We start from the raw sequence: 72089 nt of genomic DNA, 5'->3' as shown, positions 1-72089 counted from the left end.
TGTGTAGGGTGCTGTCTCTCAGGTGGTATGTTAAACAGGTATCTTGACACCAGGGTCACTAAAGATCCCATGGCCTTTATGGTAGGATTATCTTAACCCTGGGAAGGCCTGCAAAATGTCCAATCTTACCCTCATAATCATCATGGCCATCACATTGTGGCTCGCTTCCCGTTTTCTCCTTCATCCCCTATTCCCCTCTGTAAATAAACATATATATACAGTGGAGAGAACAAGTATTTGATACACTGCCGATTTTGCAGGTTTTCCTACTTACAAAGCATGTCTGTAATTTTTATCATAGGTACACTTCAACTGTGAGAGACGGAATCTAAAACAAAAATCCAGAAAAATCACATTGTATGTAATTAATTAGCATTTTATTGCATGACATAAGTATTTGATCACCTTGTTGAATCAATTCCACATAGAATTAAGGCAGTTCTAAAGGCGAAAGGGGGTCAAACACAGTATTGGTATGGTGTTCCTAATAATCCTTTAGGTGAGTGTATATTGGTGCAGTACTAACATGTGCGCAGTAAATTACTTCTGAGTAACAGTGTGATTTAAGTTATTACCACACGATGCCATTTCAACACACTAAACCTTCGAAGTTGAATGAAAACCTAGAGAAAATGTGTAAATACAAAATATCTGAAAAACTGAGAGATATTGATGAACAATTCTACAAACAATTTGAAGCAATTTCCTTGAAAGAAAACACATAACTGCTCTGTCCATTCAGCCTCATCACATGAGGAAATGTTGACCTTGTGGCCTGCTGGCTTTGGAAGACTGGTCTTTTCTGCTTCACCACCTCTGCTCGATGTATATGTGTTAGTCTCTCACTCTCTCTTTGTCTTTCTGTGTGTGTGTGTGTGTGTGTGTCCATGTGTGGGGGTGGGCGAGATCAGATGCTGGGATTTAATGAATCTTTATTTCAGCTCTGGTAGTTTCTAAAGGCCACAGACAGAGCAGTGTAATTAAAGATTTGGCCCTGCTTTGACCCCGAGCTCCTCTTTTTCAGTTAGAAAAACATTACCGTCACTTCCTTTGGCTGAACTCTTGAACTACACCTACGTATGCAACTAAAGGTATAGTTTGGAATTTTGGTAATGCAAACCTGTATCAATTTGTCCAGAGATGCACAGCCATTTGAAAATGCAAGTATACCCCCTGAAAAGTTGTCACTTTTTCTACATATTTGGACAGATGCATATCTGAACGAAATTCCAAACACATTCATTGATAAAAGTAACCTAATTCAACAAATCACACAAAAAGCAATTCAACTTTAATTCATCCAATTAAAATAAACAGAAATGCAATTTCTGCATGCAAAAATAGCCAGTACACCCCTACATTTTAACATTACATAAAATGTCAAAAGGTGTACCAAACAGGTGCAAATTATTAGAAAAGCAATATAGAGTGATTTGGGAAGGTCCAGCCTTCCATAAGGTCTGGTTTGTTCTAAACCCAATGGATGTGTGGTAACACATTATACCCAGATCTGAGACCTATCAGAGGGCCTCTGAGATGAAAGGTTATTGATGCCTTTGAGTCTGGGAGGGTTAGAAGGCCATTTCTAAGCTATTTGAAGTACATCATTCCACAGTCCAATGGATCATGAACAAATGGAGAGAATTCTAGACCACTGGCAGCCTACAGGTGCTGGTCATAAAATTAGAATATAATCAAAAAGTTGATTTATTTCAGTAATTCCATTCAAAAAGTTAAACTTGTATAATGTATACATTCATTCCACACAGACTGATATATTTCAAAGGTTTATTTATTTTAATTGTGATGATTCTAACTGACATCTAATGAAAATCCCAATATTCAAATTTTCTGAGAGACTGAATTTTTTTTTTTTTAAAGAAATAAACACTTGAAATATATCATTCTGTGTGGAATGAATGTATACATTATACAAGTTTCACTTTTTGAATGGAATTACTGAAATAAATCAACTTTTTGATGATATTCTAATTTCATGACCAGCACCTTTAGGCTGCAAGTGGTCTAAAATTCTCTCCATTTGTTCATGATCCATTGGACTGTGGAATGACGTACTTCAAATATCCCGCCAAATTCAGACCAAGAACTGACCCAAAGATTGTCATGAAAGTCTCTAAAGACCCTTGGGTAACAGGGATCTGCAGGCCTCACTTGCCACAATCAATGTATAATGTAGAAAGGGAACACTTAAATCACACATCGGGTCTCGATGAAGGAAATAAATTAAAGATCAAACTTTTTATTGTACATTGTGCAATTCGTTGAGAACAAAATTACGGTCAATGGAAACCAAAATCGCCAACCGATTGAGGGCCGGATTCAAACTCACACCAAAAGTCAAAGTGAACATTTGAAATGACAGGCTGTTCCAATTTGAATTCATTCACAGCAATTCATAATGTGACTCAGTAGTGTGTATGGCCCCCACGTGCCTGTATACACTCCAGACAAAGTCAGGAGTGCAACTCCTGATGAGACGGCCGATGATATCCTGGGGGATCTCCTCCCAGATGTGAATCAGCGCATCAGTGAACTCCTAGACAGTCTGTGGTGCTACATGGCGGCGTTAGATGCACCGATACATAACGCGCCTGTGGTTGTCAATTGGATTCAGGTCTGGGGAACATGAGGACCAGTCAATGGCATCAATGCTTTCGCCATCCAGAAACTGCATAGACACTCTGGTCACATGGGGGCCAGGCATTGTCCTGCACCAGGAGTAACCCAGGGCCTACTAATGTCAGACGATGGGTCTGAGGATTTCATCCCAGTACCTAACAGCAGTCAGGGTACTGTTGGCTAGCACTTGGAGGTCTGTGCAACCCTCCAAGGATATGCCTCCGAAGACCATCACTGACCCACCACCAAACCAGTCTTGCTGGATGATGTTGCAAGCAGCATAACGTTCACCACGGCGTCTCCAGAGTCTTTCACGTCTGTCACATGTGCTCAGTGTGAACCTGCTCTCATCTGCGAAGAGAACAAGGCGCCAATGGTGGACCGGTCAATTCTGGTGTTCTGAATGCCAATGAATGCCAATCAAGCTGCACGGTGCTGGGCTGTGAGTACAGGTCCCACTAGAGGATGTCAGACCCTCATGGAGTCTGTTCCTGACAGTTTGGTCGAAAGCATGCACACCAGTAACCCGCTTGAGGTCATTTTGTAGGGCTGTGATAGTGTTCCTCCTGTTCCTCCTCACACAAAGGAGCAGATACCGGTCCTGCTGCTCGGTTGACGCCCTTCTAAGGCCCTGTCCAGCTCTTTTCTTGCTCCATGTTGTCTTGCTGTTTCCTCTCCAGTGCACCTGTTCTCATTATCATTTGCACTAAAACAGGTGACATTGATTCACAATCACTTATGCTTCCTAACTGGACAGATTGATATCCCTGAAGTTGAACAGACTTGGTGTTATACTGTGATGATTACTTGTTCCCTTAATTTTTTTAAGTGAAAAGTCAGAAAGAAACTACACAAACTTACATGGGAGTTTAGGAAGGAAGAAGTACTTGTTTTCAAAAATGAATATCAAGACATTACTGATTTTTGCCAAATTATGATTCTTGTGGATGTGCAGTTGCTAACAAGTAGTCAATGTATTTAGCATTGTTTTGCAAAACTACTGTTAATGTCCTTTAAATGGGACATAAAATTGTTATGCCCAACTTCATCTAACTCTAGGGTGGTAGAGAAAGGTCCCTGTAAATGGCTATTAAACTGAATTTGAACCAAATGTTACCAAATAACCTTTTATTTGTTTATATTTTGGTTGACTAATAATTTTCGCTGAATAATTAATGTGGACACTGTATTCTTATTTATTTTACAAGAGTGTTTACATTTTCTACTTCTCACACCTTTATTTTGAAATCTATGAAAGTGCAGCGGCGTAGTGTGTACGTGGGCGCTTTTTCTCTACGTGAAGTGTCCTGATTAACGTTACCTGAGAGGAGTAATTAATGTTCTGTTACACGCTGTGCAAACGTAGAAAAGGTTTATTTCTAACTCTCACCTCCTGGCTGATGAAGGGCACAAGGTACCGTTTTAACTTTATTCGGTGTGGTAAACTTTGAGAAACTTTTAAGTGTTTGTTTATCAATTTACTCAAAAGCTGTTAGCTAACGTTTAGTGTGTCGTTAGCATAGGTTTTGAATATCAGAGATGACAATTTCATTTGCTAATGTTGTTATGCATAGTGTGTGTAATTAATTTAGTTTACATTGCACTCAAGGGAGTTGTAATTAAAAACAATTAATATTATTCAGGCTTGCTACAGTACAGTAAAACAATGTTATTATGTTATTATGTTAGCATGTATATTAGAATGTGATTTTATTATTACACTATTTATGGTGTAGGCTAATTAGATTGCACAGGTGCATTCTGTGGTTTGCATGTTTATGGGTATTTACATGCAATACGTATGTCTGAAGTTTGTCTGTTTCGTTCATACAACTCTTACAGTGTTTTATGGAAATTAAATCCTTTTATAAACGTCAGTTCCTGAGAGTGAATTGCATCTGTTCAGCCGGGAATGCTACAGTCCCCATTACCAAAACCCTGAGATTTCCCTTCAAGATAGGTTAAGTTGTCAAAACACACTAGAATACATAGGCTACCCAGCTGAAGAGCGCACAAGCACACACACACACACTTCCCCTTTTTATGATCCGAGCGAGAACCATATGAAAATAATGCAGATTTGTTTAATTTGTAAATGGAACTGCACAGTATAGTCAGGTATCAGAAGACGACCATTGGAAATAATGAGACTGACAACTTGCACAAAACCGTCTATCAGGTATTACTCAATATGATATGATAATCGGAACATAGGGACAAGGCACACATCATACAGGAACGTGATTGTAATCATCAGTCCAAACAGACAATTTGATATGGAAATCCCACCTGGTGATGAATCTGTATTAAACATTATGCAATAGTATGTTATGGTTTGCCATTTCTACTACCCAGTCATCAGAGAGTTAAACATTTGTCATGTGATTGGAGCAAATGGAGCATTAACAAATTACTCTATTCTCAATTGTACACTACTTTTCAACAAATTACTTCATTCACTCTATTCCATTTATAGTTTTGGCCAAGGCTCATAGGGCTCTGGTCCTAAGTAGTGTACAATTGAGAAAATAGGGTGTCAGAAGGAAACTCAGCCCCGGGTATTGTCGTGCTCCCAAATGATGTCACTGCAGTACAGTTCACTCCAGATAAACACCACCGATAATATTACAAGTAATTACTCAGAAGACATTAAAGGAAAACATGTTTGCAACTTTATCCCTGCTAACTGTCATCAAGCACCTCGATACAGCATCATTACTCTGGTCATCCACACCGGCATGTTGTGCATCCAAAGGGCAGTGAGGTTAGCTTATTAGGATGTCACGTTCACTCTATCACATCTAGATCAATATTCCAAGTTGTTCCTCCCTCAATCATTGAGATACATACATAAATTTTTTATGTATTAGTACTCGGTTGGTGTTCCAAGCTACACAGCATGACTGGCTAATTATCTTGCTAGCAATCGGGAATGAAGTCTGTTTCCAGAGTGAGACTGTGAAGTAAATTTTATACTTGATGCCTTGTAGCAAAGACAGCCGCAATGGGGTGGATTTTACCATGATCCTCTCATGTGGAAATACAAGTACAACACATGTAGTGTTAAAACAGCCAAATGTTCAGGTTTTGTTTTTAGTGTACCCCTAGTTTATCTTTAGTTTATTGCCCGACAATTCATAAGTTAGTCACCCCTAAACCACAGAGAAAAATAATTGATGTATTTTCAAAGTCTATTCAACGTCTTTTTAACCAGAAATGCGTCTTTTCAACCTCCTGTGCTCAGTTGGGCACTATCTGTCCAGTCAGAGACATTCTCTTGAGTCTTATAAGTCTCTCAGATGATTTGTGAGTTATTGCCATTTACTTGGATAATTCTGTAATAATAATGTTGATGAGTGATTATGCCTGGCTCAGAGAAAGGTTGTCCCTCATCTGCAGAGTGCGCACATTACTCTGGAGAACGATCGTCCAAGGTCCGACGGGCAGACGGCTAGTCTTAAACAAATCCCTGATGTACCAAACGAAATGCAGGCCTGGTAGCAAAACATAATGTATGTAGATGAATACAATCAATGATTCAGACAGTAATGTAAGTTGCAGGCTCTGTATAAGAGCGCCTGGTAGATTATTAAAATGTCAAATGTAATGTGATTGTGGTGAAATTCTTATGGAGATGTAGTGTGGTCATTTTCTGATTGGACTGTTAGCAGGGCATAGATGATTGCCTATACAGCTCTGCTTAGAATGCTGCTCATCCAATGAGCATCCAGGATCTAAACAACCAGTTAATAAATGCTCTTAAAGAATAATCGTGTCAATTTCCTTTTATTGCTTTACAGCTTGCTTGCTTGTACTGCTGCTTTCTTAGCCCTGTACAGTATGTTGAGTTAGAATATTGAGCATACTTGCTCTGTCTGCTATTACTTGGTTTAGTGACACAGTCTAGATTAACAAACTGGTCCGATGTTCTTGCGGGCCACATTGAGAATTTGTGCCCCAAATATTTAACCAATTTCTACGCTTCCTCTCAATCCATCTTCCGCACTGTGCATGTGGGCAAGAAAAGCTGGGGTCCTCTTCAAGACAGGTTAATGAAAGCTTCAGTTAAATTAAAAGTCTTAATTATTGTCTAACAGTGTAGATAGGTAGCTATTTATTTATATAGTTATTTCCTATGGTCAACATCCTTTTGTGTTATTGAAGATGTGTTTTCTGACCCTTCCCATGTTGATAGATAACTATGGGAGTTCTGCATGTAATCCACCTCGTTATCCCAGTGAAACATGAAACAGGCCTTTTCACACTGCATTGTTCTTAGCCCTGGGCTATTTTTGCCCTAGGTTAAGATTGGCCCCGGCTTAGCTTAGCCTGTGTTCACACAAGAGTTAGATAACCCTGGGGTAAGATTTAAGCCTAGGCTAAGGATTCACGCTTGTATTTCTGTAAGCCCTGGGCTAACGGACAAATACGACACAATACAATTTTACATTCTATGAATAGCTACAAATGTTGTGTTCTCTCTGGCATGTGAATAATGTTACAGTAGCCTACAGTACATCACTGACGATCAGTGTTTCGCTACCATGATTCATTTAATGACCTCATTACATTGGTTGATTATGATGCATACCCTCTCGATATTTGCTTTGACAACTTTGTTAAAACTAAGCAAAGAGAAAAACTTTAGTTATTCTTCATTTCTATTGACATATTTGCTGGATTTACATCCAAAGCAAACTGCAATAACTACTTTGCTAAGATTTAGCAGGTATAATGAAACAACAAAAGTTAGCAGATTGAAAGGACTGTTGATAGTGGCGCGCGTCAAGAGCATTTTTAAATTAAGTGAAAGGGCAGGTTTTGGACAGTACATTTTCTATGGTTCTGTTCCTGACCCCTTTTTAAACTGGTGTTTTTGTTACTGTGTTTCTGGGGCTAGCCCTGAAAAGTCAGTGCTAACCCTGTTCCAAAGGAGGGCCAGCTAGCCCTAGGCTAAGGGTGGTGCTAACCCACTTCAAACATCAAAGTGTGAACACTAGTTTAGCCCAGGGCTTAGGAGGCCCTTAGGATAAGGAGCCCTAGGATAAGGTGCAGGTTGAACCCGCCTAATGCCTTAGAAAAAACATAAATCATTGAGAAGTTTCTTCTATTAGATTTGGTTCATGACAATTTCTTTGTGTCCCATTAATAGTGAAACACATTGTTTTTGTGAAAGAAAGGTATTTATATCTTGGTAAAACATTTTATTTGAACAGTTTCACCTAAAATCTTTTGAGTGTAATGATCAACAATGACAGTTTTTTAATTAGGCTTAGTTGCGTGAACATTCTGAAAGTCACTCAGCATTATCTTTTTGGATTCTTTGTAGAATCACATACTACAGATATCCATTAAAGAATCCTATAAGGTGTGTGCTTTATGGTGGTGAGGTGGATAGCTAATTAATACAGCATCCATGCTGGTCTAGCATGCAGCCTTGTGGTGTGTCACTATATCAAACCAGTTAACCTAACTTACCTAAAAGAACGTAGGTTGAGCCAGGCCTATTCCTAAATTGATCAGATAGAAAATATGCTTTGAGTCAAAAATATGAACCTCTAAACTAATCATTAGACTGAGGTATACTTTACATCGCTTTAATTAGCCCATGCTCTAAATCCTCTCAATAACTGCTCAATGTTACTTAGGCTTATTCATTTTGATACTGTCAATTGTGATGCAACGGTTTTACCATTATAGGTCAGAATCTATTGACTTTTCCTCTGAACCAAAAACATTCATTGGTGTTAGATTTGATTATATTGCTACCATACTGTATTTCATCTGAACTTGTTCTACCATCCTCTGTCAGATGGAGTTTTGCTCAGAACCCCTACAAATATGTTAGAAGAAGTGACAGAATGAGGATTAAAATTGAAAATAAGATGTTAAATGCATTTAACATGATGAACATTCAGTTAAGGGTTTGCATTATTAATTCATTCACCCTCTTGGAGTGATGAAACCACACATTGTGAAGCATTCAGAAAGGTTACTGAGCTTCACAAAGGGCAAGTTAAATCATTACCATAACATTAAACCCACCGTCACAGAGAGCTTGCAGTTAAAGAGCATGGGCATTCTAATGGAACTTCCTCATTCAAAACAGCTTCTTTGTTTCTCACCTTCAATTTCTATTTTTTCTCTCTTTGTCTTTGTGCCCTCTTCTCCTTATGTCTTCTATTACCTCTCGCTCCTCTAAAACCATCTTTCATACCACTAGTAATAGAAATGTGTGGCTGTATACACATTCGCTCAAAACACCTACAACTATCGTCCTTTAAATGATATAAAAATCCATTAAACTGTCTTCTGTATGTCAAATGTGTCGGATAATGGCACAATTAGGCTTCCCCATCACAAGCAGGTGTCATGTGATGTTGGACAAGCAGGAAGAGGACAGATGCAGAAACAACCTTGTCCAGTTCCTCCAGTTGTTCCTCCTGGCTCAGAACATGATGTACGTGTAAAAAAGAAAATATTTAACTCAAACAAGGTATACCAAAAATATACAAGAGTTAAGGATATCTGCAAGAACAGTGCTGTACACAGTGAATGGGTGACTGGATCTTCTGTGGGGGCGTTGTATATTGCAAAGAATCAAACACAGCTGGTGGAAACCAGACTGCCAGTCGGGGAAGAGTGGGAGACTGTGGAGTGGCATAGTCTGCAGGCCAAGCCCGCCCAGGTGCCCAGATCAGCTGACGACCCTCCCAGATCTGCCGACCAGCCTCCCGCAACAAACAAGCAACAACACAGCACTGGCCGGCAGACAGAGTGGGAGGGACGTCACACAGTCGTATCGCAACAAAATCAATTATGGCATAACAGCACTCGCAGTGGGTTAGTTAAGTGTGTGTGTACATGTGTGTAGGCGCTCGCGCATTAGTGTCTGCCTGCGGTCTGGTCACGAACAGCTTGTTTAACATCCCGAACGTCCCGGGCAGGATTACATGATGAGGCTATTGAAATCCTTTAATTGATCCACACTTTGTTATGATTGCAGATTGATTGAACATAATTTGGTGTGTGGGTTTTCATTTTGTTTGCTTGTTTCCTTTAATTAAAGATTTTTCCCCGTCCTCATTGGAACGGATTATTGTAAGACCCTGTCTGTTAAGTGTCTTACCAGCCTGATAAGTGATTTGTCGGACTGTATGCTAAATAGCACACTATTTCTTATAGAAGGAACTACATTTCACTCGAGCCCTATGGGGAGATCATGGAGATTCGGGAATAGGCATCCTATATTTGAAATAGATCGTGATTTGGTACGCATTCCTGCTGGAGAGAACTCTAAATAATGATTTAGTGTAGGTAGAACATCATTCTGAAAAGTACTTGAGTCAGACACACATGCACGTCCACCAGTAATTAATTTCCCATGTATTTCACCTTGCATGCTTTTGCATCAAGTGCAATCTGTCAAGTATTAGCTTGTAAATGACGGAGCTATTTGGTCTCTCCCAAGCTCCCCAATCAACAGTAGGCAACATTAGGTATAAATTGTTTTTTCGACCTCGCAGCATAACAGAACCTCGATTTAGCTCCATTCCTGTCCCCTTTGAGCTTCAATTTAAAATGTGTTTTAATTGAACCAAGTAGACCAGTGTTATTTTACTTTGTTCTTAAAAGGACCAGATTTGGAAAATGTTTATACTTATAAGGGGCCATTACATTTGCATCGTGGGATTACTCTTCCTATAAAGTCTTAAAAAATACAATCCACAAACCAAAATACATATATTATAATATATGTTTTAATTGAATGTTTCTAAAAGTAACTGTTTGACCTATGGAACTTATTCAGTACATCAAGAGTAAGTCAGTGTCAGCCATAACATAATGAACACTGACAGGTGAAGTGAATAACACTGACAATCTCGTTATCATGGCACCTGTCAGTGGGTGGGATATATTAGGCAGCCGCTGAACATTCTGTCCACAAAGTTGATGTGTTTGAAGTGTAAGGATCTGAGCGACTTTGATGGCCAGATAACTGAATCAGAGCATCTCCAAAACGGCAGCCCTTCCTGGTAGGCAGTGGTCAGTAACTATCAAAAGTGGTCCAAGGAAGGAAAAGCGGCGAACCAGCAACAGGGTCATGGGTGGCCAAGGCTCATTGATGCACGTGAGGAGCGAAGAGTGGCCTTTGTGGTCCAATCCATCAGACAAGCTACTATATCTTAAATTACTGAAAAATGTAATGCTGCTAATGATATAAAGGTGTCAGAACACACAGTTCATTGCAGTTTGTTGTGTATGGGGCTGCGTAGCCGCAGACCAGTCAGGGTGTCCATGCTGACCCCTGTCCACTGCCGAAAGCACCTACGATGGGCACTTGAGCATCAGAACTGGACCACGGAGCAATGGAAGAAGGTGGCCTGGTCTGATGAATCACGTTTCTTAGATCGTCAAATCGCTTCCTTTTAGCCATTCCACAGTCTCAGATGAAAACAAAAGTTGATTGTGCCTTTTCAGGTGTGGCCTCTAGACTGTGGAATAAACTGCCCATTATTATCAGGTCATCCCCCACCACCGAGACATTTTAGTCACGTCTTAAAACTTATTTTTATTCTTTGGCGTTCGAGTCAGTTTAGGGACGTTCATGCTTAACATTCTTGTTTGTTTCTTATTTCGATTTATTATTTTATGTTTTGAGAGATTGCATAACTGTGTACAGTACATCACTTTGTTCAGCATTGGTTGTTTTTAAATGTTCTTCATAATTAAATTGATTTGAGTAATTAAAGTAGTTATGGAAAATATGTACAGAGTATAACATTGATCTTCTCCAAATTCTTTAATTTTGATTGTTTCTCTGTTGGTTATTTATTATTATTATTAGATGTAATCATGTTTCATAACTGGACTACATACAATTGAATCAGAAAAGTATGTTTTTTTAAACAAATGAACAAAAACAAGAAGAAATGACCTGAACAAAGGCTACAACCAAGCAGCACAAATGGAATAGATTTTAAAGGATCATGGAAATTTAGCATCAGCAGTTCACATTCAAACATTCTCTTCCCATTCCTGTGACGTAAGGTTTGTTTCATAATGGTCATTCAGTGATTATTTGGTTACTCTGTTATATGACAATTGGAAAGAGATCACAAATATCTACTGAATTACACACATGGTTAGTAGGTTCCATTATATCTTTAGATCCAGTTTACAGAAGGTGTAAAATAATATTTTTTTTTGTTGTTAAGAAATGTCATTATGATGTAGATGGTACAATGATTCCCTATGCTATTCTTACTTAAAGAAATGAAGTGAACTGATTTTTATTCTGAGAGATTTGTTGTGAAACAGTCATTCCACTACTGCAGATATGTGAATATTATATTACTATGCAAATATAGAATATTAATATTCTATATTTTGCCCCTTTAACGCACAAGAAAACAGCACATGAATCCAAGAAAAAAGTCCTATGCAATTTTTTTTTCTTCTACAAATATTTTTGCGGATAAACGCTATTTGTGGTTTCTTTAAGTGCAAAAGGTTTGGTGTTTGGGGTTAAAGGTGAGTTTAAGGGTTAGGGTTTGAGGTCTAGGAAAACAGGATTTTGAATGGCAATATGTTTTGTTTGTCCCTGCAAGGTTAGACAAACAAAATGGGTGTATGTGTAAGGCCATGTCCTTGTAATACAGGTGAACAGACAGACTCTCAACCCTGACCAGCCGATGCTTCAGCACTGCTCCTCATTTTATCACTGATGCTCCTCGAGCCAAACGAGGCTTTATCCATGTACAACCATTTATCATCCTGGTTCCAGCCAGCCAACATCCCAGCCAGCGCTCCACACAGGCAGAAAGAACATTGGACGCCGTGCTGCTGTGTACACTATACTGTCATTGGTTTTGAAAGTCGAGCAAGCAGGTTTAATGTCGCTGTGCTCCGCTGTGTTTTGAGTAGTGGGTCGACAATATGGAGGATGTGTGTTGTGGCAAACCGTGTCCTGGTAAATCCACTGATGAATAGGACAAAAGGGGTCTGAAGACAGCTGAATGGGCTGCAAAGCCCATACCATTTAAAGCAACAGTACAAAGTCTGCAAGCACACTTTTATGTCAGTCACCGTAGTGGATTAAATGGCTTTACAAACCCTTGCTGGATAAATATTCACAAATTAGGCCTTTGAGTGAACACCTGCCCATCTTTATTTCACTGGTGGTGAATTTAAGGTCATGAATTTAAGATCACCACTACATTAACCCATAAATCCTATCTCACATCTCTGCTTAATCCTTTCCTATCATTAATCTGCTTTTATCTTCAGAGAGCTGTAAGACCAGAGAGGAAGAGGCAAAAATAGAGGGTTCACTCACTATTTGGCTGTGGCAGTGGATCAGACTTTTTATGGATTTTCTGTTTTCAGTCCATCTTTTGTTTACAGTTGACCAACAGATTCAGAGTTGACTAAATTGGGTCACGTTTAACTTCTCTATACTCAGAGAAGAGGCTGCAAATCTAATAATGATGTAACACATTAAGTTTGGTCTGTTCATTCATGCGTATCACAGGATATTTCTCAGTCCCAACTATACATTTTATGGCAAAACTTGGGTAAATGATGTGTCTTGCTGATGATAAATGGTATTTTCAAAATTGTGTTGATTAGCACATGCAGAGACCTAAGAAGTCCATTAACACGTGTTTGCATTGTTTTATATAGAAAATTCACAGTTTTCTTTTAAACAAGAAGATGTAAATGCATATTCCCAGGAATCTAATTGAGATTTAATGGTTACTAGGCTTCTGTGGAGAATTATCATCTATTAAGCTATTAAATTTGGTAACTAAACATGGGTAAATTATGTCTTGCTGTTGAGAGACAGAATTATTGATATTATCTTGATTGGCACACGCATAGATGTAATATATCCATTATATCCCTGCTGATGTGTAGTCTAGTGGTCAGCACACTTTGTGTAACTCAGGAAGATCTAATACATTCCCCCCATGAAACTAATTGAGACCATTTGTTCGGTTACTAATCAGCAAAAGGGATTGACAACATGTTTTACTGATGCCTTGTTACAAAGCGGACAAAACTGTGTAGTTTTATTGAACACATTTTTCAAACTTCTCCTCTGGGACGGGGAGACAATTCACAATTTTGTTGTAGCCCGGAAGTCTCATATTTGTTGCAGCAAATCACAGGAGCAGTTATTAATTGACAAGTAGAATCAGGTATGCTTGACCTTGAAGGGTTAGGGTTAGTTAAAAAAAAAATGCTGGCCCCAGAGGATGGGTTGGAGAACCCCCTGATTTTGTCCACTGTGCCACTTGGGGGCCCCAGACATTGCTTTTCAGCTCTGCTATAATTAGTCTTTATGAAACAGTAACAGTAAAGTGTCTGGAATCCAATAAAGGCTTTTTGAACCATTGGGACCTGTGTATGGGTTTATGTGTGTGTGTGACAGTCGAACATCTGGGACCCAATTTGTCAGTACCCCAGATAGAGAACAAACAGATAACTCACATTACAACAGCAGCAGCCAGTATGGACAGGAACAATTTAACCGCTCATTTCCCTTGTCGTTTTTACACTTTAAATTAAGCAAGGAAACAAATTGAATTGAGGGACGAAGGCAGTTTTTCAGAGAAGATACATAATCATTGTCTAAATTGTCAATCTGCGGATTTCCTTTGTTGCCAAGAGGCCTATTTGTGTGTTTGTGTGTGGGCTGATTTATTCCATGAATTCCTCACCGCTCTGTAATTTATTGTGCCTTTCCTTTTGTGTACAAGGCCATCAGTTGTGACAGCTGATGTAATGGCCAGATATCCTCCTCCTTCATCGCCTCACAGAGCTGCATCGTCTCCAGCTCCCTCACAGGATGTTCTGAGGCAGAGCTGTGTGGCTCGATAGCTCATGCATGGTCAGATAAAGCCACTGACTGAGAGCTGGTAGATATAACACTGAGTGCTACGGACTACATACCGTACGGTACTCTGCTCCAGGAATCACTGGTTACCTTGCCATGTCAGGAGAAAGCCTTTTCCCATCAGATTGTCTTCAGCAAATATCTGCTTTGTCTTTACGTTGAACCATTTTTTGCCTGTATTCGGCTGATTTATCTTTAACACACGTGTGAAAGAAGGCGGAGGCAAACAATGATAATGTACAATTGATAAAGATAATTACACTTATTAACTGCAGAAAAAGCTATCCATCCAGATGTGGTCTTGTATGTCTCCGTGTATGTCTCCATGTGTGTCTCTGTGTCTCCGTGTATGTCTCCATGTGTGTCTCTGTGTCTCCGTGTGTGTCTCCATGTGTGTCTCTGTGTCTCCGTGTGTGTCTCCATGTGTGTCTCTGTGTCTCCGTGTGTGTCTCCGTGTGTCTCCATGTGTGTCTCGTTGTATGTCTCTGTGTGTGTCTCCGTGTGTCTCCATGTGTGTCTCGTTGTATGTCTCTGTGTGTGTCTCCGTGTGTGTCTCCGTGTGTGTCTCTGTGTCTCCATGTGTGTCTCTGTGTCTCCGTGTGTGTCTCCGTGTGTCTCCATGTGTGTCTCGTTGTATGTCTCCGTGTGTGTCTCTGTGTATGTCTCTGTGTGTGTCTCTGTGTCTCCGTGTGTGTCTCTGTGTGTGTCTCTGTGTCTCCGTGTGTGTCTCTGTGTGTGTCTCTGTGTGTGTCTCCGTGTGTGTCTCTGTGTGTGTCTCTGTGTCTCCGTGTGTGTCTCCGTGTGTGTCTCCGTGTGTGTCTCTGTGTGTGTCTCTGTGTGTGTCTCTGTGTGTCTCCATGTGTGTCTCTGTGTCTCCATGTGTGTCTCTGTGTCTCCGTGTGTGTCTCCGTGTGTCTCCATGTGTGTCTCGTTGTATGTCTCCGTGTGTGTCTCCGTGTGTGTCTCTGTGTATGTCTCTGTGTGTGTCTCTGTGTCTCCGTATGTGTCTCCGTATGTGTCTCTGTGTGTGTCTCAGTGTGTCTCCATGTATGTCTCCGTGTGTGTCTCCGTGTGTGTCTCCGTGTATGTCTCTGTGTGTGTCTCTGTGTGTGTCTCTGTGTGTGTCTCTGTGTGTGTCTCTGTGTGTGTCTCTGTGTATGTCTCCGTGTGTGTCTCCGTGAGTGTCTCCGTGTGTGTTTTATGCAGCCCGCACTTTTGCTTTTTCGTCCCTGATAACTTTGCGTTCATCAGTTATGCATCAGCCCCACTGCAGCGTGATAGAACTCAGTGCCAGGAGGAAGTCCTCACCCCGCAGAGCGAGATAGCGTACGGCGTGGCAGACCTTCACGTTCCTCATCCCTGACAGAGTGCGATACAGCACCAGCGGCTGTTTGGGTAAGGCTTTCGGAGTAGGGGTCGGGGCGGATAAGCTCGGAGATTTGGTCGGAAAGAGAAATGAAGAGAGAGGCAGAGAGGGAGAGATGGGGCGAGATGGGAGGAAGGGAGAGAGGACGAGGGGGGAGGGTGGGGGTGAGAGAGGTGAGAAAGGGGGGACAACACGACGATGGAGACATCAGGCACGACAGGTCTGGCAGAAGTTCCGGTAGAAAAGGGGACAGCTTTATGGGGATTAACTCAACGGTGGGGTGCGCTGCATTCTTTCCAGCCTCTGCTGTATGCCTGGAGGGGTGACAACGAACAGAGAGCCATGACAGACCGACTGAAGAAATGTGTCAGTTAATCCACCTGTACCGCTGCCACCGTGACAGCAGCAGAGCCCTGTATGAAGTGCCTTAGATCTACCTTCACTGCGGTACAGCTTCCCAGATGTTATTTGCTTTAAAAAAAAAACACACATGTATTTTGCTACAAGAGTGTTCTTTTAACGTGGGGACTTTGATTTCCATGACCTTCATCCCCTGCGGCTCCGGTACTGAGTCACACTCACTCATGCCCGTGTTAATTAAGTGAGAGGGCCAATCCAAGTTTGATTCCTCTGAAACATTGGGTGTTATTTTCTTTTTGACCATACACCCGTGTTGATCAAAAGTTCTCAAAAAAAAATTTGAACATATTTTGTTTCTCTTATGAAAATCCACTGGCCAGGTGCCTTGTATTATTCTGTTCTTTACATTTTGATGACTGTGATTAAATGTGTGAGTGTGAAACACCTGTGAGGGCTGCTAATTCTAATTGGCCATTTATTCACTTCACTGCAATATTATTATCTAATTATCCTAACCATCTCCAGACCCTTCAGTTAGGTTGTTAGCTAAATGAAGCAAAATTATGCCTCTCTATCTCTCTCCATCTCCATCCTAGAGAGCTGAGAAATCGGTGACATTTTACCATTTACAAGGCTGCCCTAATTACTATTAGGCTAAGACTGAAATTACTGTTTTATTATCATAGTAGTTGCATAAGTAATACTATGTAACTACCTGGCAAGGGTATCGTTGTGGAATCTACTGTTGCACATTTGGAATAAGGAATTAAGCATTTGTTACACAGCAGAACAATAGAATGTGTAACAGCATCAGTAGTTACACTTTCTTTGTTTCAGTTTTGTAGGAACTGATTCTGCTTAGTATTTTCGTAGGTGTTTGATATGTTATTACCATGATAAGTATTTTGTTATTTACACTGCTCTCACGGCAACTTAACACATGATGTTGAGAACTCCGCTTATTGAGCTATGAAGTGTTTGGTTAGCGTGCTCTGTCACTGCGTGCCCTATACAAAACTGATTTTCTTCACTATCGTCAGAACACCAGCGTTCCATTGACATGACTGGAAATGACAGATTCAATTGGAATATTTGCTGTAATGGCCTGGTTGTTACATTGCCAAGGCAACACGCCACACGCCTCCTTCCAAACGTAATGGAGCAGCTGATGTTGGCCTTGTGTTAAGCTACAACAGAGTCTTTAAGTCAGACAATAAATTTGTTGTTCATATATTGCCTGGTATAAATGTGTTTATCCTGCAGATTCCGTCCCTATTGTGGTGGTTCCCAACCACGGTTACTAGTGGGGCCCCAGGTGGTACTTGAGATGCCTCCCAGACTTACTGGTATTACTGGAACAAGGTGACTCATAGGCTTACTGGTATTACTGGTTCAAGATGACTCATAGTCTTACTGATACAAGGTGACACTTTAGGGGTACCACAGTGCATGGACATTTTCAGCTGGTGGTACAGATACCAGAAAACATTTAGAACCCCTCCCCTATGGATTACCGGCCAATTTGAGTTACTAACTTTTCTTTAGTGTCTTCTTAATGTGTGTTCCTGAGCCAGTTTGACAAAGTAGAGCATCGATATGCAGCATCTATGTAATTGTGGTCCTCAGGGACATTTGCGAATGGATTAGCCATTCTCTCTCCTTCCCTGGTTCCCTAACATACCCTAACATACCAACATTACAACCAAAGGCCAGTTAAACCAAAGAAAAGTGACATCTTACCTGCTTTTTAAATGCAGGCTTTAAATCAATGCTTGCCTCATCATAGCACCGTATGACCTTGCGTAAACCCAAAATGAACCCAAAATTCTGACACTGACATATTTTAAGGTCTTCACTTAACCCAACCGATAAGCAGGAAAATCCACTGCAAGGACCTGCCAGAAAAACCTTGTGGTTACCTACTTGTCGGATTTATCTTTGTGGGTATAACAGGTAGACAGTCCCCCACCAACACCCAATGCAATATACTATTTGTATCTTCCCTTCACTCATTTAACTCACTCATTTAACTCCATTCCTCAAAGTTTCAGAAATTCAACCTTCTTTTCCAGTACTTTTTACATTTCCACCTGCAAAATGACATCTTTCTGTCTTGCTGTGATACTATGCATTAAAATCTCTGTAATTGTAGCTTTAAATCTCCTCTGATGTCGCTTTAAAGATACATTTTACAATATTTTCTGTTGATTTAATCGTAACTTCTCAGATCACACAATTGGTAGAAATTCTCTTATTCTATAGTACATTAACCCTCCTGTTATCCTCAAATTTACTAACATCTGTTATCCTTGGGGTCAATTTGACCCCAGGATTTGAAACCTCCAGAAAATGTTGGTAATTATAAAACTTTTACCTAATTTTGATGTTGATAGACTAAACTGGCAACTAGAAAATGTTGACAGCCTATACTGGAAAAACAGCCCCCTCCATACATCCAGAATACCCATACATCTGTGACTTTTGACACATATGAAAATCACTATAAAATAGCCCTGATTCGACTTAAATCTAACAATATCCCTCCACCTAGTCCTGGGCCTGCCCCGAGGTCTCCTCCCAGCATCCTTACCAGATGCCCGAAGCACCTCAACTGGCTCCTTTCGACGCAAAGGATCAGCGGCTCTACTCCAAGTTCCTCACGGATAGCTAAGCTTCTCACCCTATCCCTAAGGGAGAAGCCAGCCACCCTTCTGAGAAAACCCATTTCAGCCGCTTGTACTCGCGATTTTGTTCTTTCGGTCATGACCCAGCCTTCATGACCATAGGTGAGGGTAGGAACGAAAATTGACCGGTATATCGAGAGCTTTGCCTTCCGGCTCAGCTCTTTTTGTCACAACGGTGCGGTAAAGCGAATGCAATTCCGCCCCGGCTGCTCCGATTCTCCGGCCAATCTCCCGCTCCATTTTCCCCTCACTCGCGATCAAGACCCAGAGATACTTGAACTCCTTTACTTGGGGTAACGCTTCATTCCCTACCCGGAGGAAGCACTCCATCGGTTTCCTGCTGAGAACCATGGCCTCAGATTTAGAGAGGCTAATCCTCATCCCAACCGCTTCGCACTCAACTGCGAACCGGTCCAGTGAGTGCTGAAGGTCACAGACCGATGATGCCATCAGGACCACATCATCCGCAAAAAGCAGCGATGAGATCCCCAGCTCACCGAACTGCAATCCCTCCCCACCCTGACTGTGCCTCGATATCCTGTCCATAAAAGTTACAAACAGGATTGGTGACAAAGCGCAGCCCTGGCGGAAGCCAACCCCCACCTGGAACGAGTCCGACTTACTACCGAGAACCTGAACACAGCTCTCACTTTGGACATACAGGGATTGGATAGCCCTCAGAAGGGACCTCACCCCATACTCCCGCAGCACCTCCCACAGTATCTCCCGGGGGACCTGGTCATACGCCTTCTCCAAATCCACAAAACACATGTAGACTGGATGGGCATATTCCCAGGCCCCCTCCAGGATCCTTGCAAGAGTAAAGAGCTGATCGGTTGTCCGACCAGGACGGAATCCGCATTGTTCCTCTTCAATCTGAGGTTCGATTATCTGCCGGAGGCTGAGAAGTATGATACCCCTGTAATTGGCACACACCCTCTGGTCCCCCTTTTTGAACAGGGGAACTACCACCCCGGTCCGCCACTCCTTAGGCACTTTCCTCGACTCCCACACAATGTTGAAGAGGCATGTCATCCAAGACATCCCCTCCATACCCAAAGCTTTCAACATTTCTGGAAGGATCTCGTCAATCCCCGGAGCTTTGCCACTGTGGAGTTGTATGACTACCTCAGTAACTTCTGCCATGGAGATTGACGATGTTTCCCCATCAGCATCCAGCTCTGCCTTCACTATAGGGGGCGTGTTAGAGGGATTTAGGAGTTCCTCAAAGTGTTCCATCGCCCAATTACCTCCTCAGTTGAGGTCAACAGTGTCCAATCCTTACTGTACACAGCTTGGATAGTTCCCCCGTTTTCCCCTCCTGAGGTGGGGGACGGTTTTCCAGAAACACCTTGGTGCCGACCGAAAGTCCTTCTCCATGGCTTCCCCAAACTCCTCCCACACCTGCTGTTTTGCCTCTTTCACAGCAGAGGTCGCAGCCCTTCGGGTCTGTCGGTACACTGCAACCGTCTCCAGAGTCCTCCGGGATAACATATCCCGAAAGGCCTCCTTCTTCAGTCGGATGGCTTCCTTGACCACCGGTGTCCACCAGGGTGTTCGAGGGTTACCGCCCCTTGATGCACCTAAAACCTTAAGACCACAGCTCCCCACCGCAGCTTTGGCAATGGAGGCTTTGAACATCGACCACTCAGGTTCAATGCCCCCAACCTCCACAGGGATGCCAGAAAAGCTCCACCGGAGGTCTGAGTTGAAGATCTTTTGGACGGGGGCCTCCTCCAAACGTTCCCAGTTCACCCACACTACCCGTTTGGGTTTTCCCGGTCTGTCCAGAGTCTTCCCCCACCCCCTGACCCAACTCACCACCAGATGATCAGTTGACAGCTCCGCCCCTCTCTTTACCCGAGTGTCCAAAACATGCGGTCTCAGATCCGATGACACAATCACAAAATAAATCATCGACCTTCGGCCTAGGGTGCTCTGCTACCACGTACACTTATGAGCATCCTTATGTTCGAACATGGTGTTCGTTATAGATAATCCATGACTAGCACAGAACTCTAACAACAAACAACCACTCAAGTTCAGATCAGGGAGGCCGTTCCTCCCTATCACGCCTCTCCAGGTGTCTCCATCATTGCCCACGTGTGCGTTGAAGTCCCCCAGCAGTACATTAATATCATATTGTTTATTCTAAGTATAATCCAGTCATTTAGTAAGGCCATTGTGTTTCGACTCTGCTCACTACAACAGATAACTACAGTTTTGGTTAAATTTCTCAAGGGCTGTAAACATCTTGTTATCTTTCTAAGCCAAAGACATCAATCAATCAAATGTATTTATAAAGCCGTTTTTACAACAGCAGTTGTCACAAAGTGCTTTTACAGAAACACCTGGCCTTAAACCCCAAGGAGCAAACAACAGTAGTGTTGAATTTCAGTGGCTAGGAAAAACTCCCTAAGAAGGCAGAATTTTAGGAAGAAACCTAGAGAGGACCCAGGCTTAGAGGGGTAGACATGTAGACTAACCATGCAAAGGAAGGGGACACATTGGGCTCTACTGAATGTATAAAGGCCTGAGCTCAACCTTCAACCAAGAGCTTTTTACCTGACTCTGTTGAGTGTTGCTAACCACTCCAGGTTTGCAAATCTTGAGTAAAGCTTTACTTGTGAAAATAATCTACAGTGTGCCTTTCCCATTTCCACGACAATTTGGCAACAAGGATGGGATGGCTAACTCCGTTCACTGCTCGTTCCAGGGGACTCCAAGGTTAACTATGCACAGGGACCACAACAGTGTGGTTCAGGGAGCTCACACTCCATCTAGGCCGGAGCAGAAGGGACCCGCCTTGGAACTGGCAGGGAGCGTCAGTGGATGGATACGCCATCCCCAACATAAAAACTAAAGGGTGAGACTGAGTTTCTTCTTACAATAACTCCATTGGGGGAAAGGTTCTAAATACTTTTTAATAAAACCTGTTCGGGTCTTTCAGTACCTGTTGATAAAACCTGTTTCGGCCTTTCAGTACTGCTGTATGTGTAGGTTCATCTCAATAGAGACACAATCACTCATCAATAAATCCTAACCCGATTTTAGAAGACCGCTTTCAATGGAAAGATTATCTATTGATTGTATTTCATCATGCCAGAGTCTGTACAGGGTCTGACTGTTCAATTCCCCATATACAGCATTTTTCATTGTTGCAAGAATGTTACATGATTGTTGACATGCTGTACTCTGTCTGCTGTTACCTACCTGGCTACCTGCCAAGCTTTTTCAAATTTACTCTATATAAACTAATTTGTCAAATTCAATCAAATGTATTTATCAAATGTATTTATAAAGCCCTTGTTACAACAGCAGTTGTCACAAAGAGCTTTACAGAGACACCCGGCCTTAAACCCCAAGGAGCAAACAACAGTAGTGTTGGATTTCAGTGGCTAGGAAAAACTCCCCAAGAAGGCCTATTTTAGGAAGAAACCTAGAGAGGACCCAGGCTCAGAGGGGTGACCAGTCCTCTTCTGGCTGTGCCGGGTGAAATATTAAGAGTCCAATTATAATAATAAATACATTTCTCTGGGCTAAATCCAGAGTCTATTTGATTCTAGTCTAGGTCAAAAGTATGACCAGGTGGACAAGGACAGGGACAGCAACGGGCCCCCCAAACCAGGTACTCTGCAGGTGTGGACCAGGACCTCATCTCCTCCTAAAATTTAAAACTGGAGGAGACTGAGAAAAGTTAGAAAGTGCATTCCTCATATCCCCCAGCACAATAATATATAAGAACAATAATTATTTGGGATTATTTGGGATATAACCATGCAGCCATCGAGGTTCACAGTGAGATCTGCTTACAACGCTATTTGTTTCTTGGGTCCTAAAACGAGCATTTATGTTTTCCTCGAGTTTAAGAGCATTAAAATCTCTGTCATCCACTTCCTCATATCTGAAACGCAAGTAGCTAATTTAGGGGCTTCTCCATGCTTCATTGAAATATTTGACTGTGTGTCATCAGCGTAACAGTGAAAGTTTACATTGTGATTTCGGATTACATCGCCCAGAGGGAGCATATATATTGAGAACAATAACTTCAAGAGTTTTACCAACACAATATTTTTTATCTATTGACCTTTTACCCAACTTTTCTACACCAGGACTCTTTTTGGACATAATTAATGGAATTACTCACCCCTGAACACCCGACGCTAAGTAACATTACTATGCCTTATCATTGGAATTGTTGTAGCTACAACACGGAGAACTATCATCTTCAGGTAAAGATAGCAGAGTTAGAGGCTCGGCTTCAGGTGCAAATGTCAGGCAAGGGTTATGTTAATGTAGAAATTAGAAAAACAGCGTCTGTGCCACAAGGAAGAAACAATAGTGTTGTGAGCCCCCCGACACTGCTCCTGCAGCCGGGCAACTTTCTCTTGGTCACTGGGAAGAAATGCCGTTGACCAGTTAAACCTGAGTTGTTGTCAGAGCCAACTGAGATTTTCAACCGGTTTTCCCCACTGGAGTCGGAGTCAAAGCCTGAGCCGTTTTCGGAGGGGAATGATCGGCAGGCATGTTATAGCGGTGGCCCGGAAAAACAGAAAACTTTAGTAATCGGCGATTCCATTACCCGTAGTATTAGACTAAAGAATCAGCCGGCGATCGTACACTGTTTACCGGGGGGATGAGCCACCGACGTAGCCGCAAATCTGGGACTGGTGCTAGCGAAGTCTAAAACTGGCAAGTATAGAGAGTACAGAGATATTGTTATTCATGTTGGCACCAACGACGTTGGGATGAAACAGTCAGAGGTTACGAAGCAGAACATAGCATCAGCGTGTAAACTAGATAGAAATATGTGTCGGCATCGAGTAATTGTCTCTGGCCCCCTTCAAGCTAGGGGTAGTGCCAAGCTCTACCGCAGACTTGCACAACTCAATCGCTGGCTGAAAACGGAGTTCTGCCTGTCGCAGGAGGTAGAGTTTGTATATAACTGTATCTCTTTTTGGGACTCTCCCAGAAATAGGGCCAGGCCTGATCTGCTGAGGAGCGACGGACTCCATCCTAGGAGTGGTGCTCTTCTTTTATCTAGGAACATTGACATGAGTCTCACTCCTATGGCCTCACCATGAGATAGGGTGCAGATCAGGCCGCAGGCTGTTAGCCAGCCTGGTAGCATAGTGGAGTCTGTCGATAGCATAGCCAGAGTAGTTAGTACAGTTTTACCTATTGCCACTGTGACTCGTTCCAGGCTGAGAAAAGTTAAAAAGGTAGTCCTAACAATAGCAACCTTATTAAGAGAAAGCTTTCCTCCACCTTTGTCGCATCTCAAAATGGGACTCCTAAATGTTAGCTCCCTTGCTCCAAAGGCAGTTTCAGTAAATTAATTAATCTCTGATCATAAACTAGATGTTATTGGCTTGTGTGAAACGTGACTAAAGCCTGATGAATTCACTGCCCTAAATGAGGCCTCTCCTCCAGGCTATACTAGTGATCATATCCCTCGTGCATCCAGAAAAGGAAGGGGTGTTGCTGATATTTATGACAGTAAATATACATTTATTCTCAAACACATCACTGATTTTCATTCTTTTGAAGTTTTACTCATGAAAGTTAACCATGCTGATAAATTGTTTTACATAGCTACTATTTACAGGCCCCCTGGGCCATACACAATGCTCCTCAATGGGTTTCCAGAATTATTTTCTAACCTTGGCAGATAGTATTCTAATTTATGGCGATTTCGATATTCATATGGAAAAGTCCAATGATCCTCTTTAAAAAGCCTTTGAAGCCATAATTGACTCAGTGGGTTTTATCCAACATGTCTCAGGTCCAACACACTACCACAATCACACCTTAGATTTATTCCTGTCATGAGAAATAGATATTGTAGATCTAATAATTTCCCCCCAAAATCCTGGATTATCAGATCACTGTCTTATTACATTTATCGTTTAAAACATGAAATCCACTTGCTCCGCAAACAATGAGTTTCAAAAGCTGTACTATACATTTTCGGACTACAAATAGATTCCTTGATATTCTTACAAGTTCGCTTATCAACGACAGAGTAATTAAATGCGCAAATGATCAAATCGAGGATCTAAACTCAAAACTGCAAAACACTTGAGATATGGTTGCACCACTAAAAACAAAAGAAATCTGCAATAAGAAACTTGCTCCCTGGTACACCGACAATACTAGAGCATTCAAGCAAGCCTCCAGAAAATTGGAGCGAAAGTAGTGCTCCACCAAGTTGGAAGTATTCAGACTAGCCTGGATAGACAGTACACTACAATACCACTTTCTTTTCCCCACATTTGCTTGATCAGCTTATTTCTCCAACCTGATTGAGGCGAACAAAAACAATCCAAAATGTCTCTTTGATATAGTTGCAAAGTTAACAAAAAAGCAAAGCTCAACAAGTGAAGTGGGTCTTTACTTTAGCTGTAATGAATACATTAACTAATTTGATGAAAAGATCATCACCATTAGAAAACAAATAACTGATTCCTCCTTAAATAGTTATGGTCCCCAAAATCTCAGTTGTTCTGAGAATGTCCTGAACCTCCCTGACCAGGTGTCAATGGGGACACTTGAATTTTATGATCCCGTATCGCTCGACACGTTCACTAAAGTTGTAATGAGTTCTAAACCCACAAACTGTCAGCTAGACCCGATTCCAACAAAATTACTTAAGGAGCTATTTCCTGTGCTAGGTCAGTCAATGTTGAACATAATAAATGGCTCTCTTTCCTCCGGATGTGTACCAAACGCACTAAAAATAGCGGAAATTAAGCCTCTTCTAAAAAAATAAAATCTGTATCCTGACATATTAAACAATTATAGGCCAATATGGAACCTCCCGTTCCTCTCAAAAATCTTTCCCAACAACTGAATGCCTTCCTGAAGACAATTTTTTTTTAATGAAATGCTCCAGTCCGGTTTCAGACCCCATAGTATTGAGACTGCACTCTTGAAGGTAACAAATTACCTTATAATGGCCTCAGACAAAGGTTCCGCATCCGTTCTGTTGCTTCTTGATCTTAGTGCTGCTTTTGACACTATTGATCACTCACTTAGAGTGACTGGAAACCCATATTGGGCTACGTGGACATGTTCTAGCCTGGTTTAAATCTTATTTATCTGAAAGATATCAGTTTGTTAGTGTGGATGGCATATCCTCAGACAAGTCAAAGGTATGTTTTGGTGTTCCTCAAGGCTCGGTTCTGGGCCCATTATTGTTCTCACTATATATGCTGTCTCTGGGTGATGTAATCCGAATCACAATGTCAACTTTTACTTTTATGCTGATGACACAAAGTTATATATTTCAATGAAGCATGGAGAAGCCCCAAAATATAAAATATGTCTCAAAAGTTGCTTATTTTTTGTGCTGCACACGGCTGCTAGAATCCTAACTACAACTAAAAGATTATAACACATTACTCCTGTACTAGCCTCTTTACACTGGCTGCCTGTTAGGGTTAGGGCTGATTTTAAGATGTTATTGTTAACCTATAAATCAATACATGGACTCGCTTCTACTTACTTCACTGAAATGATCCAGTAACCTACTACCGCAAGATATAGGCCTTTTAAAACCCCTTGAATGTAAATTAAGAAATTGAGAATTCCGCCTATACTGCACTTGCCCATTATAACTGCAATGTATGTGCACATATGTTGTCAGGACATGCAGATTGAAGGTATACTGTATAAAATACACATGGGAGATTATGAGGAATTCAGCAGAATGTAGATAGGAAGAAATAAGGTTTTCAGGCACAAGCTAGAAAACACACACACAAAAAACGTTTTTACTCTTTCTGTTCTTTCATGGAGAGGCTAAAACTCAAATATTGGTATTCTAAGCTATACACACATCCTATGGTTACTTAATCATGTCAACATTATCAGAAAAAAAAAAATCGGGATTGATAGACATAAGTACTAGATCTGGGCAGCAAGTTTAGTAAGTGGTGTCAAGAGCCGTCTCCAAGTGTCCCTTTACTTCAAATGTGTATATTACCACATTCCACTATTTGATGTACATCTTTAATGTATTAAATGCTATTTATTTAGTATAGTAACCCATACAAATTTTTTTTATAATAATAAATAAATCCCAGTAACTTTCCATGCGAACCTGTTGCGCAACGAGGATCCATGGCGAGGCTCTCCCCAGCCTGGCAAATCAGCCTACCACTGAAGGGGCAATCTAATTGGCTATTAGACTTGTCAATCTAACCTAAAGCTATGCTAAGCTACGCTAACATAGCATTAGCTAAAAGGAATACTGAACAATCCACGAAACTAAGGCATCCCCGCGCAATAATGCATACTGAACACCCAGACAAACAATATGTTTTATCAGTCATACATGATTGGATAACATTGCCAATAGACTGGTTAAGGTTCTAAGAACCTAGCAATTCATTTGGTACCGAGATGGAAGCTAAATCACAAGCACAGACCAAACAAGAGCTTATCTTGTGATGAGAAAAGTGGCCAACTTTCTAAAAAAGATGGCGTCTCACATGGCTGGATTGATAAAGGTAAGTCCCAGGCATCCAAAATATATGTCCTTATGATCGATTGAGTGTCTGGCTTCATTGCGAATTAAACTTTATCCTCTGTTTATTGACAACTGCTCTGTTTACTTACTAAGTAGCTGTGCCAGCAGGAGGTCTGACGCACGCTGGGGAGGGGAGGGTGGGGGCCATGCCCATGTAAGGTAGTAAGACCAAGCTCAGAGATGCTATAGAGGGAAGATAGCAACATCTGCATTTTTATTATTATTTTGGGTTCTAAAGGGTTCAAGGTTCTAGTACCCCAGATCTGGGGTACTTATGTTTATGATGTTTTTAATTGTACCTAGAATCTCTAAACAAAGGCAGGGCCTTTTCTCATAGAGCTCCACTATTGTGGAATTATTTGCCAATTAAGGTTAGAAATGCAGACTCAGTGCCAAAATTCAAGTGTCTACTAAAGACTCATCTCTACAGCACAGTCTATGATTGGATGTAGCCTGGCCCAGAGGCATGAAGGTGACCAGAAAGGCTTGATACTGTCCACCCTTGCTGTCTTGCCAGGTGGGCTCTCATTGCCATTGGGATGCCCTCCCTCCAATGCCTCTTGGGGATGGAGTCACTGGCTTGTTGTTGTCTCTCTGTTGCACACTTGTGCAATTGGGCTGTACTCTTCTGGCAATACTCGGCCCTCATTCAGGGTGGTTGCAGTTGGTCGGTGTCTCCTTGGTTGATTCCTGGCAATGTGGGTGGATTGATTTCCTGCCTGTTGGGCCCTGTCCGGGGCCTCCCCCAGATACGACCCCCCTGTCTCAGTCCCAAGGTCTTACTGCTATATTATTGTGCTGGGGGAGTAGTGTCAGTTCTCTTTCTCCACTAAGTTCTCCTTCTCTATAAATCCTTGTTGCATTTTCCTCCCGTTTTGAACTTAGGAGGGCATGAGGTCCTGGCCCACATCTGTGGAGTACCTGGCTTGGGGGACCCGTTGCTGTCCCTGTCCAAAGTCCTCCTGGTTGTGTTGCAGATCAAGACGATACCTGACGATTTCAGCTGCCACTGTGCTGACACCTCCCCCTCCCCTGTGTTGTCCCTTTCCTTGTCCATCTGGTCATGCTTCTGACCTGGACTAAATTTAAATAGACTCTAGACTCAGCCCACATGCATTTATTAAATATTACAATTGTAATCTTAATATGTTCACCTGGCACATCCAGAAGAGGACTGGTCACCCCTCTGAGCCTGGGTCCTCTCTAGGTTTCTTCTTAAATTTTAGCATTATTAGGAAGTTTTTCCTAGCCATTGAAATTCAACACTACTATTGTTTGCTCCTTGGGGTTTAAGGCCAGGTGTTTTGTAAAAGCATATGTGACATCTGCAGATGTAAAAAGGGCTTTATAAATAAATGTGATTGATTTATACATAATACTTGAAACTGGAGTGGGTGGATTGAAGCGTCAAAAGTGATTTTATATATCATTCCCAACAACTGTTGCCAAACAAGTAGGACATTAAGAATTTCATCCCAACAATTAGGAATTCCGTATGGCGCAGCTGTCAAACCTTTACCCTTATATGGAGGAGATACATTTTATACTAGTTCTTTTTGTATACTGTTAATGTGTCAGACTGGGTAATTCAGTACTTTTTTTGTTTTAATCTCTGTTTTATTGGTAAGGCTGCAAAGAGCTGATTATATTTTTGAACTGAACATGTTTCTCTATATACCTCAACAGGGAGCAGGTCTGTACTGAGAGGCTGTGACTTTTGCTTGGCAAGCACTACACAATTTGAACAAAATCCTTGAGTCTTTGCCAACTCGGGGGATGCACCTGTCAATCTTGGGGATTTCATCTTTTAGGCTTCCTGATATTTTCAAACGTGTTTGATCTTACAGGCAACAAAATTCTGCAATGCTCTTGTAGTGTGAGATGTTCTGTGACATGTTTTGACAACGGCAATCAGCAATAGCCAAAAAGAGATGATCCTGACATCTCATCAACCAGAATGTGTATAGTAGACTAGGAGAGATGACTAGTAGCCGTCAAGTTTGTTTGCAATTGCCAAATAGTTCACAGGCAATGTTGTTAAATTAAAAATGTATTGGCTAGAAATTTCATTGCTGTTTGTCTGACTGAAAGGTTTTTGGTTGCTTTGAGCCAGACTCGCAATAGCAGTGTTGATAGTATAATCAAATGATCATACTTTGGTGAGACATCATGCAGGGTGGTATTGAGAATCCTCACAAAAAAGTGAAAGAACCTTGTAATGTGTAAGCCCCCCCTGTATCTTTTCCACATCTTAATAGCGTGTGCACGACTACACTGGGAAACAAAAAAAAGACAGTTGTAAAAGATGGTTGTTTAATGTGTCTGGCTCAGGTATCCTGATGGTATCAAGTTTTGTTCTGTGGACTACTGAGCTGTTCAGGAGTCTGAGACCCTTGATTGATGCATCCATATTTTAGATGATAATTAATTGGTTTATACATGGATTCCTCAAGAATGTACAGTACCTTCAGCTTAGCGTAACCCAGTTGTTTATTCAGAAGTTTGTATATGTATCCAAAAATAAGCAATGTACAGTATAGCCTCCACACATTGAAACGACAATGGTCTGTGCTAGCTTTCATAGCACTGTCTTTGAATTTGAGGGTAGATATATTTCCCTAGCCTATTCCCTAAACCTTTTACCAAAACACAAGTAGTTTGATCACTTTATTATTGTTAAAGGGGCAACATATAAAATTGATGTCATCCTACTAGCATGAATGACCAGAACACATCTGAAATACATTTTTTAAGCTAATGTTTCAAATGTATTTTCTTATAAAGAAAAATTCAGAGGGCCTGAGATATTCCTAATGAAAATTTCTCACCAGTTTATCAGTTCGCAGTGACTTGTTAATATCCTTATACTCTCTTTAAACACTGTCTGTAGTATCCCACCGCCCCAAAACCCCATGGACAAAGTAAGATTATTCCGTCCTCGTTTCGTAATGGAAGACGATGAGGAGTCAAGTCATGTCATTGTTTGAGATTCAGTCTTGGAAACATTAGAGGAACAGGTCACCATACACAGTGTGCACCATACAATGAAGGGTCCCAGCCTTAAACGACACACCTTAAGATTATGAGGTGTTGAGAATCTCTACATGAGCAAGATTAGAACGAAAAACCGCGGGGAGAACACGTTCAATAGTTTAAAAAAAGATTGAATGCACTCGGCAGGCCTCTGGGACAATACTGCGGATTCTCCACATACTGGGATTATAAATAGAACGGATGTTAATATCTGCACCCAAATGTCAACCTTTTCTATACTTCAGACCAGGGTGTTCCCTAGGTGATGCACTCCGTTTGACCAGAGCTCTTTACTGCGCTGTCATTTTCTCTGTAGTCTGTTGGGACATAGCATATGGGGAAATATGAATCTAGGATGATATAAGTATCCTAAACATCAGAAATACCTTAACTATCAGTTAGGTATCAGTTTTATGTTCTAAGATTAGTTTCTTGTGAATATTTTTAATATGTTCATTTGTCCGGTGTTGTGTACTCTTCATTTCTTTTATTTCTTCAGGAAGGGTTGGATTACTTGGTTACAACTCTGCGTATATCTTTCTGTCATTTAGTCAGACATACAACAGTCAGCATGTCCTTTATTCATTAAAATAGATCCAAGCCATTTCATGGAGGTGTCTACTAAGTTAACATTTTGAACAGATGGAAAAACAGATCTTGGTATAATTTAACAAAATGAAGTATGTTTTTTTAAGTTTCTGTGCTGTATATTTTTTTTCTTTATGAGAAAACATTTCTATATATAATAATGGGATATGTGTAAAGTAAAATTTGACTCATGGTGCTTATTTTGAATAGTAGTGTGTTGAGTACATTACATGAAGAGGAGAAAAATAAAATTTCTAAGATCTGTGATTCTTGTGTGTGTAAATATGTATGTGTGTGTGTGTGTGTGTGTGTGTGTGTGAGTGTATTTGTTTGTAAACGTGTGTGTGTGAGTGTTTTTGTTTGTAAACGTGTGTGTGTGTGTGTGTGTGTGTGTGTGTGTGTGTGAGTGTATTTGTTTGTAAACGTGTGTGTGTGTGTGTGTGAGAGTGTATTTGTCTGTAAACCTGTGTGTGTGTGTGTGTTGAGTGTAGTCACACAGTTTTAATTCTGTATTTGTTATTGCCTTTTAGCTGGGAGGGTTTTACTGTTGATTGAAACAAGAGCTGGACCCTTGTGCTTTGCAGCGTTATTGCCATCACATCTCAAATTTTGACAGTATGCACGCTGGTCAACACAGCAGACAATCTTCAGTAGCATCCACACTTTACTGCATTTCTGTTATTCTCACTGTGTCTTGAAATGACAGGCTACTGAGCTAGTACAATAATTAAAAAATCACTTTGTATGGCCTTTTGTAAAATGTGACATCTTTTCACTGAGGTACGTAAGGACTATAAAATGTGTAAAAGCTATGAAGCAATACTTCATCAAACTTTTCATTTAATGACTGTGGGATTTCAGAATTAAATCTCAGAATATATATACTTTTAGTTGCCTTTGATACTAGTGATCAAAGCCAGTATCAAAGGAGTCCAGAACCAGACTGAGCCAAGAATGTGCTTAATCTACAGCGTGATCCTTAACATGCCACTTTCATGTTCACGGTTAAGATCCCTGACTCATTGAACAGATGAATGAATGCAACTGCATTGCTGGGCTATGGGCCCTGTGAAGGTTATTTCTGATTAGGTTCTCTCAATAGGTTTGGTGCATGTAGTTATGCAGTACTCACAACAACACAGTGAATTGGATAAATAATATTGTTTGTGTTCAGAGTGGCTTTCATTTACAGCTAGGCAAACAGCAGAGCAACACATGGCTTTGCTCTTGACTCTGGGGAGGATTATAGTATACAGCTCTCAGAGAGATGTACTAGAAGCCTGTGTGTGTGTGTGTGTGTGTGTGTGTATGTGTGTTGAAAGCCAGGGCATTAGTCTCCAGACGTCTCCCCTGCAGCTCCAACCAAAGACGACAGAGCGCTTTGCCAGCTTCTTCACTGCAGAAACACTTGGCCCTCAGATGGGGAGTGATGAGAGCATTGCCCAATCACAGCATGGGCCTAGTAGGAAATGAAAAGAACCACGTGGTGGATGTAGCTGTTTGTGGAGCCACTACGGGGAGAGTGCTCACGCACACACGCACACTCTGAGGGTTCGCTTTCCTCTCTAAGAGAGTGAACCTCCTGATGCAAATCAATAAAGTAATTTTCGTCAGACTCGCGTTAATTGACTCTGCCTTGTGTGTTTGGCTTGAGTTGACAGAGCTGAAGCGGTCGCGTATGACTCGAATATTCTCCCCGTCTCAGGAGCTCAAAAAGAGACTGCCTCCAGATTTCTATGAAATTGTATCTACAGTGTAATTACTTCCAATATGAGTTCAAATGTTTTCCTTCCAATTAGAGTTTAAACGAAGTATGACAAAAAAGGGATTTGGCGCTTGCATATTCCAGTCAAAAAAGTATGAATGCAAGTAGACTGCTTATTGGACTGCTCATTCTATTCCAGCCAGCTGATTGGAAAGTTCAAACTCGTCATTGGGTGGATGTTACCCACCTAAGCATTTTTTCAAACCCTGTTAAAGATAGAAGTCTCTCAAATGTTATGTTCATAAATACAAGGATAGTACAGCAGTACAGAAAAATATTTATTCTGATGTAAATAAAGACAATGTAGACTTTAAAAATTATTTCACAGGGCAGACATTTTAAAGAGTCTAAGATTAATAAGAACGACTGTGGAGAGCAATGAAAACATGCAGCTTCATAAAATATATCCAATAAACACTATACAGTATCTTAGCAGAGCCTTATTCGATTGTCCTGTTTTATGGTTATTGCTTTTGCACCTTTTTGGTTTTGGACCAGGACTCCTGGCTTGAAACCAGGTTTTATTGGGATGCATAGAGCTCCCCTAAGGGTACTGTGACAACACAAAGCCTTGTTTTAAAGAGAGGGCGAGAAAATCACTCTCATATTACTAGATTAATTACTATATTACTCTCATACCACTAAAGGTGTAAATGTAGCATTAGAAAATGTAGATGTAGAATAACAGCAACACATGCTAATTTTGGTTTGACAAGATTTGCATACAATATATGGATAATTTTTGCTGTTATTCTACCAGGTAAATATGCTAAGAACATGCTTATTTACAGCCCAGACCTGGGAGCAAGTAGGATTCAGTGTCTCGCTCCGAATGAGAGGGTCTTTGACATTGTCTTTCACACCATCTTGCCTTGTTAAAGTTTGTCAATTCAAATTATTTCTGGGACCATATTAAGTCAATGGAGAATTTCATTTTTTTCCAACAATGCTAGGTTTTTCCTCACCCTGAACTTATAAACTTATGGGCAGCATCTTTGTTTTGGATCATACATTCTTCAGATTTTTGTTTATTGAAGCAAAAGATAATTTATATTCAACTTATGGTTCCTCATCCTAAAGGACGTGTACTGTATGAGTCAAGAGCGACTGAAAATAATGGTTCAGGATACTTTAAAAAGCAATTAATGACTTTTGCTAGGCTAACTTTAGCCACTGCTTATTAAAGATCAGTGAAAGTAACAGGGAATTGGGAGAATGTGTAGCTCAATTGATAGAACATGGCCTGTGCAATGCCAGGTACAGTATTTAATAGAGATGATGGTGAATACATACTGTAAAATTTACAAATCTTGTCTGTAAAACATAATAATTGTCATTTCACAGTAATTAATGTAATGCATTTATGCCTAGACTAGTGGTTATGTTGGTTTGCTCCCCATTTTGCCAACGATAATTAGTTGAGAAATCCTCTACCTATATATGCATATATGTTTTGCATGAGTTTTCAGTGTGGGTACAAGAACCTCCCTGAGAAAAATGGACAATGTATTTACTATGCAATTATCATAGCAACATTTGTGAAATGTAATGAGAAATAGGAAAAAGACAGCTAGTGAAGAAACATATTAACATTTAAAAAGTGTAATAAAACCTAGGCCTGTATTTCTTCTCCTTTGCCATGTATACTCCACTTATAAACAGCACATGCACTTGCATATGCCAGCCTGCTTAGCAGGCCCTGGGGCAGCCACCATGTTCTGATAGGTTTGATTAGTGGAATTTGTATGTGAGAGGTTTTATCTAGATTATTTCGTATCTAGATAAAACATATCTTTCCTTTCTTTAGGGCTAATTCTCCCTTTATACTGTACGTGGGTAGAATTACATTTGGTGGCCGCGTAGAAGGAAGAGCATATATTGGTCTTACTATAACATTAGGTACCATTGTGTGACATTGCAGTCGACATTTCTGATTAATATAAACCTTTGTTTAAATAGGATTGATGGTCAGGGATGACAGGATATTGAATTACTTTGTATCCCCTCAAAAGGTTAGAATTTCTAAGATGTGTATGTTTGTGAGTCTGGCAAAATGTTTGCAGCCAAATGCTTGCTTTCTTTGTCCATGCTTCCTGCCTATATTTTAAAAGTATTGGAGCATGATGGGAGAAACCTTCACTCCTCTACCTCCATGTACTTTGTGAGGGAGTTGAGGAATGGAGGAAACACAGTGAGAATCTCAATGGCTGATTATTTATGTCTTCTCTCTCCTCACCTCCTCCTACAAAACCAATGCATAAAAAGGTGAGTGGGGAGGAACTTCCAAACTTTTCATCCAATGGGTTTTGAGAAGGGGATGAGGAGAGAGGATGTAATGAATAAAGGAAATGCTATTTAGATGCTTCCAAGAACAGTGATAGCAAGTATTGATTGAGGAAGGGGTGGACTGATAGACCCACACCCTACAGAATCCTTTGGAGATCTAAGAGGAATTGATGGGCGATGACATGCTGAACGCTTTGCCTTACCCTCTGATGGGCTCGATGGAACTCCGGTGGAATTGCTTACACTTACCCAATCATCTTAGATCTACAGAAGTGTCTTATCTGGGGGTACGGAGTTGGGTTTTGGCTGGATCCCAAAACCCTTCAGATGTGTCTGGGACCTTCAGCATGACATTTAAAGGATTGATTTTTTTCCATTGATATTCCATTGATGAACAACCCAGCGATTTGAATGGGTATGTTGGACAAAGCTACAACCAGGCCGTTTTGCTTCGTAAAGTTAAGTTAGTATAATTTACACCTGGGCCGGCCACCCAAAGTTACATTTATACATATCCGTACAACATATCCGTACAACATCCGTACAACATACACATCCGTACAACTGAAACCATGTGCGTAAACTAAGTAATAAAGAGAGAGGTTTATTTTTCAGATAAAAATTTGCTGTAACTTTTAGACTGTTTCAGGTTCAAAATGTCATTACCTGATTCCAGAAAGGTAAGACATACAGTGTACATAAAAAGTCTACACACCCCTGTTAACATGCCAGGTTCTTGTGATGTAAAAGAATTAGACAAAGAATTTTTTCCACCTTTAATGTGACCTTTAACGTGAACAATTAAATTGTTTTTTTTTGGGTAGGAGTCTATTAGCATGGCACATCTTGACGTGGCAATATTTGCCCACTCTTCTTTGCAAAAGCGCTCCAAATCTGTCAGATTGCGAGCACATCTCCTGTGCACAGCCCTCTTCAGATTACCCCACATATGTTCAATTGGATTCAGGTCTGGGCTCTGACTGAGCCATTCCAAAACATTAATCTTCTTCTGGTGAAGCCATGCTTTTATGGATTTGGATGTGTGCTTTGGGTCGTTGTCGTGCTGAAAGGTGAACTTCCTCTTCATCTTCAGCTTTCTAATGGACACCTGAAGGTTTTGTGCCAAAATTGCCTGGTATTTGGAACTGTTCATAATTCCCTCCACCCTGACTAAGGCCCTGGTTCCAGCTGAAGAAAAACAGCCCCAAAGCATGATGCTGCCACCACCATGCTTCACCGTGGGTATGGTGCTCTTTGGGTGATGTGCATTGTTGTTTTTGCGCCAAACATACCTTTTGGAATTATGGCCAAAAAGTTCAACCTTGGTTTCATCATACCATAACACATTTTCTCACGTGCTTTGGGGGACTAGATGTTTCTTTTTGCAAACTTCAGCCAGGCTTGGATGTTTATCTTTGTAAGAAAAGGCTTCTGTCTTGCCAGCCTACCCCATAACCCATTCATATGAAGAACATGGCAGATTGTTGTCACATGTAACACACAGCCAGTACTTGCCAGAAATTCCTGCAGTCCCTTTAATGTTGTTGTAGGCCTCTTGGAAGCCTCCCTGACCATTTTTCTTCTTGTACAAACCCGATTCCAAAAAAGTTAGGACACAGTACAAATTGTGAGTAAAAAATGAATGGAATAATTTACAAATCTCATAAATGTATATTTAATTCACAATAGAATATAGATAACATATCGAATGTTGAAAGTGAATGTTGGCTCATTTTGGATTTCATGAGAGCTACACATTCCAAAAATGTTGGGACAGGTAGCAATAAGAGGCCAGAAAAGTGAAATGTACAGATAAGGAACAGCTGGAGGACCAATTTCCAACTTATTATGTCAATTGGCAACATGATTGGGTATAAAAAGAGCCTCTCAGAGTGGCAGTGTCTCTCAGAAGTCAAGATGGGCAGAGGATCACCAATTCCCCCAATGCTGCGGCGAAAAATAGTGGAGCAATATCAGAAAGGAGTTTCTCAGAGAAAAATTGCAAAGAGTTTGAAGTTATCATCATCTACAGTGCATAATATCATCCAAAGATTCAGAGAATCTGGAACAATCTCTGTGCGTAAGGGTCAAGGCCGGAAAACCATACTGGATGCCCGTGATCTTCGGGCCCTCAGATGGCACTGCATCACATACAGGAATGATACTGTAATGGAAATCACAACATGGGCTCAGGAATACTTGCAGAAAACATGGTTGGTGAACACAATCCACCGTGCCTTTCGCCGTTGCTGGCTAAAACTCTATAGGTCAAAAAAGAAGCCGTATCTAAACAGGATCCACAAGCGCAGGCGTTTTCTCTGGGCCAAGGATAATTTAAAATGGACTGTGGCAAAGTGGAAAAGTGTTCTGTGATCAGACAAATCAAAGTTTTTGGAAAACTGGGACGCCATGTCATCCGGGCTAAAGAGGACAAGGACAACCTAAGTTGTCACCAGCGCTCAGTTCAGAAGCCTGCATCTCTGATGGTATGGGGTTGCATGAGTGCGTGTGGCATGGGCAGCCTACACATCTGGAAAGGCACCATCAATGCTATCCAAGTTCTAGAACAACATATGCTCCTATAAAGACGTCGTCTCTTTCTGGGAAGACCTTGCATTCTCCAACATGACAAAGATGTCATCTATGTTGTATTCTGAATAAAATATTGAAATTTAAAACTTCCAAATCATTGCATTCTGTTTTTTTTCACAATTGTACAGTGTCCCAACTTTTTTGAAATCGGGTTTGTATTTTCATAAATTTTGGAGGGGCGTCCTGTTCTTGGTAATATCTCTGTTGTGCCATATTTTCTCCACTTGATGATGACTGGCTTCACTGTGTTCCATGGTATATCTAATGCTTTGGAAATTATTTTGTACTCTTCTCCTCACTGCTATCTTTCAACAATGAGATCCCTCTGATGTTTTGGAAGCTCTCTGCGGACCATGGCTTTTGCTCTGAGATGCAACTAGAACAGATTAACTTTATTTGTGATTAATCAGAGTCACTTTAAATGATGGCAGGTGTGTAATGACTTCTATTTAACATGAGTTTGAATGTGATTGGTTAATGCTGAACACAGACACATCCCCAGTTATAAGAGGGTGTGCACAATTATGCAACCAGGTTATTGTAAGGTTTTTATTTTTCCTTTTTCCCCCTCGAAGATTTCAGTTTGTTTTTCAATTGAATTGTTCACATTATAGGTCACATTAAAATGGAAACATTTCTGACATGATTTATCTTTGTCTCATTCTTTTACATCACAAAAATCTGGCATTTGAATGGGTGTGTGTAGATTTATTCCACTGTATGCCTCACAGCAAAATGGACAGAACCAGGAACAAATTTAAACTATGGGAAAAAATACACGATCAGCCATAACATTATGTGAAGTGAATAACACTGATAATCTTGTTATCATGGCACTTGTCAGTGGGTGGGATATATTAGGCAGCAAGTGAACATTCTGTCCTCAAAGTGAATGTGTTAGAAGCAGGATGGGCAACCGTAAGTATCTGAGGGACTTTGACAAGTGTCAAATTGTGCTGGCTAGACGATTGGGTCAGAGCATCTCCAAAATTACAGCTCCTGTGGGGTGTTTCCGGTTTGCAATGGTCAGTAACTATCAAAAGTACAATATGTACAATATGTATTTGGGTATATACAGTACATGCATTATGTACAGTACACATACTAAATGTTACCGCATTTCATTACACAGTGGCCCCAGCATGATTAATCTCACAGTAATTCCATGATTTTTAATGAACATGGATGTGGACAGATATGCCAACCTCATGACAATTTACTCATATCAATCGATTCTTATTAATGATTAATGCGAAGTTGAACGAGAAAGGCGAGAAGAGTGTTACATTTGACTGAACTAGCTATTCACTTCTTAAGTACTGGCTAAGCGTTGGCCTCAAAGCTTGTGAGTGAAGCGGCCAAGTGTGCATTATGTGACTAGAGCACGAAGTAGGTTCAGCAAAACATTCTGTCTCACTCCAGTTTCACTCCAGTTCTGTTAAGCCAGTAGCTTTCGGTAGGTTCTGGACCCCAATTCATGTTTCCCTAATCAGTGTTCTTTAAATACAGTCTGTTCTGTAGTTTTTTTTACCCATCCCACAACTACTATTCTAATATGCACATTGAGCAGATGTGTTGACCAAGAAATAGGTCACTGACGGCCTGTGTAATTGATCCAGAAAATGAATGCACTGAAGGATTTTCTTTTGTTGTTATAAAAATAGTTTTTTTTTAAGTTATACTGAAACATCCAATCATCAGATGATTCTGTCATTTGGGAAAATAGATTTTTGGAATATTGGCTATTAAATATTTTTCAAACATATTGTTATAAAAACAGATGAGTAAGGCATGAAGTAGAGCTATTGTACAAGATACAATCAAGCTACTATACTAGTCTCCATTATTCAATGATGGTGTTTCTTTTTGATGGTTTTGTCATTTAATAGAAACAGTGAAGAGAGAGAGTTCTTGCTCAAAGAGCACTGGAGATTGATGCTTTTACTGTAGACCAGCCTTGGCCACAATGTGTTTGTATGACTTCAAAAACATACAAAAACTATTTAATAGAATGTTCAAAAAACAAAAAGTTCTCTGTTCCAAGTTCAAATGTAGGATGACAAGAAAGCATGGAGAGCTTGAAACTAGCAAAATGTTATTTTGGTTGTTAATAAGTGGGCATAATGCAGGGCCATAGACTTGGTTTGTTCAGCCATGTCCTTCCAATCAGGTTCCACAAAAGCACTTCCCGAGCCTACAAATGTCTGCTTACGTCCTCTGGTTGACTTGGATAGGAGGAAATGTAGTAAGATAACAATTCTAGAGCTTGCCATCTCCTTCTCCTTTGCAAAATAACTAAATTGTGACACAGCAATTCTTGATACAAATATTTGCTCCCAGCAGAGCTCAATCTGCAAAATAGAAGTTGCAGCCGAATCGCAAGCACGCAAAAAGTAGTGTGGTGTCCCTAGGTCATTACTACATGATGTGCTTGGATTTCTTACAACACAGAAATTAGAACGGCTAAACCAGAGTCTAAACCGTAACGTGCCAAATGCATTTGTTGTTATGTCTGTAAATGGCAAGGACATGCGGTCGAACATGTTAGACCTGTCCCCTGTCCCTCAGTCAGAGTCCCCACACATATTTTAGGCAGCCTGCAAGCCCGAAGGGTGAAAACAACCTTTCTGTCAGGTGTTGTAATCCCAACGATGATGGGATCTGGGGTCGGGTCGACAGGGCTGTATTTTACTTGTTTGTGTGTTTGTCATTTTCTCCCATATTTACTCAGTGATTACGCTGCATCATTCACGATAGGTTATATTTCCAAATGTTCTCACTTTGATGTCACACAGAGTGCTGGAAAAATGTCTCTAGTTACTCCTGTTGGTTTCAGTGGATGCGTCCACATGAAATGGCTTGATGTGTCTCTTGTGATTTCCTCTGAAAGGACATTATTGGTTTGCTAATATTGGATGGTGGGGGCTAGCATTTTAAGCCTTGTTTAATGTTATCATTCAATAGTATTTTTCTAATTTTGCATTAGGTAGACCACCCAACAGAACACCATGTGACGAGTAATAAAAAGCTGGTTGTTCTGTCTGTATTTGAATTAAGTTGATTTTTAAAGGCCAATTCCATTCTGGCCATGAGATGGCACTGTTCACAGTTAAGGTTGTTTCCATATACTGTAGAGGCCTTATTAGCGTTGGGAATGTGTTAGACACTGTAGAGCTGCAGTGTCTTAAACAAACTCAATCTTTCTTCCAATTGTTTGTAAAAGCATTGTAAATCAATAATAACATACCTTTCAATTTGTTGTGCATTAGACATAGATGATCGTTTAGATGCATCTTATAGATTGTTGAATGTATCTGTTCTTTGTAAAAGTTGTTGACATATTTGATATCCTTGATCGACCAACAGCCAATTCAACTAATTAAGAAATATTTCTTGCATGCATATATAAATACGTTCCTTCTTTATATCTTTGTGGAGTCTGATATCATATTAATAGGCTTTGTTCATTAATGTGTGTTATTTTTTACAGTCAATTTGGGTTAATATCATATACACACTTATCAAATATTACTGCGCTCCACCCACACTTGTCAGTGCTTAGGATTGGGTATCTGATAACTGCAGTTAATCTGTCTAATCCTCTGGAAGGAGATAGAAGGAAATACTTAAATAATATTACAATGATTAATTATTTTAATTTAACACTACATTCCTGTTTTTATTTTAAATATTAGACTTGTTAACTCTTGTCACATGACAGTATTCGCTTCTTGTTCAATGTATTAAGCTTTCATTAGGATGAAGTGGCTTAACCCTAATCTCAGTAGATAAGATTAATTTGTTATAATACACATTTTCATTATTTCTTATCAATTAATATAGAACCAAGTCTACTCATTAGAGGCTTGAGTAACGCTTTTGACTATAATGCAATATTATCTAAAACTGCAACGAGAACTTACTCTTCACTCTTGTTGAAAACGATAAGTCCCCAGTGATTTTGTCACCATGTCATGTTCTAGCTTGTCCATATTTTCGATGGCAATGCCTCTATATAGACCAGGCTCAATGTGAAATTGACCTTTGATCTGAACCACGATAAGAATTGGCTAGAATGGTGGAATTTGTGTTTTGCCTTTTAAATCAAAGCCCACCAAAGACATGCAAACAAATTTATACAGCAATATTATGCTACATAACATTAGCATATTGTCTAAAAATGTAAAATTAAGTTAATGATCAATTATTACTTATTATCCAATAAAAAATGTACTCAATGAAAATATGGCACAATTACACTTTTTACATTTGTCTGCATGTTTTTGGTTAATTTACATTCTATTTGAAGGTAGAATGCAAATTACACCATTTTGGCTAATCTTTATAGTGGCTAGCTCTAAACTGTCATGAAATTCTCTTTGAGACTGAACAAAAATCCCTACACATTTTATTTGTTCTTATTGTAGTGGTAGCACGAGATCCACTAGAATGAGTTAGATTATTCCCAGTTAATAGCGCTAGGACCATTTCTCCATGCAGAGCAGATGCCTACAGTAATTTACTGGTTCTCAGTTGGCACCAGTGATGCTACTTTTGAGGAAAATACACATTTTGCTTGCAAATGTTTTCTTTTTCTTTCTTTTTTGCTTCCAGCATGTTGAAATTGGGTACCACACAATGTTGAGCCTAACTGTGAAATTCTGCCCCTTCCAGTGTTACATGGTCAGAAGACACTACGCTTTTGGCTGGCTGTTGTGCAACTCGCAACCAGTGGTGATGAGTAGTTCTTATTCATTGCACTTGCTGGGATTGGGGTAGAAAAAGCTAGTTGTCGGTTTCAAAGTTTTGACAAGTGGGTGTGTACTTACCACACCAAGTGACCCGCATTAAACTGCACCTCCAAGACAAATCTCGTTTGAACATGTCATTGCTCCGGCAATTATTAATGAGGAAACTCTAAACCAAGGCCAATTCAGTTGGGTGCAGTTTCTATTTAACAGTGAAAACACCACTATTAATCAGTAAAACAACTTAATTGGCAATGTAAAGCCATCCTAGCATGTATTATAGCTACCAGTTACCAACTGGAAAAGTGCAACATCTAATGTAGGTACCTTTGTAGGGCTAAATGAATGAAGGAAGCAGGCCTGACTTTTGTGTAGGACACATCCGGTGGTGAACATTGGGCATGTACTTGCAGCGCTCCAAAAAAAAATCCCACCCCAACATTAACATTATTCAGCAACTCGATACACACATAGATATTCATCTAAATAAATTTTTAAATAAGGAGTTAATGGCTCATATTCGGAGTAGATATTTAACTGCCATTCCTAATGTCCCTTCCTGAATCAGCTTATAACGTCCCCTCATAGCTTTACAACATTGAATATGTTATTTATAATTATTGTAGAACCCTATTAATGAAAGTATTGATTTTTGTTTTGTTACATGAGTAACGGTTTCTGTCAGAAGTATTGGAATGTGTAATCACATATGTTGTTTTGGATATGTGTGCTCAGGAAAACTCTTTCCAGATTACAAGATAGGAAGATAGAAGATGTTACAAGGTTACAGAACACTTCTGATTGAGATCTCCACACAAAAAGTTTTGTGCAGTAATATACTGGTATTTTACAGCATCAAGTTCAATATGTCACTATATTGTGATTTTTTAAAATGTATATAACAGCAGAGAAAAGTTTTTGCCAGATCTGCAATCACTCAAGGATGAGAAAGTCTAAACAAGTATTAAGCAATGAAGAGCATTACATTTAGCCAGGAAACCCAAGTGGGCACTGGTTCAGCAATGCATCAGCTTACGTTAGGATTGTTCCTACCACAGTCAGATATCCTTATTTAATGAGTATTTAGGATACTCTGCTGCTCGTGTTAGCATGCGTAGTTGCTACACACACCCACCACCCTTGCCTCCAACTGTTTTTTGTTGCCTATAGGTAAAGCTATTAATAATATTACAGTGTTTATGTTGTTGTTGTTGGTAGTATTGTATAAAGGATCAGTCAATGTGAGTTACCACAAAAGAACAGAGCCTAATGAGAAGATATCGTATGTGTATTGTTTTGCATGATGTCTCCAAAAAATAGTTAGACAAATATGTGGCGTTTCATGTCGGAAGTTATTTAACTCATGAATGATGTTGAATGTACTTTGTCGCTGTTCCCTTTTCATATCCTAATGCATTTAGAAATTTACAATGTATCATTTTGCTACATCTCCAGTCACTTGTCAACAATCCCCTAAAACTGGCTTAGCTATAAATCCAGACTGCATACTATATACCAAGTATATTTCACCCAGGCTTTAACTGTGGCCATACCAAACGGGGTCATCTAGTACGGCCTACATCTCAAGAGATACCGAGTGATCCCCAGAACCAGGACCTACATACTGTATGAGGCTTGAGAACTCTGGACATTTCTTTGGTGTTCACTGTAACACCAAAGAAAGAGAGAGACTTGGACAGAGCTCTCTGTGTGTGTGTGTGTGTGTGTGTGTGTGTGTGTGAAATCCAGAGTATGTCCACTATGACTTGACCTGTAGGTGATGGATGTGAGATCTGTAGTTTCAGACACCGGGCCATGCCATGTATCCAGTATGAGATGTAAGTGGGAAGTTAAGACTAAAAATGGACACGTTTGGATAATGTTGTCCTATCTTTCCTCGTCGGCCAGCTCTTTCTCAAATAATCACCCATAAACATGCGCTAATGCATAGCTCTCAGGAAGAATTAGCCAACTATATTTCCTCATAAATTTTAATCTTTGAGAGGTGGAGGTGGTGCACTTCACCATTATTCATGCTCTCTGGAACACATTTGTATGAAAAATAAACGGTATCCTTTTTAATGCTGAACATTTGGAAGGTGAAGGCGCATAATTGATTCCGTCATATTCCTTAAGGATGTAATTAACCATGTTGTAATAGAAGGCATTTATCTTTCTCCTTCAGTCCCACTGTACACTACAACTACGCGCGCGCGCACACACACACACACACACACACACACACACAGACACAGACACAGACACAGACACACACACACAGACCATTCTCAGAGGTTTGACTTAACAGCATATGTTGTGATTCATTAAACAGGACAAGGCAAGAGCGGCCATGGGTTCAAACATTGTTTGAAATCATTTGTCTGCTTGATTGAGCTTGCCTGGCTTGATCAGCCAATATAACAGTGCCAAATTCCTGCCCATTAAGTTCTTTATGCTGTGCAGGGACAATAAAAAACATAATCTAACAGGACCACACCCCTATAATTATATTTGGGGACCATTTTGTCCTGCAAATCAAATGCCTCAGACCGAGATGTCCCAGACGTTTGGTGGTGAACTCACATAGATGACCAGAGAATTTGTATTTCTAAAGCCTCCACTTTCAATTATAGCTTGTTTACATTGCTGTGCTCTCGTCAAGCTGAACTGGCCAACAATGCATCAGGCCTGCTGCATTTGACATTACTAAATGTTTGTAAGAATGACAAGCTGAGGGAAAAGTGGCAAGACTCCTGTGGTTCAGTCGGCATGCCACTGAAAGCCCAGTCGGTGTGGGTTCAAATGCCAAGGGACCAGCATGAAAGTTAAATGCATTGCGTCATAGTAACAAGAAAATAGAATTTAAGGTTGTTTTTGAAATGGCAACATTTTATCTACACACCCATGCCAAAATGTGTTGATTTTCAAAGCTACGTTTCTCTCCGAAATCAAGTTGGGTCAAGAGCCCTGTTTGTTTCCAATTACCAGAGTTGGGGAGTAACGGATTAGAAAAAACAGTAACTGTAATCCGTTACGTTACCAACAAAAATATTGTAATCCAATTATAGATACATTTGAAAAAATGTCTGATTACTTTTGGATTGCTTCAATTGAAAAAGAATAGGTGTGCGCAATAATTATGAAATGTTGTATGTCTGAGTTTATTATTTAATGTTATAAATTTAGCGTTATTTCAACCATAATATGAATTGCGCGCCTCAGTTGTGTGTGTGACCATCATGCGTGCAAAGGTGGACGCGCACAACCAGTTTAGTGACGGAGGAAGCGCTAGTTGAAATGTGTTTTTTTGGTTGGTTGGACGGCTGGTAAAAAGAGAGTAGGCTATATCTTCGATAATATTAGCCAAATGCGCTGAACAACACAGCCAGGACAAGTTGCACCGAAGAACTTCTACAGGAATTCAACTATTGGTTAGATAGCTGTAACTTGGCGCTGCCTTCAAGATAAAACATTATATGGAATTTACCATGACATTTGAGGAAAAAATGTGTGTTGGGAATCACTCTGCCAAAGGATGATTATTTGTTTGATGCAGCCACATCAACTCCGTCCATACAGGTAGGCCATGTGATTCTGCTTGCTTTGCATCTCTGAAAATTGTGTTCATTGGTTATCATTGGCTGCTGACGTCATTTACTTTAAACTAAGAGTGCAGGTTTATAATCACAGTTTATTTAGAGCATTTGCATATTGAAAACACATCACTGGTGGCCCTAATAATCGCAGGTTACGTTCACGCGGGTAAATCTTATTTCTATGTGGGTGTTCACGATTGTAAACGTGCATTCGCGTGCCAGGGGTTTATGTAACATTTTGACCATGTTGGTTGTGGAGCAAAACATCAGACTATTGCAGATTTAGTTTATGCGCGATAAGCTACAGTACGGATATCTTAATTTTTATATACAACAATGTCAATACCCTTTTCGAGTAATTGCCATTTATTTTTCAACAATGTTTTGAAGCAATTAAAAACATGAATAAAACACAAATAACAGAATAGGCTTACACCTCATTAGATTTTTGGTTATGTTCAGATAAAAAGTCAGATTCTGGAAGGTCGAGGTTTATTGGATTAATTGGAAAGACTGAATATCTGACAGACCTTTAGCGTGTAATGTAGAGATGTAGCCCAATCACATTGATGTGGAAAGCAATGTTTTAGAAACCCTTTCCAAAGGCGCTGTATAAAACCTATAAGGTATAATGCAAATTCCTATTTTGGCCAGCTATGTAAACTCTACATTGATTGATCCCGCCAAAGGTGTCCAACTGGTTATAGGTTATTCCTATTTGTTTTCTAATGCCTATTAATATGAAAGTAATCTAAAAGTAATTCAAAGTAATCAGATTACCTTACTGAGTTTGAATAATCAAAAAGTTACGTTTCTGATTACAAATCTGGGCAGGTAACCTGTAACTGTAATGGATTACAGTTTAAAAGTTACCTACCCAACCCTGCCAATTACAGATCCTATATTTTAACTTGACCCTGACTTGTATCAATAGAAAAAATAAGGCTTTTATTTTAATGACAAATAAAGTCTGCTGTGTTAAAGTGGAGATTACTAACTTCACACCCCACATTCTCACACAATGTTTAAATGAAGTTAAAGCATCTGTATGGACAGTCTCTCACTGGTGATGTTGTTGTGTGAGTCATAATACCAACAGAAAGCAGCTTGCAGTGAAGTGACAGAATTATGGATAGAGTATATGACCAGAATCACAGGTAATCCTTTGTGCAGCCTGTCAAAGGGTTGCTGCACTAAATTCTGTAGCCCGTGACTTATGGACTGCCATGGACAGTGTTGTGTGTGTGTGTGTTTATGTGTGTGTGTGTATATGTGTGTGTCTGTGTATGCATGTACTGTATGTATGTGCATGTGTGACTGTGTGTATATGTATGTATGTGAATATATACATATAGTGTATTTACTGTACATCTATATTGTACGTGTGTGTGTGTATGTGAGTTCACCATGTACTACGCTGTTCACAGATCCAGTGTTGAGGAGGTGTCTGAGGCTGTGAGACTGTACTCCGGTGATAGGCCCAGGGGAGCCGACAGATAGCAGCCGACCGACGCGTGAAACCGTGCTCCCTTCATCCCCACAGAGGAACAGGAACACAATCACACAATGAGAGCGAGGCGGGAGAAAGAGTCTGGGGTTACACCAGATACAGGGACACACAGGATCGCCGGCAAACCCACAGTGGGGATAAGAGAGAAGGAGGTCAGGGAATGCATTCCTAACGAGGCAGACCAGAGGAAACCGGATGAAACCGGACCCGACCAGCACTGGCCCCATTCACACGTACCGTTAACTTGACCAAATTTCACGATCACGACCATGAGATGACTGCTAATTGTAACCCATGAGACCAGTTAAACCCAGCGAGACAGCTTCATATTTCATGCATCATGCATGTTAAATGATTAACGCTGACTATTCCCTTGATCAACCAGCTATGCCATTTATAGGATCGTACCACTCCACTGATTGATACTCTGTGGGGCTTTATGGAGTCATATAGATGGCAGAGAGCCTTTGAATTAGTTTAGTAAGGAGATCACATCCTTCTCTATTCCTTCTTATACTAAGGGTTGGTCCAGGTCGACAATTATGTATATACCTGTATCCAGTTCGAATTGTCCTTGTAATGTTCATAACATTAATACAGATTGTAATGTTCACAATCTGTATTAATGTCCTAAAGTGCAGGAACTCTTACAGGTTCATCTCAAGTTACTGGTGGCTCACAGACCATTTATAAGTATGTTGCAAAACAATTCTGAAGGTACGCACTGTTCATGTGTTCCATCAGAAACAGTCATCAACAAATGTCCCCATTTTCAGAGTGGAGGCTCCCAGCTACTACCTAGTCATTGTTACCCTGACATTACTCCACCTTCATGTAGGAATGATTTGCTCAAAAATATACACCTAACACAATATCTGAGAATGTATATTCAGCCTGTTACTCTTGTCTGTTTTGCTCATGCGTTTGATCATTGAGTTGCTAATAATGATTACTGTGCCTTATGGAAATCCTTTGACCTTTCCCACAAACCTACTCAAAAAACAAAACAGTGTTATTGCAATGTTATTTTATCATTGACTTTGACTGTATCTGCATACCCACTTTGTGACACATGTTGATGTTAAAAGGGCTATAAAATGTCTGATTAGTTGATTTGATTGGACTATATTCCAGACATTAGTGTTTCTTGGATTCTAGAAAATGAAATGGGACATGAGACAACGTTGAGCCGAATAATGATCCGAAAAATATATCTAACCCTGAGACAGCTAAACGCGCATCCTGCCATATCTCAGCGCAGGCTTGTGGTAACAGTGTATTCTTAAATTCAATTGTATGTAATTTTACTGTCAACTGGCTCTCTAATCTGTTGTCATTGTTTGAAAATCCCACCGAACTGTCAGTCATCTTCAGGATTACAGGGGACAGTGTTATTTACTCCTTTGCTGCTTTTGTAGCATCAACCTCTGGATCATGAATCATGATGCATTTGAACACATTCAGGTTGAGTTTTGACAGACAGCCACACACCAGCAGATAATTCCTTATTGTTATGTACTGTTGTTCCTTCCTAAAAAACTTCCTAAAAAAGACTCACTTCATCTTCACTTTCATCAAAGCATGTACGATCAACCTGATTTGAAATGCACTCAAGAGTTGTTATTATTATTATTTATTTGTTTAACAAGAAATGCAGTAGATTGATTTTATGTACATTACTTGCATCCCAAGCAGAATCTCTGCTCTTAGGGCTGTTGGGAGACTGATTGTGTATCCAAATATATGTACACCTCCTCTTGTTTGCCCGCCTACTTCTGGTGGTTTCTGACGGTAACAGGCATCATCAATCGATCTTCAGGGCTGCAAGCAGAAGTATATGGAGGCATAAATGCATGCTGGGTAACCATTATTGCAGTTTACTGTCAAAGGAACAGTAGGGTACAGCAAGGACACGAGTCATGCACAGGTTGAGGAAACATGAATTATTTATAGTGTGCAAACTGTTTCTGTGCTTTTGTAAGTAGGGTGTTTAAAGTATCCCAAAAGCCTCAAATGCCAAAGAAGATTATTCATGTATAATACATAGCATTTTGCAGATGCTTTTATTCCAAGCTGCTTACAGTCATGCATACAACAATGTCATGGTGGTCCCGGGAATCAAACCCTCAACCATGCAAATTCAGCTGAGATACAGAGGTCTCGACGTTATACATTCAGAATTTTAAAACACGGATGTTGAATTCAGTTACAAACCTGCAACCCCAATTATTGTCTTCTTACCCAGAGTCTGACCATTTTGATTTGGATAGCTTAAGAATTATTGAAATTTACACAATACTGGAAATAACCCAGTAATGTAGCTAGCACTTTAACTCAAATTCTGATGACCAAGAGTCTGTTAACATCCTGTACCGCAGATGAACCCCACAACCAAAGTGAATACAGCTTGATCCCCTGTTTATGTGAGTTTTCTGAGCACTTCACTGTCATGTGATGATCTGTCTCCTTCCTGGTCTGTGTCACAATGTTTGTTTTTTGTAGTTCTACTGAGCAGGGTGATTTTTTGTTTGTGTGTGTTTGTGTGTGTACCGTCCAGTAAAAAGGCATATAGCTGTTCTGACACTGGGCCTATGACTTCACACTATAGGGTATCTCTGTCTTTCTATGGCCTTTATCATCCTCAGGGGCCGCCAATGTTTAAACATAAAAATGGGTTTCTTTATTCACCGGTATAAGAACATGGGATTGGACTGGGGAAGCATTTAGTGCCAAAAATGATTATTTGCACGAATGAAGGTAAAGAAACAACATAACAAATAATTTGGTGATGCTTGTCACACATACTTTTCGACTCCTCAATGCATTATGGGTTGTTATTGTGAGAGGAGTAAGTTGTCCAAGGTAAGATGAATATGAAGACCGAAGAAGACCATTAAAGGGGTACTGTGTCTCTGGCTTATATACACTCTTCATCTGTAACTTTCTAATGCAGGGGACATAGTGAGACAAACACTTTTCTAGTGTTTTCTAGTGAGCTGTTTCTCTTCATTCAAATTCATCCTCTTTGATTTTGAGAGGAAAGTGTCTCCTTGCTCGCAATGGAATAGTTTTACTCTCAAGCATTGTTCTTCCAACTACCATAATTAGGTAAATAACGAGAGGCTGTGTTACATTTCAGTGGCAAAACGTTGCTCTTAAAACAATACATATACATTTTACAACATAGGATTTTGTGAGCAAAGCAAAGTATTTCCAGAATAGCTGTACCTTTATCTTATTTTTATTCACGCCCCATTATAGCAATGCTTAGTACTTTCACAGTACCACGAGAAAGTTACCTTCGTGGTATGTATAGCAGTCCGTGGTCCGTTTCGTCAAGACTTACGCCTTTTCGACATGACAGTTTTCTCTGTTATAGATCTCCATATGCATTTGTAAGAACTCCCTTAAAATGCACTGAAGCAATTTTGCTTCCACCTTCCACACTGTGACATATATTCACACAAGGATATCGTTCTTTTACCGTATGTGCCAGTTAAATCTCCACAGTAAATGTGTTACTCCAGATCGAGGAGACCTGTTTCAGTGAGATATGACCTTCATCCATTAACAGCCTTTATTCGTCTTCCTTTAACCTGCACAGGTGGAACACTTAACAGTTGATCTAATTATCCAGTTAATCCCTTTATCCTGTGTAAAATCAACTGAAGCCAATGTGTTTACCTCCAGGGGTTACCCATATTTCCTAACCGTTCACAGGATGATGCAGGGCCATGTTGCATTTTAAGTGTAATATATATGTATTTCTGGATATCTATATACATACAGTACAGTATTTCTATAACATCAGTCCAATATAATGTGCAGTTTATGTAGTAGTATATAGTATACTATTAGAATGTAGTACAATATCTCTATGTACACTCACCTAAAGGATAATTAGAAACACCATACTAATACTGTGTTTGACCCCCTTTCGCCTTCAGAACTGCCTTAATTCTACGTGGCATTGATTCAACAAGGTTCTGAAAGCATTCTTTAGAAATGTTGGCCCATATTGATAGCATCTTGCAGTTGATTGAGACTTGTGGGATGCACATCCAGGGCACGAAGCTCCCGTTCCACCACATCCCAAAGATGCTCTATGCTCTATTATCCTGCTGGAAGTAGCCATCAGAGGATGGGTACATGGTGGTCATAAAAGGATGGACATGGTCAGAACCAATGCCCAGGTAGGCCGTGACATTTAAACGATGCCCAACTGGCACTAAGGGGCCTAAAGTGTGCCAAGAAAACATCCCCAACACCATTACACCACCACCACCAGCCTGCACAGTGGTAACAAGGCATGATGGATCCATGTTCTCATTCTGTTTACGCCAAATTCTGACTCTACCATCTGAATGTTTCAAACAGAAATCGAGACTCATCAGACCAGGCAACATTCTTCCAGTCTTCAATTGTCCAATTTTGGTGAGCTTGTGCAAATTGTAGCCTCTTTTTCCTATTTGTAGTGGAGATGAGTGGTACCCGGTGGGGTCTTCTGCTGTTGTAGCCTATCCGCCTCAAGGTTGTGCGTGTTGTGGCTTCACAAATGCTTTGCTGCATACCTCGGTTGTAACGAGTGGTTATTTCAGTCAAAGTTGCTCTTCTATCAGCTTGAATCAGTCGGCCCATTCTCCTCTGACCTCTAGCATCAACAAGGCATTTTCGCCCACAGGACTGCCGCATACTGGATGTTTTTCCGTTTCACACCATTTTTTGTAAACCCCTTGAAATGGTTGTGTGTGAAAATCCCAGTAACTGAGCAGATTGTGAAATACTCAGACCGGCCTGTCTGGCACCAACAACCATGCCACGCTCAGAATTGCTTAAATCACCTTTCTTTCCCATTCTGACATTCAGTTTGGAGTTCAGGAGATTGTCTTGACCAGGACCACACCCCTAAATGCATTGAAGCAACTGCCATGTGATTGGTTGATTAGATAATTTCATTAATGAGAAATTGAACAGGTGTTCCTAATAATCCTTTAGGTCAGTGTATGCTACCATTCAAAATTTTGGGGTCACTTAGTTATGTCCTTGTTTTCCATGAAAACATACATGAATTGAGTTTGGATATTAAATATAACAAAATTAATAGGAAATATAGTCATTGACAATGTTAGAAATAATTATTTTTTATTGAAATAATAATTGTGTCCTTCAAACTTTGCTTTTGTCAAATAATCCTCCATGTGCAGCAATTACAGCCTTGCTGACCTTTGGCATTCTGATTGTCAATTTGTTCAAGTAATCTGAAGAGATTTCACCCCATGCTTCCTGTAGCACCTAGCTCCCGCAAGTTGGATTGGCTTGATGAGCACTTCGTACCATATGGTCAAGCTGCTCCCACCACAGCTCAATAGTGTTCAGATAGTGTTTTGGGCCATTGTCCTGTTGTAGGAGGAAATTTACTCCACTCAAGCACTGTCCACAGGGTATGGCATGGTGTTGCAAAATTGAGTGATAGCCTTCTTTCAATGGAATGATAGCCTTCCCTTTAACCCTGTACAAATCTTCCACTTTACCACCACCAAGCACCCCTAGACCATCACACCATGCTTGCCAGATGGCATCAAGCACTCCTCCAGCATCTTTTCATTTGGTCTGCATCTCACAAATGTTCTTCTTTGTGGTCTGAACACCTCAAACATAGATATGTCTGTCCATAAAACATTTTCCCAATTTTCCTCTATTCAGTGTCTGTGTTCTTTTGCCCATCATAATCTTTTCTGTTTATTGGCAGTATGAGATATGTCTGAAAAATGGCTTTTTCTTTGCAACTCTACCAAGAACTCCAGCATCCCGGAGTCTCCTCTTCACTGTTGACATTGAGACTGGTGTTTTGTGGGTACTATTTAATGATGCTGCCAACTGAAGACCTGTGAGGCGTCTGTTTCTCAAACTAGATACCATAATGTGTTTGTCCTTTTGCTCAGTTATACACTTAACTAGTCTGAAGATTGTCAGTTTTCATTTGTGCTAACATAATTGCAAAACGGTTTTCTAATGATCAATTCGCCTTTTAAAATGATAAACTTCGATTAGCCAACACATTGCGCTATTGGAACACAGGACTGGTGGCTGTTTATGGGCCTCTGAACGCCTATGAACGCCTATGTTTCCAGCATTTACAAGATGAACAATGTCTACGCTGGTTTTCTGCTCAATTAGAAGTTATTTTAATCGAAAATTAGCTTTCTTTCAAAAACAAGGAAAGTGACCCCAAACTTTTGAACAGTAATGTATATTTATGAGTTAAATCTAATATGTATATTGTATGTATAACATAAATGCCTTACAATACCATGTGTCACTCATTCAGAGTGTGTAGCATGTATTGTTATGTTTTTGTTTTTGTCTTTCAGTATTCTGAGGCTGAAACTCTGAGAAGGTAACTATGGAGGACACAGAGAGCTGAGAATTAATCAAGAAAGGCTGATCTTCTCTCACCTTTACGCCATTTTAATTTCAAGAATATTAAGTGGAGTGACAACCCAGAATTTTCAAGTGATCTGGGGAATAATAAAACTATTCTCTAACCATGAGTCGGCAATTCGAGGCAATTGGGTCCACCTACGCTGGCCTCTATTTTAAATAGCTAATGATGGGAGTCAGAAAATCTTAAATGTCCATAATTGAGGCTGGACAGCTAATGTAGCATAACCAACAGTGAAATGTCACAATGCCTCACTCTCTGGCAGCTCTAATTAACCAAACGGATAAAGGCTACATTTTGGACCAACCAATAGAAAATTACAGACTAGAGAGAGATCAGTGCAGAAGACAACTAGCTCATTTTTGCTTCACAAACATTTCACCAAGACACTGAAATGCTTTTTTTCTCACAGAATTTCCTCTTGAGATAAAGATCTGGACTTTTATATAAATATTTGTATTATGCTTCTGCATGAGATATTTTTGTGTAATGGCCCAAGGAGTGGACTATTGGCAATGTAGCATCTAGGCTAAGGGCTGTTTTCATGCACGACACATTGAACCCCAGCAGTACATGTTCCTATTATAATCATTTTGTCATTCCCATTGTATATGTTCAGATATACCACAGCTGTAAGAAATGTTACCAATAAATATACATTGTAGTTAAATGGAAACTTCTAACATTGTATCATTGTTCTGACTCATAAACAAGCTACTGCAAAATATGTTGTGTTTTAGATATTTTTTAAAGTTGCATGAAGGACCTGATAATGTTTTCGTGAAACATTCGAAGAAGAATAAAAAAGTATAAAAATTAAAAAAAAATCCCCAAGAAATAAACATCACCTAGTCTTCAAAAGTGGAGTTGATCTTTGCAGATGCATCATATTTTTTGTAATGGAGTTCCTTAATCACAGTCTGGGACTTTAGCAATAAACAACATTTTGGCCAGGAACTATGATATGTTGATGATATGTGCACAACCTGAATGTAGAATCACTGTCATACCACATTGATTTCCAAGCTAAAAATTTAGTGTTTTTGATGACTTGAGTCAAAAATCCACAAATAATTGACATAGAATAAAATTTTCAGCTGAAGCCTTTGGCTCAACAGAACCACTTTCACAACCATACGGGAAAAAAAATTACAGCCTGCGTCTTTAAAGCATTAAGTAATCATCTTTGCCTTAGCTATGTAAATCGGCTTGCCAGTGGAGGAAGTGGAGGCATTACTTTATTTGACGGAACACAACCTACGGATGACTCAACAGTTGACACAGAAAATTATCACTTAGCTAATTCCCTTCTCTCTACTCATTCCACATTCTGCAGCTTTTTGTTGAAACTACCGGCTGTTCAGATGTAGAGGCAAAGCTAATTTTACTCATTTAACATTCGCCATGGAAATCACGCGGAGACAGGCTATTGTTGCTATGTGACATATTGTGCCCCCATAATGAGAAGAGCAATTAGAGGTTAAAATTAATTGTGAAGGAAAAATCCACACTGTTAGGATCCCCCTCCACCCTCCTCATCCCGTGGATGATTTGAATGGTCGACTACATGGTGCAGTGGAACATTCTCCCACATGGGGGCGCTCTTGCACACATATTACCACTAAAGGGAGAGTCATTGTGATTGATGTGCTGGGCCTTGGACCTCTCCCAGCTGCTCGCGCTGGTAATTGTTTCCATCCTTCTCTTAGAAATAAGTAGCCTTTCCTTCCATGTTCCCATCCATAGCCGGTCCTTTCAACGGGGCAGTAAACCGGTGTTCTGTCTGCTGCAGAGTGAACTAACGCTCAGCGCTCTTCCTCCCTGTTAAATAGGCGACCTAATGAGTGATTAATATTGCACCTAAGTAAATATGCTATTTTCTGTCCTCCACCATTTGTGATTTTGAGGTCTGAGAAAAAGAGCAAGCACCGCGGGTGGTGTAAATCACTGCTGCACCATGGGTAGTCAACAAGCACTCGGCTTGATTTAAAGATGACAGTTTTACTGCTCAGCACTCCTTCACCACATCAGACACACACACACACACACACACTTTGGGGTCTGTTAGGGCCTTAGCCAAACGCGGCTGAGAACATTCTGCTACAAAAAACGTGGGGGAATCAAATTAGGCGATGAATGGGGATAGTTGTGGGATAGGTGGACCTGCTCCTCTTAAGAACCAAGGGTAAGACAGCAGAGCAGGAGGACAGACTCCTCTTTACTAGAGAGGGTAAGACAGCAGAGCAGGAGGACAGACTCCTCTTTACTAGAGAGGGTAAGACAGCAGAGCAGGAGGACAGACTCCTCTTTACTAGAGAGGGTAAGACAGCAGAGCAGGAGGACAGACTCCTCTTTACTAGAGAGGTTAAGACAGCAGAGCAGGAGGACAGACTCCCCTTTACTAGAGAGGGTAAGACAGCAGAGCAGGAGGACAGACTCCTCTTTACTAGAGAGGGTAAGACAGCATAGCAGGAGGACAGATTCCTCTTTACCAGAGAGGTTAAAACAGCAGAGCAGGAGGACTCGCTCTTCTTCAGTGGAGAGGGTAAGACAGCAGTGAGGGCGCAGAGGCTAAGCAACCCAGTACTGCAACACATCCCTGCCGTATCCCATTCCCTTGGCTGCTGGCTACTGGTCTGCTATTTTCCAACCGATCATTTTATTTTTACTGAGCTGTGTGTTTGTGTGTGTGAGAGAGATTTCATTTATGAGCATTGTTTTCAGAATCTTTGTTCTATGCCCCTTAAATGATTATGTGAGTTGAATCATTTTGATTGCCTGCCTGCCTCACAAAGGCTTTGTATTCTTTGTTCTTTACTAAAACACCTTGTGCCAAGTCATGAGCTCCCAACTTAACTTTTCTTAAACCTCTCCTGTAGAAGAAAAAATATTAGAATCAGAATTGTACTTTTCCCTCAAAAAACTTTGAACACCACAGACAAAACCCCTTTCATCCATGTTTCTTGAATTCTATTATGTGACAACAAGTTGTCAACCTGCTCCGTTCTTACTGAACAAAAAAAACCCTCCTTATTCTACATTTCGTTTGTGTTAGATCCAAGCTATTTTCCTTTATTTGTAACATTATATTCCTGCAATGTGATCAGTATTTCTTTCTTAATTTCTCTGATGTTTCAGATGTGAGCCCTCATTTGAAACATTACCAGCATCATACGTCCATACGTTTGAATTGAGAGCCTTTCATGGAAAGCCAGACCCCCCAAACTGTTATAAAAAATAACCAAAGGATCTGAATTATATGACAACAATACACAATATGCTCCCAATTCTTCTCCCAACATGTTTCTGTGTCTACATAAATATGTGTGTACATGTGTTTGTGTCTGTGTTTGTGTGTGTGCATTTAGTAAGTCCTGAAAAAAAAAGCATAGATAGAGAGCTCCTGCTTTCATCCAGGAGACAGGAAATCATTGATCAAAAGTACTTCTTCCTCCTTTTATTATTTCTTCCCAAATAAACAGTGGGGGGAGGTAACAAGGCCCTGGGCGTTCCAATGGAAGACGGGAACACACAGGCCACTGTGGAAGTATGGATAGAGGGATAGAGTGAGATGAAGGGATAGAAAGAAGCTGTGTGTTGGGCCCTCTTCCGGGACAGCCACCCACAGTACAGCTCATATCTGAGAGCAGAGGCCTAGATGGGTGTGCGTCTCTGTGTGTGTGTGTGTGTGTGTTTGGGTGTCAGCTTAACACTCACGATTTAATGGCCTCGATAATTTGTAACCTACCTGGGTTTATATGTCACCTTACTAACTTCTTTCTGATCACTTAAGCCTCAGTTGATGTTCCACTTAGATTGGGCTTAAATGATCAAAGTGAGGCTCTTTAAATTACCTGGCACTTAAGTTAAAGAGTGTTCAAAAAGTGTGCAGCTGTCAACCTTTTTCGCTAATCCACTTGGTGTGTTTGTTAGGAAGCGGTCAGAGCCGGGACGGGCGTAGTTTAGAAGGAGTAAGGACACTGACCACTGTGTACATCCAAGTGTAATGGAGGTTCACTGAGCCACGGCGTCTGTCTGGGTCCGAGGTTCCTTTGGGCTGTAGATTCATAGTTTTACTCAACAACAGCAACTGAAAACCATCAGGATTCATTTGAACTAAAATAACTGATGGAACATGTAGGCCAGTGAGGCAATGAGGTCATTCAAAGCTGTCAAATCGGATTCCGTCAAACGCATGCCCTCCTGCGCACACTCACACGCGCACACGCACGCTCGCACGCACACACACGGGAACGTGCCCGAGCGCGCGCACACCGCGCTGTGTGAACATAAGCCTGGCAAGCAAATAACAGCAAGCGAAGTCGTCGTTTTCATCAGCCTCCGGCTAAATTGTGTTTCCTAGACGGGCATTGAGCCTTTTCACAGGTCAGCGTGAGTAATAGTATACTCCGTGGCCTCTTGCCTCTCCACTGGAGCAGGTTGGACTCCAGTCCTGCCCACACACTCTCCCCACAGACGGGGCTGTTTTCCCAGCGATTAAGCCGGCTTTGCGGGAGGAAGGAACTAATCAGGTTCTATTTGTCGCTGCATTGTGTGTCACGCTGCACGGTGGAACCTGACCCAGCCGCCTGACACACGGGGAACAGGCCTGAAGGGGCTAAAGCCCAGAGTGCGGCGCGCCGCCGGAGCTCTGCCGCACGCTGGCCAGACGCAACCGGACACCCGCCAACCCTCCTGTCTGGTCGCCCCGGCTGCCCGGCATCGCGCACGGCCCAGGAGGCCGCTCTCTGTTCTGTGCTTTGTTCCTCCTGGCGAAGCATTCTGATTGGGCGGCAGATGTGTGGGAAATGTATCCTTGTTTTTCCTCATCAGCGCTGGACCTGATTTGACTAATTTTGTTTTTTCTCCTGTCGGGTGGCGGAGCGGGGTGAGCGGAGAGGAGAGGCAGCTGGAGGGGAAGGGAGGGCCTGGCTGGGACGGTGTGCTTCGTGTGGCAGATGTGACACACACACACACAGTCACCCAGTCCCCTGTAACGGTACGAGGACAGTCACATCTCCTTCACCATGTTCCATATTTGATGTTTCTGCCAGATGGGCCTGCGTGTGCCCAGTCAATCTCTTCATCATCTCATCATCTCCTCCTGGTCACCAGGCAACCTGCTGTTACTCATGTGGTTTAGGTGGGGACAAACACACACACACAAACACAAATCTCTCCATCACCCACACGGTCACATAGCTGGAAGGGCGACCAGAACCTGGAGTGAGCGTCACAGAACATGCAGGCTTGGATGTGTTAGGCCCATGGAAAATACGAAATACTCACCGGTCTTAATATAAAATAATGAGCGCATCTCGGCGGAGGCAGAGGTGCCGTGTCCGTGGTGGCTGGTTTCCGGGCACCAGGGCGCTGCTGGAGAGACAGGGCGACGCCTTGAGAGAGTCTCTGCTCCACTGCCTCCAGTCCCATGGTCATTAGCGAGGGCTGTGAGCTGCTGACTAACTGCGTTTTTGGGAATACCATAGGCCATGTATAATACTGTGTTTAACCGTTCCTTTAGTGTAAAGCAAAGGCATGTTGGGTCGGTGGTGAGCTCTCCCCTTAATCCTGACAGCTTTTCTCAGTGATTTACGACCTCAAGGTGAAACCGAGTTCTCCAGTCGACCTCCGTGCCATCTGAAGTCCAGTTTTAATGAAACAAATGTATTATTTAACAGGCTAAGCCAGACCCAACTAACAGGCAAAGCAAATGGAGTGATCCAGAAAGAACAGCTGCCTTCATTATTTTATTTCAAAACCTCAGCTCGATGCCAAATATAATACCATGGGTTGAATAGAGGACTGTTCCTGGTAATGTGGGGAGATGAGGATGGCAGGTTCTTTACGCTTTATCTCCAGAATCAAAGCGAATGTGTCTCCTCCTGATGTGCTCCCAGAGATCACATACTGTGTGCGAGGCAGGGATGCTGATTAAAACCTAATTGGCAGATATTACAATATGGAAACAATAGGAACAAGAGGGATGGAGCAAGAGAGAAACGTGGAGAGAAAGAAGGAAAGAGAGGCTCAATTACAACTGTCGCAAAGCTCTGTCGATTCATCCTTCCATTTTTCACATTGATATTGACATCAAAAGTTTGAGTAAGAATCAAGAATAAGAAAACTATGGGCATTTTTTCCCCGTTACACTTCTAGAAACCATAGTAAGAGAATTAATCCTAAGTGTTTTTCCCTTTGTTTTCACACATATATATTTTCAAACATTTCCTCAGTCCAACCCCTTTGGTGCTTTTCAACAGCCCTATATAAAAAACATTCCTAAAAAAACTACTATTACTATAAAAAACTTACTGATTACATAGGAAAGTATAGGATGAGCTTGAATGTTCCCTATCGAAAAATGTCACGAACAGAGACTCTACTCTCTGCACATAAAAGATCCACAGTCTCCAAAAATATTGACACATAGTGAATAAAAAAACAGCTTTCTTAACCAGAGAACTGATGACGTCTGTTTGGTACAGCTGCGGATAGACTTGGAAAAATATTCAGCTGTCAGTGCCAAGTGTACTTTTACTTTATGATGGTGTTTTTGTTTTTTTGCCTGGGCCATCTTCTGGACTGTGACATGTTTTCCCTGCTACAAACGTCATCAATCACATAAGCAGCTAACATTCCTCTGATTACAATGACACCATGTATTTTACGGGTGGAAAGTGCATGTTTGTGTGTGTGAGATGAGGTCGAGAGCATGTCATTCATCAGCGACCACTTAGACTAGGGGTCAGTAAAGCATTTGGTCTTTCAAATCAATGCGCGAACCTTGGTCAATGTTTGAACAGCCTATGTGATCATGAACGCCTTTGAGATAATGCTGTTTATTGACTGTAGTTCAGCATTGTTGTTCCCTCCCAATCCCAATCACCAAGCCCAACACTACGTCTGGACAGTCTCTTCAATTCCATACAGGACTTCAATCTCAGGATGTGAAGAATTCTTAACATCAGCTTAACATCAGCTCTCTGCTCTGCTCCCTGTTCACCCAACAACATCCAAGGCTCTGTGGCACCCGAACTCGATCAGGACTGCCGACAACGCCGCGGTCTGAGGCTCGATAACCAATGTTCTTGACTAGCAGAGGAGGGAACATGCCCCGATCCACATCAGCGGTTTAAAGTTCCTCTGCCTTCGGACAGCTGATGACTTGTCACGGACCACCAACACTGCTGAGGTTGTCAAGAGGGCAAAACAGAGCAGCTCAACTCCCTAAGGCGACCAAATAACCCCGGGTCCTCTAAAAACACTGTCCTCGCACCATCAAAAACCTTTGCACAGGGGCAAACCGTCCTAGCCTGGGAACTGCTCCACAAAAGGCCCTATGGTGGGGTTAAGATGGCCCAGCACATCACTGGGGTCAAGCTCCATCCCATCCGACACATCTAGTGGAAGCAATGCTCGACGAACGGCACCAAACGTATACCAGCATGAGACAGCTTATATTCCAGAGTCATTAGACTGGCCAACATAACTGAACAGACTGACTGCAGTCACCCACACACATATAGATTTACACAGGAGTTGTTGCCATACACCCTACATGCAGCTACAAGCCTCAGGGTGACTGCGCATTCATGCTCAGATCATTACTACTCACCACCAAACAGTTAGAAAAATCCATATCTCACCACAAAATGCACATGTAAATACTGCCGTACTGCAATCGCTGCAGTCTTTGATATTTTGTCTATATTAATATGTAAATGTATTAATTTGCTTATTTTACTCTGTTGTGTCTGTCATTGCATTGTTGTTCTAAAACCGTCAGTTGAACATTTTGTGGAATTGTCCACACCTTGTTAATCCTCCTCATATGAGAAATACTAGACAGAGCCCAACCAGACACACACAGACATACACACACAAACACTTCATCAAATTTCATGATCTTACCATGTGGCGTGTGTTTGAGTTTACCGAGTACATACAGCATGATGGAGGGAAATGAAAGGTCATCTATGAGTAATAGTTCACCTTTAACTCCACAGCTGTCTGTGGAATGAGTGTGTGTGTGTGTGTGTGTGCCAGTTGGCTGTGAGGGTGTGATGCTGAAAAACTTGAAAAGAAACCCAGTCACTGTGGTCACATGGAATTGAAAGGTGGGTGATCGTGTCATTGATGCTCAGAGCAAAACTGTCCAAGATCAACTTCCTGATATAAATCTAAAAACACAGCTTTTTCAGCAATCATAATGGGATTCGGATTATACTTGATGATTTTATTTCACTACTCTTTGTCTTTGCTGTAGTCAGTGATAGAAGTAGACCGCTTTGTTAAAAAAAACACTTTCTGAACCCAGATGTCTCAAAATAGACTGCATTTCAAAATAGACTATATATTTTCATTTCATTATTTACATTATTCCTGAGTGTGTACTGTGTGTACTGTATAAATATTTACCTGCTAATGTTTATCTTTAAGAAGATACTGATTATAATCAGATTATTACCATTCTCTCAAGCAACACAGGAAATACCTCCAAGGATCCATGTAATCAAAACACTACTATAAAATATCCTGTTTCTTTGTTGCGGATGATGGACATTAAACCCAGAACACTGAAGAGAACTATCTTAACCTAAGACATTCATGAGGAAAGTTACATGTTCATTTAACCGTCAGTATCCTTGAACCAAAACAGTTCACCTACATTTGCTGTTAATGTAGATACGTTCACTGTATTAACATTAACATAAAACACAACAAAATGTCTGCCTTATACTGTCTGTATGTTGCGAGGACATGGAGGACTAAGAAGATCTGGGAACGTTCCTCTTCAAAGGTTGTAAGGAGATGGAAGATTGCTCCTTTACAAGTTTTATACAAGTCATCCATCTCCTTATAAAGAGCTTAAACAAGGTGTAGGACTAAAACAAGAAATGAAAACTAGGCAAGCCTAGTTCAGCCAACCTGTGGATATAATTGACTGTGGAGACCCAGGTAGGGGTCTTGAAGAGCAGCTATTTATTTACTTAAGTCGTATTTGTGAGCTACATTTGTTTCGGCTTGGTTACTGCAATAGGTGGTTTCAGACAGCAATGGGTGGATATGGGGTGGCTTATTTATTTTCAATGGAGTTTGGCGTTGGACAGAACTGTACCTGGGTGGAGTCGTCGGGCACTGGCCGTTAACTGCCCACCAAGTGGGGAAAATGGTGGTGAAGCTTAACACTTTGTTGTTAGCCAGCTTTTGTCAGTGGGGGACAACATGGAGGATGTAGTCAACTAGAGGATGCAGTCAACATGGAGGATGCAGTCAACATGGAGGATGCAGCCAACATGGAAGAGGATGCAGCCAACATGGAGGATGCAGCCAACATGGAGGATGCAGCCAACATGGAGGATGCAGCCAACATGGAGAATGCAGCCAACATGGAGGATGCAGTCAACATGGAGGATGCAGCCAACATGGAGGAGGATGCAGCCAACATGGAGGATGCAGTCAACATGGAGGATGCAGCCAACATGGAGGATGCAGTCAACATGGAGGATGCAGTCAACATGGAGGATGCAGTCAACATGGAGGATGCAGCCAACATGGAGGATGCAGTCAACATGGAGGATGCAGCCAACATGGAGGATGCAGTCAACATGGACTTACACTTCATCCTACAACCTCTTGATAACGCAGAATCAAATTGAATAGCTTCAAAAATTGGAAGCTTTACTTTCTCAGTTAAAAACATGGATTGGTATTGGTTAGGCTGGACAGTAGAACGCATAAAAACAGCCAGTGAATTTAAAACGAGCCTTCACTGAAACTCTTCTGGCCTGAATTATTGTTAAAGTTCAGTTTCCTCAAAATGGCACATACAAAGTTTTGTCTTTTTCAATTGACTGCTACAATCGTTTTTAGCGTAGCCAGTTCAGGCCGGAAACCCGAGTGGTCATTGGTCAGCAACGCATCAGCTGATGCAAGATTTCTCCAATCACCATGTCAGATTGTATACCTGTCTATTTAACCATCAGGTTACTCACTCAGTCGGATGCTGATGCTTGCATGTACAGGGCTGTGCATACATTCTCTAATAAATGATTAAACAAATACGTGGTGTTTTCTGACTGAACTTAAGATGAAACCGGAGAAAAAATAACGTCTAGAAATGAAAGTAAACATCCGGCCCTCCATGGTATCATTTGTACTTACATCTGGGTAACGTAAGTAATTAAATTTGCTGGGAGAGTGCAGTATGTTTTGTTGCCCTCACTCTAACCTGCTCTTCCTGAGTGAGAGAGCAGCGTTTCCAGACAAAGGGTCCAACACTTCAAGCCATTTGTGATGTTGGACATGTCGGTTTCAGTTTGTCCATCTCAACATTACCATAAACTGTTTTACTTCTGGCATACTAAATGTAGCTACTGAAGCTTGTAGCCAGTGAAGTTTTAGTTTATCCTCAACTAATCCTAATTTGTTTTGTCCCTGACTGGATTAAATACACGGTCTCCTGTGTCGCAGACTTTGTCTCTGACCACTGCACTATTAAACAATGAGTAGTCAATCAGTCACTCACTCACTCTGTGAAAGTCCGACTCAGTCCGACAAAAAAGATCTCCAGCTTGGATAAAGTTGGTGATTCAACAGAGTGCAAGTTTTAATATAGTAAATCAAAAAGGAATGGAATTAGCAAGCAAGAAGTTTATTTATACCGCACAATTCATACATAGAAGCAATTCAATGTGCTTTTCAGTGAAAATAAAATTACAAAATGCAATCGTATTTAAACAGTCATATTATTACAATTCTCTAGCTCAGCTGTCTCCAGGGGGACTGCATGAACTTCAACACCCCGGTATCTTACTAGCCCAGCTGTATCCAGGGGGACTGCATGAACTTCAATACCCTGGTATCTCAATCCTTGCATTCCAACGCTAGGATGAACCCATCAGTTCCTATATGAGATAATCATTGCATCAATGTCTTACTTGGGTCTATCCAGGGGGATATTTATGCCATGTCTGTACATGCATTTTATATTCATCCTCAATGAATTACAGTTACCATAACGGTTTACTGTACCGCTTCAGTATCTCAATACTCGTGCTCCAGCATTTGGATAAACTCGTCAGTCCTTTTGTGAGAAAATACCCTACATCGATGTCTAAACCGCAGCACAAGAACTTGCATTATCCGTCATCCGCAGATTGTAACATTTACACAGAGGTTATTCCTCTTATAGCACCAGAACTTGCATTGTGATTGGTAAAATATAGCAAAATATAAGTTTAATAACAAAATAAATCAAGAGGATAAATATAAAATACAACATAATAAGAAAACATAGAATAAGAAAACAAAATAAAACATGATAAAAACATTGGAAGCTATAAAGGCTGTAAGACTAAACAGTGCGGTTAAGTTTAAGTGAGAGAAGTGTTTTTAAAAATGTATACGTTTGGTGCACGTCTAAGATCTTCTGGTAGTTTATTCCATTTGTGTACAGCATAACTGCTAAACGCAGCTTCTCCATGTTTAGTTTGGACTCTGGGCTCTACTAGCTGACCTGTGTTCATGGATCTACGAGTCCTGGTCGGTTTATATTCTTCAAACATATCAGAAATTAAAAATTACTAAAACAAACTGATCAAATATTGTTGATTTTAAGGGTCTTAAAAAGGAACATTTAGAAATCTCTTGACGGTATCCAGCAGTATTAATTGGCTCAGACATCTGTGTGAGACGACACCTGGAATTACTCATTGCCAATGCAAATAGGCTACATATGCTAATAATGAATTGGGGGAGAGATGGTGTAGAGAGAGGCTTGTGAGCTGGAGAGAGATAGAGGTTGGGAATAGGGAGGGATGTGACCCCATCATCGTAAGCATCTAAAAGCCCTCCAACACAACAGGAGGACCCTGCCAACAGTATTACAGGAAGTCTAATAAACACACATTTGCAGGCTAGTGCTACTCAACACAAAATACAGTATTATAGTGAGTTATACATCAGTAGTACCAGCGTAAGTCAATTCACAGTGACAACTTTGCTAAATTCACATTAGAGCCTTTCCGTGACAATTAAGATTCCATCACAATTACCCGAAATCTATCAAAATCGTTCATTTGTTTTCTCTTGTTCATTTCCGAAGCGTATGATTAAGAGTCTTATTGTTGTTCACAACCAACCCCCTGTGAATGGAAGTGGCTAAAGACAAAAGTCAGTCAGTGTTTGTTTGTGGGAAGGCAAGGCTGGCTGGGCAGGGAGGGACAGTTGCTGTCCCTCCTATCCAAACCAGATGTGAGTGAATGATAGCATATGGCTGGAAGCAGTCCTTTTGCCTGGCACTGAATGCAACAGTCCTTTAGTTACAGCAAGGACTCTCCATTCTCCTGATTGCTGGGCTAGAACAGGACCAGGACCAGGTCCAGGTTGAGGGACATTGTGTGTCTGTGTGTGTGTGTGTGTACTCCAGCCTTTATGGAACCAGATCTCCAAATTGCGGTACACCAGAGAGGAAGGCCGATCAGCCAGTCAGCTGGAGCACGGGTTGAGCGGACCAATCTGTTTGGCAGAGTATTGCTTTCTGGAGATGCCTTTTTCCATATTTACCCAGTGCAATCACAGCATATAGATCAGTCTGGGGAGCAGTAGGTTGGGCAGGATGGAGTCTCCTCAGGAAGCAGACACGCACATGCACATACACAGATGCAAGCACACGCACACACACGCACGCTGAAAGTGTCTGAAGGATACATGTTTGGCCTTGTTCAACCCGTGTCTCAGCCTTCCTAGACCAACACAACCCATCTTCAAGAGACATGGTCCACTGAGTTGTCAAGCAGCTGAAGGGCCAGGGGTGAGAGGTCAGGGGAGAGCAGTGTTCCTGGCAGCTGAGGCCGCCTGATGACTGGCAGACTACCACCCCTCCACATGGCTACGGCTGAACTATAAAGCTGGGCTCCAGCTGGACCTCTGGGAGGGGAAGAGGTCAAGGACCGCATCATGTCTGGCTCCGTTGGATATCAGCGTAGATGCGGAGTCGTCAGGCCTCTCTTTATAGTTCCAGTCACTCTCTTTCATCTCTTGTCTATTGCCAGGAGAGCTGTAAGGGCGAAACTTATGGAACATACAGCACACGCGTGAATGCGTTCATGTGATGTATTTACACTCGCACGTGGAATAACAGGAAGCCTCGCGTGCTACCGTCGAGTGATGATTCACCGTCTTTGACACCGTGCCATTTGATCTCAGAACGTTTTCTGGGCAAACTGAGAAATGTTACCTTTCCGATTTCACCAATGATATCTCCCCAAACGGACCATTATTGCAAATAGACCAAGCCTTGGAAGTCTGATCTGAAATAATAGCCAATGTCTGTTATGCATATCACCGTGCGTGGCCATGCATTTTTAATGACTGTTCCAGGAATATTCATATCATGGCTGTCTCTGTGAGGAATCCTATGTCGGTGTTAGCCCGAGACAGGGGCTATGATGAGTAAATATTCAATTTATTATTATTATCATATTGACTCACCCTAATCTGATTAGGGTCAAGTCTATAAGCCTTAGGTTTCTTTGGAAAACCGAGGAAAGACATCATTATAATGAGCGTCTGTCATGTTCTGACTTATAGATATTAGAGCCATAAATATTAGTGATGGCAGGATTTGGAAAGTAGTATGTGAATCTCTTTATTGGAGCTGTTGTTCGAGTGTGTAAATTTGATCGTTACAGAACCATCAGCCCTGCCATGTAGAAATCTCACTTTATGGGGAGACGTACTCCATTGTTCAAAAGTCTAAAGCAAAGTGATAACGCAAAGTGAATAGGAAATATAGTCATTCACCAGGTTAGAAATAATGATTTTTCATTTAGTATTACGCAATGTTGTATGTGATCTTCAGTTTATTGGCAATTTCATGCATGGAATAACAATTTCTCAAAACAAGTTCTTTTTTTCTGGCCCTTTTGAGCCAGTTATAGAACACACAGTTGCTGATGCTCCAGATACTTCACTAGTCTGAATAAGGCCAGTTTTGTTGCTTCTTTAATCAGCAAAATAGTTCTCATCTGTGCTAACCGAATTGCAACAGGATCCTCTAATGATCACATAGACCTCTGTGTGTTAAGTAGATATTCCATAAAAAATCTGCAGTTTCCAGCTACAAAAGTCATGTACAACAATATCAATGTCTACACTGTATTTCTGATCAATTAGATGTTATTTTAATGGACAAAAAAATAGCTTTTCTCTCAAAATCAAAGACATTTCTAAGTGACCTCACATTTTTTAATGGTATCATAAATCTCTCTGTTAATATAAAACACGAACAGAAGAGGATTTCTACACACTCAGAATCACAAATCCACTAATGATGCCAATATAACTCATTAAAAAACATGCCGCCAAGGCTGTTACGTTCTCTTCAGGTTTGATGCGGTAAATAAATGTTGTGTTAAACGATATGGCCTCCTGTACAGTAGTCCACTTGGTAACACCATGGCACTCATAAAACAGTGATTCACAGCTTCCCTTTAATGGAAAAATCTTTATACTGGCAGATTCTTGAGGTTTGCTGGGTTGCTGACACTTTGAACTGAATTGGCTTAATTTAAAACACATTAGCTAAAGTGTTAACGTTTCATTTCCTAATATCAAAGTCATTAGGACCCTGGGTAATATCTACGCCACACAAACCCAGCTAGAGTTGAAAGTGATGCCAATCAACTAGCTACAATGTTATGTCTATATATGTACTTACACTGAGCCTCAATCAAATTAATGATTGATGACTATATGCAGGTAGTTGGAAATTGGTGAGGACACTTTTCATTGTATTAATCCAATGATTGACCCTACATTTCCTTTCTTGAGTTACACTGCAAAGATACACAGAAACTTTGGGAAGGCAATCGACACGAGGGCTATGGGAAAATAGAGGTGAGGTGATGGAAGTGAGAGAAATTGCAGATATTGTCAAAGAAGTTCAGTGGAAACTGAGGGGACCATTAGGTTTAGCCAATGCAGTGATTTTGTTTGGTAGGAATTGCTTTTATTATGTCAATAAAGAGCTTAGTTAATTTTTTGTGAAAATGGCTTTAAAGAAGAAGTATGCCATATGTTTGAAATATCAGTACACTTGTGTGTTCACAACATTTAGGCCATTTGAGAGTGTACACGCTTTTTGAGAACAGATATTAATTACATACATTTATGTGCCTTGCCTTACACATTGTGATACATTTTTCAATCTAGGGAGTTTATTTTATTAATTCAATTGAGCAAAGAACAACATTATAATTTCTTTTCCTGGGTTAATAATTATTACAAAGTGATTTCAGTTTTTCCTCCCTGGGGAGGTGCTGCAACTCCCGATGTCAGTATTTCTGGAGTGCTAGATATGGCCTTGCAAGTGATGTCAGATTAGCACACTAGAGGTTTTAAAAAATGTGTTAATCTTTTGAATGACAGAAATGGAAAAGGTCTTTACCGCACAAGTATAGAAATACACCATTGTTTTAAATCCTTTCGTGCTTCTATCATCACGTTTTTATGCTTATGTAAGACAGAGATCTACCCTACTGTAGGTCAAAATGTGAGACATAATTTGCATTATATTATGTATAATGCATGTTACATGCAGAATGACTGTCCCCAACAGAAACCTGTCAGGAATTTATGGATTTGGCAACTGAAAGACAGATAACCCTGAGTCCCTTGTCTTCTCGATTCAGCAATAGCAGTCTCGATTCCATATCAAAATATTGCGACGTGCCTGGAACTAAATGATCTGCGTTTGAGTGGTAGACGCAGAAAGATGAGATTATTGCTTCTTAGTGTATTAGTCATTAAGAATGCACGTTACACTTCACATTTTCTTATTTCAGATAGTATTGGTTTGCGTGGCAACTGGCTATATGTCTAAAGACAGCAGTAACACAACACCAACTTTAACATTAGTGAGCACCTGACAACTTAGATGGAAAATGCCTGAAGATAGTTAAAGGACATATCTGGGTGTAATATTACACTAGCATGGACACTGCCAGCGGAAAGTCTCAGCAATTGTTATGTAGTCAAAACGGGGGGAGGTTTAAACTTTATTGGCAGATCTTCCTGCTGATCTGGTTGGCCATGTGATCACTACTCTAATTGGGTCATCAGGCAACTCCAACCGGTTTATCAGCAGGGATTGGCCAATTAATTAAAAAGAAATGGATGACTTTATCATGGCGATGGCCTCAATGTGTCTGTCCATACTGGAACAGATGCTTTAATGGCACGGATACACAGATGAGAGCTCTTTCATCTCTATTTGCTCTAGACATGCAGTTCTTCTCCAACCATGTTTTGAGGCAATGGGCCAAATCTTCAGTTCAGACAAGCATAAACCACAGAACGGGCTAATACATACTTTACATACATTTTAAGTTTATATTCAGGTAAAAAAAAATATATTATGGACAAAGGGGCGTTTAATCAACTGTGATGATTTGAAATCTATCTGACATTGTTTTTTTTTTATTTAAAGATATAGCCTTATCATGTTTGTAACTGGATTGGAGTAGAAAGTGATAGGTTAGAGACTATCATAACGCTTTAAGGCTATGGCTAACTATTCACTTTTGTCGCAAAATCTGTAAAACTTTATGAATTGAATTAATGCAGAAACAGATAATACATTACATAGTTTATTCAAAGGCGAAAAATAATTCATTTCAACTTGACTGCATATATTTCTTCTATACTGTATAGCATTCATGTATTTGTAATCTTAATCAAACAATTTTTTTTTATAAAGCCCTTTAAAAAAAAATCATAGACCAGTATGACTGACTAATGTGATGTGTACATACTATACAAACACCACCTTTAGTATTCAACCATGTGTGGGTGTTTATGCATCATGGAAAGCATTGAAAAGACAGAGGTTAGCAACAGACCTATTTAGGATCACAAATAAGCTTAACAGTCAAAAGTGCCTGCAGTGCATTTCAGGTAAAGGCAATAAATCAGTGGTTTAGTCTATTGGCATATTCACAAACTGTTGTGGCAGAAGTGCACTTTGCAAAACAGCCATAATGATGACACTACTGTCTTAATAATGATGTATCTATTTTAGATTAGTTTACCTAAATCACACCTTGCGCTAAAAACATAACATTTAATGCAATATAGATGTGCTGTGTAACAAAACACACAAACAAAATGTTCAATAAATAATGAGCAAGGAGAACGAGAGCAAACTCAAAAGAACCAAGATATTTGCCTGGCTCGGAACTGTCTGCATTGTTTAATTCACACTTTAAAAGAACAGGACTCGTCAAAACAAAATAACTCTGCTAGTTCCATTGCAAACCCAACAAACTGTTCTTAAAACATTAAAAAGAAAATTCCATTCAATACAAATGTACCAATTTATTTTATCAGGTCCTGTGATCTCCCATAGCAACACTCCCCCGAGGAGCAGAAATATGTTTAGGCTAAATGACGTCTTTTATGTTGCTTCAGTATAACACCATTCCATCTGCAGATGGTTGTCAGGTAATCGGCGCTCACATCTGCATTTGGTTAAGACTCTGGTTTGATGTGTGAAAAGTAAACATCAGATATGGCAACCGCCGTATGCAGAAAGAGAAATCTCCAATCCCCCTGCCCCTCGTGGCACTATAGAAAAGAAAACAACATTTACGTTCACTTCCCACTAGGGATTGTCTGTTTCCTTATGTTCATTTATGTGGAACGGAAGCTAGGGACAAGGTCAAGGCCAAGGTCAAGCATGGCTTTTGAAAGAGAGAAGGTGTCATGTCAATAAATAGAAGCGGGAGGTGGAGAGAGTGAAAATGAAAGAGGGAGCAGTGGAGTGACGGGGAGAGAGCGAAGGTGTCAGATAAATTGATGGAGATGTTTGAGTCAAGCCACACGGACAGCAGTTTGAAATATCCCCACCAAAGGGCCCAGTGTCAAAGCAGACGTGTAACAGACGAGACGGGTGACTGAATCACAAGAACCTGGGGGACTGGAGGGGGGAACTGACAGAGAGAGACAGAAAGAGAGAGAAAGTGAGAGAGAGTGAGAGA

Source organism: Esox lucius, chromosome 18, assembly GCF_011004845.1.
Source record: "Esox lucius isolate fEsoLuc1 chromosome 18, fEsoLuc1.pri, whole genome shotgun sequence".
Lineage (NCBI taxonomy): Eukaryota > Metazoa > Chordata > Actinopteri > Esociformes > Esocidae > Esox > Esox lucius.
Note: the sequence above shows the minus strand (reverse complement) of the source record.